Source organism: Bidens hawaiensis, unplaced genomic scaffold (genome assembly GCF_021521415.1).
Source record: "Bidens hawaiensis isolate Kalapana, Puna unplaced genomic scaffold, B.hawaiensis_p1.1 tig00001685_1, whole genome shotgun sequence".
Classification (NCBI taxonomy): Eukaryota; Viridiplantae; Streptophyta; class Magnoliopsida; order Asterales; family Asteraceae; genus Bidens; species Bidens hawaiensis.
Window position 1 is genome coordinate 2,118,205 of NW_027491095.1, and position 72,089 is coordinate 2,190,293.

The window sequence follows — 72,089 nt, forward strand, 5'->3', positions numbered from 1 at the left end:
GAAGTCTTTGTGTTTCTTCCGGTGCACTTTGTCTTATGTATTATAATATAAGTGCCTATCCGGAACTTCAGTTTTGTCAATAAAAGATTACAACTTAATAAAATAACATGGAATTAACTGGGCATTCTCATACATTGGGTATAGGCCTTCTTTCAATAAAAGAAATTGCATAACTTGCCAGTCTATGTGGGCACGCAGGCCGAAAAATAAAGAAGAAAATAAAACCGCTATATATAGTATTTCATTAACTGTGCTGCGTTCCATGTTCGAGGGATTTCCGTCCCATCCAACTTCTCCAACTTATAGGTACCTTTGGATAGTACTTGTTTAATTTTATGAGGTCCTTCCCAAGTTGGGGCTAACTTGCCCGGAGGCTCCTGACCGGAAGCCTCGTTATTGCGGCAGACAAAGTCTCCCGCATCGAATTTGCAATTTTGGACTCGCGAGTTGTAATATTTCTCAAGCTGTCTCTTATAATTGTGCTCGCGAATCAATGTTAATTCTCTTCTTTCTTCCAATAGATCTAGATTCATCATGAGTTCGTGATCGTTGTCATCAATTAATAGAACCCTCGCGGATGGAATCCCGATTTCTGCGGGGATCATGGCTTCCGTGCCATAGGTTAGGCTAAAGGGTGTCTCCAAATTACTGGAGTTCTTCTGGGTGCGGAAGGCGCATAATACATGAGGTAATTCATCCACCCAACCTGTTCGTTTCGTCCCTAGCCTTGCCTTGATCCCCTCCTTGATAGTTCGGTTAGTCCTTTCGACCTGACCATTCGCTTGCGGATGAGCTACGGATGTAAAGGTTTGAATGACTTGAAGTTATTTCAACCATTCTTGCAATCCGCTGTCAGCGAATTGGGTCCCATTGTCACTTACCAATTCTTGCGGAGGCTGAACCGGAAAATAATGAATTCCCACAGGAATTTTTTCACGCTCGAAGCTGTGATTGATGCAACCGGTTTTGCTTCTACCCATTTGGTGAAGTAATCAATAGCCACTATCAGGAACTTGACTCGTCCAGGGGTTTCTGGGAGAGGTCCCATAATATCAATAGCCCATTTTTGGAACGGCCAGGCAGATGTAACTGGAATCAGTTCGTTTTTTGGGCGCAGGGTGTTGGGGGCATGACGTTGGCATGAATCACACTTTCTGATTTCCTGCACAGCGTCTAGATGCATGCCGGGCCAATAGTACCCTGCGTTCATGATCTTTGCAACTGTCATTCTTGGTCCCGCGTGTAACCCGCAAATGCCTTTGTGAATTTCTCGGATCAAATAATTTGCATATTCTGCGTCTACACAACGTAACAACGGACCAAGAAATGATCTCCGGTATAAGATACCATCAGTCAACTGGTAATTCAAAGCTTTGTGCTTAATCTTCCGAGCCTCGGCCTTTCCTGCTGGAAGTGCTCCGGAAGATAAGTACACTTTGATGGGCGTCATCCATGATTCAACGCCGGTTTGAATTACCAGGACTTGATTTTGTGGAACGGATGAATGATCTAGAACTTCGACGCGAATATCTTTGGAAAAATGCTCAAAATTCGTTGAAGCTAGCTTGCTAAGAGCGTCCGCCGATTTATTCTCATTCCTCTTAATGTGAACGACATTGAAAGAGGAGAATTGGCGTATTAAGACTTTTGCTTGTGACAAATAAGAAGCCATGACATCATTTTTGGCTTCATATGTTCCGTTTATTTGTCATGCAATTAGCATAGAATCCACCCGTGCTTCCAAATGCTTTACCCCAAGCTTTTTCGCTATCCGCAGTCCTGCCAGGAAGGCTTCATATTCTGCCTCATTGTTGGTACTTTTGAAGTCCAATTTGATGGCGTACGTAAATTCATGCCCCTCAGGATTGACTAGCCGTAAGCCTGCACCTGACCCTTCGCTGCTTGAAGCTCCGTCCGTGAACAGTGACCAGACTTGTCCCTGTTCCGGAGGTGCTTGGGGTTGTTGTTCGATTAAACATTATTGTTCTTTGTGTTGCGGGACTTCTGTTATGAAGTCCGCCAGCACTTGTCCTCTGATTGCCGGTCTTGGCTTATACTCGATCGAGTGTTCACCCAATTCGATGGCCCATTTTGCCAGCCGACCGGACAATTCAGGCTTACTCAACACGTTCTTGAGTTTGTATCCAGTTAACACATTGATGGGGTGGCCTTGAAAATATCTGTGGAGCCGTCTGGCGGCAAAAACCAGCGCCAACACCAATTTTTCCAACATCGAATACCTTGTTTCAGGGTCCGACAGTGTTCTATTGACGTAATAAATTGGGGTTTGGATATTTTTCCTATCTGTCAATAGGACAACCCCCACAGCAATGTCGGATGCCGACAAATATAATGTTAATGGTTCACCCGCGTGAGGAGCCGTTAACGTGGGCAATTCCATTAAAAACTTCTTGACTTCCTGAAACGCTTGTTCGGCTTCCGGAGTCCATCTGAATTGTGCCTTTTTGAGGCAGTTCCTTAGTGTTGAAATGAACGGGTAAGATTTAGCAGCGTGGTTTGCCAGAAACCTGTTTAATGCTACCAATCTGCCATTAAGTGTTTGAACTTGCTTGAGGGATACGGGAGATGGCATACGGGCTATTGCTTGCACCTTGTCTGGATTAGCTTTGAAACCCGTGCCCGTAACGATTACCCCGAGGAACTTTCCTTCCTCCATCCCGAAGGAACAATTTGCTTGATTTAACTTCATATTGATACTCCTCAAAGTTTCAAAAGTTTCCTCTATGTCCCTCAACATTTGGTCTTCCTCGATGCTTTTTATCACTAAATCATCCATATACACTTCGAGATTTCGACTTATCTGTCCCTTGAAGGCCTGATCCATCAATCGTTTGTATGTGGCACCCGCATTTTTTAACCCGAAAGGCATCATTCTGTAACAGAATGTTCCTTGGTCAGTGCGGAACTCTGTCTTGTCCTCATCACTAGCTGTCATATGAATCTGGTGATACCCATTGTAAGCATCGAGGAAGCACTTGAATTTGAAATGGGCCACAACATCCACCTTTAAATCGATTTCCGGAAGTGGGTAACAATCTTTCGGACATGCTTTGTTTAGATCTTTATAATCTATGCACATTCTCCACGTTCCGTTGCTTTTCAGAACAATTATTGGGTTTGCCACCCACGTTTGGTACTTAATTTCTCGTATAATTCCAGCGTGAAGAAGATCTTGCACTTGCTCATTCATGGCTTTCGTTTGTTCCGGGCCCATCTTTCGTTTCTTTTGCACAACTGGGGTGATCAACGGATTTACCTTTAACTTGTGTTCCGAAATGCTCCGCGGGACACCGGTCATGTCCGCAGGCTGCCACGCAAAAACTTCAATGTTCTTGGTCAATAATTGCTTTAGAAAGGTTCTCACTATCTCCGAGATAGCGGGTCCTATTGTAATTGTCTGGTCCGGAAACTTCTTATTCAAAACCTATTTCTCAGGTTCGGTCCTCTGAGCCTGTCTTGGGACCTTGCTTGGTCTTGAACTCTCGGTTGCAAAACAATGTCGGTCTACATGAATTATCGCCACACCAGTGCGAGTTGGAACTCCTACTGCACCATGAGCTGTGGACGGGTGGGCGTTAAAGTCTCTGATCGCCTCTCGTCCCAAAATAATGTTTTGTTTAGAAGTTGCTAGTAGGACCAAAAATTCAACTTCTTCTGTTCTTGAATGTATTCCGTCACTTAGTGTGACCGGGAAAGTAATAACACCGCGCGGGTGCATTATCTCTCCCCCGAAACCAGAAACAGGAGCATGAATTGGTTGTAGTCTTTCTTTGTCTTCTTCGTCCAATTGTTCGAAACACTGTTCGTACATAATGTCGGACGTGCTACCTGTGTCAAAGAACATATATTGTGACCGGTAATGACCAAATTCGGCAGTAATTATTAGCGGGTTTTTGATACACGGGCCCCCTTTGATCCGATGAAAAATCACGGGCTCGTTCTTCCATTCTTCGTCTGAATAGTCTCTCCTTTTTCCTTTACCCGAATGTCTCCCCTGAATCATGTGGACATTCAGATCTTTGACTTGCTTTTTAGCTGGGCCTTGGCTATCCTTTGCGGGAGGTTTGCCAGTCCCTGCTCGTACCCCCTTAACCAAATGTTCGAGTTTACCGTTTTTAACAGCTGCTTCAATTTCATTTCTGAGGGCCACACATTCATTTGTATTGTGCCCAATATCATTATGATATGAGCAGTGTTTCTTGTTATCCAAGAATGACTTCCGTGGTATTGGTTGAGGCTTCTGGAAAGTCAAATTTTTCGTGGTGAGAATTTCTGAGGGAGTCTTTGATAACTGGGTCCAACTTATTAGGGGAACGAGCTGAAAAATTGCGTTTACCTTTGTTACCGATCAAAGACCTTGCATCAAAAGGCTTAGATGTTTCCGCACTTGGCTGAAGTCTTGACCATATTGGTCCCTTAGCCTGCTTGTTCGGTCTTGGAGTTTGAAACTCAATACTTGGTGATTGCTTTTGGCTACTGGAACTTAGAGTTTTCTCAGTTCTTGCAAACAACTTTGACGCCTTCATGATTTCATCCCATGACTCGGGCATTCCATCTCTTCCTGTGAGAGTACGAATTAAAGCATCACTATGTACGTTCTTACAGAATGCTCCCCATAGCATATCTTCGCTTACTCCTCCGATTTTAAGGCTCTCGTTAGTATAACGAGTAATGAAGTTTTCAATAGACTCATTATTTCGCCTTGTAACATCTAGTATTTCCGAAGGGTCACGAGTGTGTTTCTTTTGTTGACTAAAGTGCTGAGAGAATTTTGCTACAAAGTCTTTCCAACTTGTAATCTTTCTACATGGCAATTTCTCAAACCATTCCCGCCCCGCCCCGGTGAATGTTAGTGCGAACATGTGACACCAATATGGAAGAGTCCAACCACTGACTCCTCCGACTGCTTCGAACCTTAACAGATGATCACCAGGATCAGTCATTCCATTATATGTTCCAACGGATGTTGGAATCTTTGCATTAATCGGGAATGGAGCTGTCGCGTTGCTCGAAATAAATTTTAATTTCTCTGCGAAAGATTCCAGGCGATATGGTTTGGAAAAATCATACTCAGCATTGCTATGATACTCCGCATGGCGGACAACTGGGCGCGGATAGCTAGTTCCTCCGTACGAGGGGAAGCGACTATCTCCGCTGTAGTAACTACCTTCTGGATTATAAGTTGAGTCGTATCCGTCCAATTCATCCTCATAAGATGATGCCCGCATGTCTATACGTGGACGAGGACGTAACCTCCGGATTTCTCCTACGTTCTGTTCCGGTGGCAGGCTATATTGGATGTGGCTTACCATGATGGGATGAGAGATAGATCTCCTGGGAGGCTCATCATACGTCAAGGTACGGCCATGGAAACGCTCATTCCGGACCCGACGTTCATACTCTGCTTTCAGACTATTTTGTTGAACACGAAGACACTCGTCTGGAGACAAAGTTTCTTCGGTTCTGAAATTATGACGATGAGCTATTCTTAGGTTAGAATCACCGGAATATTCTTCCAAACCTAACTCCGATTGAGTTCGGGGGACTTCTCTTTAAACTCGTTCTAAATTCCTCAAGTTAGAACCTCCTGGAGCTGTGACATGCCCCAAATCAGTAGTTGGTGTAACAACATTTCCGGCGTCTATCGGAGTAACACCTTCTTGTTGAGCAAACAACCCCCGAGCCGTTGAACCACCCAAGGAAAAATTTCCTGGATTAGCGGTGTCGGTTCTTGCGACAGGGGTTGAAATTCGAGCAAACACAGATGTTGCTCCTTCACGTGTTTCAAAGTTGAGATCACGTGGAGGTTGTGCTTGATTTACCATCGGCCCTTTAGGTAACTGACTCATATCGTAAAGAGAACAGAAAATTTTTCTGCTATTCTAACAAAAGCACAGATGGCGCCAATGAAGATACACGGATCTACTCCCCACTAATGGGTCCTAGATCCGATGAATCCCCAGGGTAGGATACGGTTATTGCCAATACGATATGAATACAATTCCCCAAGTCCATTGACGTAAATCCTGCAAAACCGAACACCGTGATCTCCTTACGGAAAGGACAAGAGGGGGGTCTTCCCGTAACCACCCTCCGGTGTGAGAATAAGTACAGTTCTGATGAGAATAAAGTACTTAAGTAAATTGAGAAAGTGCAGTGGGAGTGAATGAATACCTCATGATGATTGAGAGGGTATTTATAGCCGAAGGGTGTAGGGAAGTGATTGGGCCAGCTGTCCCTTTAGAAGACGCCTCATAACCGTCTGAACGCGTGTCCTTATATGATAGGTTTAGCTTATACGTTGCATGTGCATGTATAACAACCTGGACACGTGTCGCTCTATTATTGGTTAATGGGGTAATATTGACCATGTGCACGGTTATAACGGCCTTGTCACGTGTCACTAGCTAATTGGCTGAGTGATCACGCATTGCTCAAGAAAGCATCTTTAAAAGATCTTCTAGAAGGTAATTAGTTGATAACAGCTGTCCCGGGGCATTGCCTCGTGGTCATTTACGCGTAAGGGTATTCCTTCTTGCGGATGACTTTTGAGGGTGCCAGGATGCTTCCGCATGTGCTATGAGGGTGTTTCTTCCTCAGGTGATTTATGCGGATGATTCGTATGTCCCGCCGGTGCCTTATGAGGGACTTCTGATTGACCCGTGGGTATTCCTTAAGGGTATTTGGGTCTTTTTGGTACCCTACCTCTATATTTACAAACACAAACCAAAGGCTGTTACCCAAATTCAATTTATCTATTACGAGCATATGCAATTAAGAACTGAATTAGAAATATATATATCAGAAAGAAACCAACGTAACGGCAACAGTGGACGAGGGAGGGAGAGTTAAGGGTTAGGCTATGTGTAGTGGAGGGGCTACAAATAGGGGCGAATTGTGACACGTGGCGCCCAGTCAACAAGGAGTGGAAATTTGTTTTTGAGGTGTAATGGTGTAGGAGCTACAAGTTGGGTCCACAGTATCTTTTTTTATTATTTTCTTTTTATAATTAAACTAATTAAATAATTATAAAAAGAAAATAATAAAAAAAGATATCGTGGGCCCAACTTGTAGAAACATAACTAGTTGACTCTATCGCTCTCCACCACTAGTTGAAACCAAGATTTGCAGGTTTCTAGCCATCAAAACCGGTTCCCTTACGGTGATGATGGATGAGTTTTCTAGGCGCTGATCATGGCAACGTTTACAAGGGAGGGTGAGGAGTTCAGTCACGTTTTTTCGGTTAAGTAGATGGTCGGGTGGTGGAGGTGTTGGGTGATGTTGGTGGATGCTGGTGATGGTATATATCGGTGATTAAAATACATCGAATACATGTTATATATTTATAGATAATTAAATATGTATAAATATAATTTATGTATATAAAAAAAAAGTTGGCTCATGTGAAAAGTTATAAAATAAACAAACAGGATAAAAAGACAAATTTACCCCATATTTAACATGAAAAACTAACCAGGTTAATGGTTTGGACGATATTGGCAACAAATGAAAAACCTCAAGGGTCCAGTTGCAAAAAATAAACTATTTCGACGAAAGTCGCATAATTGACCAAACCTAAAGAACGATTTTGGCACTTTACTAAAAAAATACTAATATCCATAATCGCGCGTTTTTTCGACTCGTCGTCGTTGCAACAATGCAGCCTCTTCGTGTGACCCGGCCGCTTTGAGGGATTCGTATTCTTTACTCATTTCCCGCAACTCCATCATAGCGGCAATCTTTTCGTGTTGTTTGTTGGTTTCTCTCATGGTATCGTTGAGTTCCTCGACAAACTTTTCGGATTTTTTGATCATTTCTGTCATGATAGCGGTGGTTCCACGGGTTTCGGTTGGTTCGGGTTGTTTGTAGGATTTATGTTGCTAGATTTTTTGAAGAATTTGGGTATGAATTGTGGATGAAATGGATATGAAATGGAGAAGAAGGTGTATGTTTATATATATATATATTGTTTAATTAATTAATTATTTTTATATTTGACCGTTTGCAACGATCAAATGAATAAAATAATAATATTTTTCAAACACTTCGGGCGATAAAAGAACCCCGCCCCTTATCGTCCAAAAATCGTAGGGGGGGGGGGGGGTGGTTCGGTGTTCGCGCCCCTACTCGCTCACTTGTCACCCAAAGTCACGCCCATTACATATGGCCTTAGGGATTTGGGTTTATTAAATAAGCTAATTCATGAGAATTACGAGGGACTTGTCTATAATTAGTTTTTATTTTATTTTATTTTAAGACCAAAGAATCCATCAAATGGGCAACAAGTTAAATTCATCACCTTAAGATACACTCGTGTTTGGATCCGGCGAACCCCTCACCTATGGCCAACGTCCATGAGCATTCGCTTAAAAGTCTGAAGACACCACAGTGTGGCGAGATAAAACTCGTTCACTTCAAGGATTTAACTAGTGAACTCCACCTACTCGTCTAGTCTTCCATCATTACCTGGTGTTGTTGAAACTAAATGATGAGAGTGGGGATCGTTGACTCTATAATGAGTTAAATTTAAAAAACATACTAATGTGGTATAAGTACCTAAAAACATGAAGTACAATTAAAATTATATGTCGTCCAAATTATTGCTAAGGTTATAAATAGAACACGTGTAGGGTGAAAGAAGTAATGAAATGAAAAAAATAAATACATAAACAAGGGGGTGGATGGAATAAATTTGGGATGCTTAGGGGGGTAGAATAGATGAGGTGATGATTTCATTCCATTGGCCAATCAAACTCCATTTTTGCATTCTCTCAGACAATGGTTCATTCTATTTCGTATCTCATTCTTGTATACCAAACACTATCTAAATGATATAAACGGAAGTTGCAGTATTTTCGGGTCATGTGAGTTTAAACGGACCTAAACGGGACTCGTCATGAGTTGGCCTGCTTACACTTTATTCCCTGTTTAGCAAGAAAAAATTATTGAATGAGTTTATTATAAATTTATAATTAAGAAGCAATATTATTACATCCATAATCACATATTCTGAAATAAAACATGTTTAAGAGTTCTTTCAAGATAGTCAGCATGTTTTGAGTAAAAGTGGCAATTTTAACCCGTTTACCAATGAGCCCGATTTTGGTTACAGATATGAAAGATCTTTAACTATCGTTGTTTCTAAACCTGCAAGAATCAACCCTTTTAATTTTGGGTTGGGTCAATTTATTTTGGTTAAGGGTTTGCTCCGGTTTCATGCACACCCATCAGAAACTGCTCATTCATAAGTGAATAGTTAAAAAAATCTTATAATATTCTCTTTTGTGCACTCATTTTTGCATCATGTTTTTCTTAGCCTTGGATAAATCAACTACGATGACATCATCATGAAGTTGTGAGGAATTCAACTTTCATCCCGAATGAACCTGGCAAGTGACGGTTTTTCCCGTATTCATGTTTTGAATTTAGTTATAGGGTCAAATAGTTCGGAAGTCGTCTTAGTTGTATATTAAAATTCATGAGGAAAACTTGTAAGATTGTTGTAAACTTTCAATTATACATATTATATTATCGTTAATATTTTTTGTTGTTTTTTTCTTAATTTTTTAACAACTCATGTATCACACGAATTCTAACATATCTCTAGTCTCTACTATATATAAAGCATGAGTTAGAGACCTCTTAAATTTTAAGAGGTACCTAACTTGTTGCTTATTGTACAACATACTATGCATAGATTTAAGAAATTTTAAGGGCAATGTTTTCTTTATAACACAACATTACTTTAGGTTCTTACATAATAGTTTCAATTTTAGTCCTCCAAATTTAATTAAATTTTGTTAATTTTTAGAATAATTACACATTAACCCCTTATTTAAAACAAACTACCTCCACGACTTTTAAACGTCCATAACTTTTTCACACGTTAATATCTTTTTAAGAAAATTATTCTATAAAAACGAACATTTTATTCTCTTTAATTTGAGTATGATATTGATAGAGTTTATTAATTTCAAAAATTAACATTTACGTTATTACCGGTTTGTAATGACAATGGGTCAGGTCGGGTGGTTTGAATCTCGGTCAAAACGAATTAGAGTCGGATAACGTCAATACAAAAGCGGGTTAATTTGGTTCGGGTCGGGATGAATTCAAGTCGAAAGGGGTCATGTCAACAGGGTATCGGGTCGAAACGGGTTTCGGGTTAAAACGGTGTCTGGTCCAGATGGGTTTCAGGTCAAAATGGGTTGGTTTGAAAATCGATTTATTTGAAATTGTTGTACATTTTAGGCATCAATTACGTGATGACATTATTTAAACGTACCAGATCCAATTAACATGTGTCCAACACAACGTAACGAGCATTACCCAACATTGACAAGCGCCCAACACCACGTAACGTACAAGTAATCAACGTGAGTTACACACATGATGTCGGTTAAGCATGTTTAATGCATGTAACATGCATTCTGGTGCCGGTTATACGTGTTCAACTGTCAGTTACACACATACTGACTTTGCATGTGGTACGCGCCCAATTTCGAGTTACGAACGCACCGTCATCGGGTTTGCGCACATACTCCGCTGCATAGCGCGGGCACCTAACTAGTTACATGAATAAACGTAACCATACAAAAATTATTAGAATACGCGGCAGATAGATTTTGAACCCACACACGCTGAGAAGATTCAAGGAAAGAAGGATCAAGTAAAGTGGGTGTAACATGGGTCCCACAATCTAAATGAAATTAATTAATTAATTAATATTATTACCCGAAAGTCGAAACCAAACCAAACCAAGTAAGCAACCTTTACAATCACAATCACATGAATGGATCACATTCTTGATCATCTGCCTGCCTTGGCTAGGGTTACACCAATGGATGATATGAAACAAATTCTGTCCAACAAAATCGACAAATCGCAATTAAAACCAAGCGATCACATCTATTCATGGCGCACAGCTTGGATCTACGCTCATCACGGTATATATTCCTCTTTAATTAGGTTTATTTTTAATCCTTATATGCCACAGATCTAAATTTGCAATCGGATTATGAAAATTTGTTAAATGGTTTTTTAAGATGACATTAGTTAATTTAATCCTTCAACAATGTAAGGGTTTAATTACAATGATAGGCTCCGGAACAGTCAATGCGTAATTGTTGAGCAAATTGGTAGTTCCCTAAAAGTTTCCCCTTACAGTCAATATCGGTGGGATATTGGTTATCGGTCCCAATGTAAAATATTATCGGCACCAATAATATCGGCGATAGTGACAGAGATATCACCGAATTTCCCAATATCAGTACCTTTCTTCTTAGTTCTTTCATTTGTCTTTCTTCTTATTGCTACCAAGTCTTAATTGTCATTTTTTGGTGTTTAATGTTAGTGTTGTCTGAATAAGTTCCTACTTGCTACAATTGTTAGTGTTTTGCTACCTTTGCAAGTTGCAAATGGTTAATCTGTTAATGGTAGGAGAGTATACTGAATTATCAGTGTTAAATCGCTATATATATAAATTCTGCATGATATTAGAATTACCGATATTCCACCTCGATAACCTATACCTCAAATATTGGTCCTTGACCGATATCTGATTTTTTACCGCATTAACTGCATAGATAACAAATCATATAAGGCTATGCGTAATGGGGCGCGAGTTTGGGCGAGAAAGGGCGACAAAGGGAGAGCACACCGCACCCCTGGGCGATATTTGGGCGAAATGGGGGCGGGGGCGAGGAGAAGATGTCGCCCAAGAAGAAGAAAAAAATATTATTCTTATATTAATATGTGTGTGTGTGTGTTATATATACATATATGTATATATTATTATTATTATATTACTATTGTAGCCCCTACACCATTACACCCCAACAACAAATTTTCACCCCTTGCTGACTGGGCGCCACACGGCGCAAAACGCCCCAATTTGTAGCCCCTCCACTATGCATAGCCTAATATCAATAGTTTCATTGCCATCAAGTTCATCAGCTATTTTTTGACTAAGCCGCCCCAGACACTGGATAGAAAAGCTTGCTGCGGTACCTTTTCTTTCATTATCATCACCATAAATTCTTGAAGAAGAGACCGAAGTTGAACTGTGATTACCTTTTTATCACCTAAAAATTTCTTGCTTTAGAGTTTCTAAGTCCCTATAGCTGGTGTTGCTGTAGTAATGTAGGGAAATGTCTCATGATCTAGTGCTGATTGTATGAACAATGGAGCCTTGTTCTTCTTGAGAGTGTCCGCTATTGTCAGTTGGTTTGATTAGGTGCTGGATTTGGCTCTTATACCCAACGAATCCCAAAGCTTCTGGGACTTTTTTCTTTGAAGATTGGAATTAGAGGTTGGGACAAGGAGTTAGTAGTGGTTTGGCATGACAAACTAGGCAGGTCAGGCGGGATTTGGGTCAATATGCTTTCTGGGCGAAATAAGATTGAGCTAAAACGGGCTGTTTTAAAAAAAAGCATAAGTTTTTTTCGGGTCAAATTGGAGTCAAGTTGTAGTCAGTCGTTCTAGAAAAAGTACTGAAATAGGTTCACCGCTATTTTTTTTATGTTGGCTGGTGGTGGTGGGCACAACTATGAGGTGGTGTTGGAGGCGGCGGCAGTGGTGGTAGAAAGATAAAGGCAACAGTTATGATGGTTCTTATAAGTGACAGCGATGGTGTGGATGGCACAGCGACAATCAATGGCGGAAGTGAAGGAGCGCCGGGCATGGCTGTGGACTAGATTGCTGGCGGTACGGGTGGCAATGGTATCGGCATCGAGTATGTGATGGAGACAAAATATGGTCATGTGTGGTGGTAAACCTTTTAAAGTATTCTAAGTTGATGTTTTATAATATTACCTGTTTTGGCCCGTTGACTAATCTAAGTTAGACCCAAATTGATGATTTGACCCGTTGACTGAGATCCAAGTGTACTTATATACAGTTTGTTTTTGCCCAAATTAATCCATTCTTTGAAGAATGGCTTCTGATTGCTCTCTATGGCTCTATAGTAGTTGTGCTTGTCATGGTGATGGCACCGTATTTTGTTTCCTCATGCACTATGTTGCACCCAATTTACTATTGTCGTTTTGCATGAGAGTGGATCGAAACTTTTATCACTTTTGGCTCTAGCGTAAAACTCTGATACCACTGTTGTATAAGGATAAATGAAACTACTTTCACTGCATCCTAGAAATACTTGAGTAAAAAAGTTAAAAAAACATTTACAGTAAAAAAGTTAACTGGACATTGTTTTGAATCATTCAGCTAACAATAAAGAACAAATCAACCCATGAAACCAACAATGAATGATAAGTAAGTGGTCATTCGTCGTTTGAAATACTTTCAAGTTTATTTGAATTTTGTCTTTTAAGATAAACTTAATTTCACTTGAGTTTCTTGTGGCAACCATAGTTGAATACTGCAATTACTTATAATGACCATCTACTCGATCAATCCTAAAAGCAATAGTTTTTTGCCTGATTTAGAACATAGTATCAATCTACTTTAGAAAATGATCCCGTTTCATGCACTGCAGGGATATACATTGGTGACGATAAAGTAATCCACTTCACTCGGGGCGGTGGCCAAGAAATCGGGACCGGAACCGTACTAGATCGTATTATTCTAAGCTCATCACCTTCAAATTCTGACAACCCTTGTTTAAAATGTGGTGACCTGTCAAATGCTGATGGTGTCATCAGTTCACGTCTAAACTGTTTTTTATCTGGTGGTGACCTTTATTTATTCAAATATTCAGTCTCCCCTGCCATTTTCCTCGCCAAAGCCCGAGGCGGAACATGCACTCTTGCTCCGTCGGACCCACCCGATGATGCCATTCACCGTGCAAAGTTCCTTCTCGAGAACGGGTTTGGCGTGTACAATATTTTTAAAAACAATTGTGAAGATTTTGCAATTTATTGTAAGACGGGGTTGCTCGTTTTCACAACTATTAGTGTCGGACGGAGTGGGCAGGCTGCCTCGTTTCTAGCTGCTACTAGTGCTATTGTCTCGACCCCGCTTCGTTTTTTGACCACTAGTTTTTCTGGGTTGGCGGTTGTGGGGTGTGGTATGTATTGCGTAAGTCGGTTTCTTGCTGATATTGGGATCCGTCGTGATGTGAATAAGATCTCAGTTGAGAGGCTTGTTGGATGTACACGTGAGGCTTTGGCTGAAGCGGTCATGGACCCGCAAGGGTGTGTCACGAAGGGTGAAGAGACTCAGGGGTTGGTTAGTCAAACCAGCCAGGTTCAGGCTGAGCGAGTCGAGGTGGCTAAGGATCGTGGTGCAACGGGTAAGGAAGAATGAAGAAAGCTAGAAAGGATTGTTATTGTTATTACTATTTTATAGATCTTATATGTTTTTAATGATGCTTGTGAATTGTGATATAAGTTAGATTGTTATTTGTGTGATGTTATTGGTGTGATTTTTACTATATTTAAAAGCTGACGTGACGTAGGAAGTAATAATGTTATGGAGAACGCATCAAGCCAAATCGAAGTCTAAACGTGAATTTGAACAAAAATCAGATCTATAAAGTATAAACTTTCATAACAAAAATCAGAAAACAAACCGGATATAAAAACTAAGGATGGGTGTGATGTCATTAACATCAATGGTGGCGTGTACAAACATTAGCCGGTATCGAGCTCATACCTAAAATCGACATAGTTATTCTTTTATATGTATAATGTTTTGGTCTATGTGACTTTACAGTGATGCCGCAAATCGTAGGTCCAACGTCCCCTTCAACACACGGGTTCTATAAAACGTTTCAACATTTTCATGGTTTTACGCTCCCGCCACAACACGAGAATCTCAATACTAGTCTTAAACTAATTTAAACTTGGGTTTATTTTGTTTACACCCATCCTTCAATCCCATCATTAATAGCCTTTTAAGTTTATGAACAAAAATAGAATAGATTTTATCTGAAAACTCTTTTTTTAAGTTCAAGGCCAACAAATGGACAAACTAAAATAAATATATATGTAATTACAATGGTTTATTTATATAAAAATGTTTTTTTAGAAAAAAAAACAACCAAAAGAATTGACACAAAAATGATTATAAAAAATTAGATATAAATGCTTAATTTGCTGGTTTGCATCACATCAAGAACAAAATCCATATCACCAGCAATAGCCTTTTAATTAGGTTTTTTGTACAAAAAAAATAAAAAAAAATGGGTGGTTCATTACTTTATTTCAAGCAAAATTTGGTGCAAAATTGGGTAATAACAAATTAGGCAGAAATACGTTATCTGGTTGTTTGTGGCACACCAAGACCTCAAAGCCTACATCCATCCTCGAACTCATTTATACCATAAAATTTCCAATATAGAGAAACATCCAACATTGATAAAAGACAAATTTGATTTTAATAGTATATACTATAACATATTGGCTTATAGCTGATAAATTAACAACACTTATAATTTTTCATATTCGGTACCAAATGTAATCTCACTCGTATAATAGTCATGGATTTACAATTGATTTGCACTTGATTTCCACTCCATTTTTTTTCACAAGATGTGTTTTCACATGTCGCTTATAATTAGGATAGTGTAAGTATTTGATCATTTGCTAGTTTAGTTGTTCTTTACGAAAAATGTAAGTTCAAAATTTCTCTGGTTAATTATATTATCAATATAATATAAATTATTATAAGCTAAAAGTTAACGGAAAAACTATTAGATATATTTATATTTTTCCATTGCTACATCCATATAATTAACCTAGTGCTTATTTAATTTTATAACATAATTTATAACATATGAATATATGATAAATAATAATCTCCCATGTTATGTGTCACATTCATATCCGTTCTTATCATTTATTCTTGGTTCTTTCTCTTATTAAATAAATATTATATACAACTAATCCTTTAAGTGAGTAAGACACAATCGCCTTTTGATCATGTGAAAACCATCACCTAAGGCCAACGCCCGTGAATACTAGCCAAAAGACACGACAGTGCAGTAAAACATGTTCAGTTTAAGAATCTAGCTAGTAAACAACACATACTCGCCCAGTCTCTCATTATCACCCAGTGCCGCCGAAACTAAATGATATGAGCATGTTACAAACTTGGGTCACATAAAACACTAAGTCTCTCCCTTACAACTCCACCACCAATTCATTGGCTACAGAAAATACTAATTATACAAATAAAACACATCTATTATAAATTATCCATATTATTAGTTTATTACAAGTAATTTTGTTTTAATCAACTAATATTTTCACCATGTTTCAAGTGAGACTAGACTCATAACATTTTAGTTGCAAACCATACATATTTATCATTAAACCAAACGAGTGATTGTAAATTATCTAGTAATTAATGTATTTTTGAAATCTAATTGTATATTAATTATTCATATATCTATTATTTAAGACTCATTAACATATGTTTAAAATTTCACTTATAAGATGCACATATAAACATTTCATAATTCTATGTACAAAGCCTGAGTACCTGAGCACACCCTAAGAACTATATATAGATACACAACATAGCTCATTGCATTCAAAACATAATGGATGCATTAAAAATACCTCACGGAACAAACTCAAGCCCTCTAACTCCCATTGTCTTCCTTGAGCGAGCAGCCACCGTATACACCAACTCTCCATCAACAATATACAACCACCAAACCTACACATGGGCGGAAACCTACCGCCGGTGCCTCAGATTAGCTTCCTCCATATCCCGTCTTTTCGGCAAATACGACGTTGTTTCGGTTCTGGCACCTAACATCCCAGCCACCTACGAGCTTCATTTAGCCATCACAATGGCTGGGGCTGTTATAAACACGATAAATACACGTTTAGATGCCCATGCTGTTTCGGTTATCCTTGGTCATGGCGAATCGAAACTCGTATTCGTTGATTACCAGCTTGTTAATGTTATTAAAGAAGCGGTTAGTTTGTTACCCGACAAACGGACTCATCCGCAACTTGTATTGGTTTCGGGTGATTTTAATGCTACTTATGAAGCTATGGTGGATGCGGGTGATCCTGGGTTCAAATGGGTTAAACCCGAAAGCGATTGGGATCCGATAACGTTGAATTACACGTCCGGGACGACATCAGCGCCGAAAGGCGTGGTGAACAGCCACCGCGGGACGTTTATCTGGGCGGTGTCGTCCCTTTTGGAATGGTCCGTACCGAAACAACCGGTTTACTTGTGGACGCTACCGATGTTTCATATGAACGGGTGGGGGTATGTATGGGGTATGGCGGCTTTTGGTGCGGCCAACGTTTGTTTAAGACGATTCGACGGGTCAATAATATACTCTGCTATCCATACTCACAATGTAACTCACATGTGTTGTGCACCGGTTGTGCTCAACATGCTTTTCACATGTGAGACACCCGCTCTTCCGCACAAAGTTCACATCATGATTGGTGGAGCACCGCCTCCTGCGGCGGTGCTTTTGCGAACTGAGTCACTCGGGTTTGAGGTGACTCATGGATATGGGATGACAGAAACAAATGTGATATCTTTGGTCTGTGCATGGAAGAAGGAATGGGATGGGTTGCCTGGGACAGAACGAGCTCGGTTAAAAGCGCGGCAAGGGGTTAAAACGCTTGGGATGTTTATGGTTGATGTGGTGGATCCGGAATCTGGAGTGAGTGTGACTCGGGACGGGTTGACTCAGGGGGAGATAGTGTTCAAAGGTGGGTGTATCATGTTGGGTTACTTGAAAGATCCCGAATCAACCCGAAAATGCATAAAAACGGGTGGTTTTACACTGGGGACGCAGGTGTGATGCACCCGGATGGGTATTTGGAAATAAAAGATAGATTAAAAGACATAATAATAAGCGGTGGGGGAGAATGTGAGTACGGTGGAGGTGGAATCGGTGTTGTATTCCTATCCGGGGGTCAATGAGGTTGCGGTCGTGGCACGGGCGGATGAGTTCTGGGGGGGAGACGTTGTGTGCGTTTGTGAGCATGAAGGGTGGCGGGGGGACGCCTGCGGCGGCCGAGATAATGGAGTTTTGTAAGAGTAAGTTGCCGGGATTCATGGTGCCGAAATCGGTTGTTTTTAAGGAGGATTTGCCCAAGACGTCTACGGGTAAGATTCAGAAGCATGTGCTTAGAGAAATTGCTAAAAATATGCGAGTTGCCATAAAAAGTCGTCTTTAAAGTGTTGAATTTGATCCAAACTAGAGTTAAATAAAGGGTTTGGCAGCTACAAGCCAAGTGTTTGGATGAAGCATTTTCATCTAATCATAAGTATCATAAATATGATGACAATTATATTTTTGTTGTTACAGCTTATAATGTAATAGTAATTATTTGATTTTGAGTGGTTGGATCTTAATAATAAGTTATAACTAGTCTATTTCGGGTGTTTCATTCACTTGACAATTACCATTTGACTAAACGGTACAATCAACATTTGATTCATGTATTCATATATGAACAAAAATGTACATGTACTTGGCTACATATACAAACCCATTTGCTAATACATATATGCACGCTCGGTTGTGTTGTTATCTAAAACTAGTTAAATATACTTTGAGGTGTGTTTTATCTCGAACGTGTCAAATAAACTATGGCTTGTGTTTGAAGTCAAACATGTAAGATAGATATCGGGTCGTGCTTTATATTAAACGGGTACGGTAAACCTTTGTTGTGTGCTAATTTTAATGCAATATTCGTTAAAACGAATAAGAAATTGTTCTCATGCTTTCAATTGATTCAATGTAAGATTATGATTAAAAGTTCAAGAATCCAAGAACAATTCATAAAGGTAGATGGGAAGATTAGATTACAAAGAGGTAGACCGGAAGAAGATGATCGATCACACTCATATCATATTCGTTATATGCTATGCCCAACTTGTCGGGCCATCTAAACAGGCTCCTTGACTGAGTAAGTTGGGCCTATGTAAACTGTGACTATGTCTATGTAATGTGAGTATTGGCTTGAATGAGGATCATCGTAATTTGGTGAGAGTTTAATGATTTAATTTGATTTATAATAGAAATTATGAGTGGTCTTATGAAATGATTTCTCAATAGTAAAGGTGGACAATCATCCTCTATATGTTGACCCGAACCAACTCAAACTGGTCCCATAAAAACTATAATATAACACTAGTCAAAAGACCGGTAAAAATTTCCGCCTCAAAGAGAAAAGTTTCTGACCGATTGACATGGATGTTGTCTGTTTTTACATTCATGTTTCTAACTAATGCTTCCAACTAAGTTTCAGCAGAGTTGACCATATCAAAAGTGAGAATAGACACGAACAAATGAGACAAATTATTTAACCATCAAGAACAGAATACAAACCATTTCATCTAAAGATTAAAACGTTACATGCGACTCTTCCTTAATGGTCCCATTGCCTTAGCCACTTCACGAAGTGCAAACTTCTGAATCTTCCCGGTTGATGTTTTCGGCAGCTCTTCCTTAAAAACCACCGTTTTCGGCACCATATATCCTGGCAACTTACCTCTACAATACTCCGCGATCTCCTTTTCCGTCACCCTCCCCACCATCTCCGCTTTCAAACTCACAAACGCGCAAGGTGTTTCCCCCCAATACTCATCCTCCCTCGCTACAACCGCTGCCTCATTCACCGCAGGATGCGTGTACAAAACCGACTCCACCTCCACACTACTCAAATTCTCACCACCACTAATAATCACATCTTTCGACCTGTCCTTGATCTCCAAATACCCATCGGGGTGCATCACCGCCACGTCCCCAGTATAGAACCACCCATTTTCCCTCATTGTTTTTGCGGTTTCATGTGGATCTTTAAAATAACCCAACATAAGCGACGTGCCTCGTAACACCACCTCCCCGAGAGTCAACCCGTCCCGAGTCACACTAACTCCCGACTCGGGATCCACCACATCGATCTCCGTAAACCCGACCATTCTTACTCCTTGCCGCGATTTTAACCTAGCTCTCTCGGTTGCGGGCAATTGGTCCCACTTCCGCTTCCACGCGCTCGTGACTACCAGCCCGCCCGTTTCCGTCATCCCATACCCATGACTGATTTCAAACCCGATCGACTCAGCCCGAGCTAGGACCGCGGCCGGAGGCGGAGCTCCAGCCGTCATAATTTTAACTGGTTTCGATAACCGCGCCACACCCGTGGCGTTCCACAGCATGTTGAGAACAACAGGAGCCGCACACATATGTGTGACGCCATGCTTATTAATGGCGTCATACACCGCGGCGCCATCAAATCTGCGTAAGCAAATATTGACGGCGCCCACGGCCGCAGTGCCCCACGTGTAACTCCACCCGTTGGCGTGGAACATAGGTAAAGTCCATAAATAAACCGGTTGTTTCGGTACGGACCACTCGATCAAAGAATCAACGGCCACAACGAACATGCCACGGTGGCAGTGAACCACTCCTTTCTGAGACGACGTCGTTCCAGAAGTGTAGTTTAACGTAATCGGATCCCATTCGGATTTGGGTCTAACCCAATTAAACTCCGGGTCACCGTTTTCCACCATACTGTCATAAGTACACCGGAATTTATCCATCGATGTAACCGGAGGTCCATCATCGGTGATTAGTACCAATTCAGGCTTATGTGAATTTGGAGGAAGCATAGAAACCGCGTCTAGTACGGGAGCAACCGACTGATAATCAACAAACACGAGCTTGGATTCGCTGTGGGTGAGGATGACTGAAACGGTGTGGGCGTCGAGTCGAGTGTTAATCGAATTGATGACAGCTCCCGCAAAGGGTATAGCGAAGTAAAGCTCATACATGGCGGGGATATTCGGAGCGATTACGGAAACCACTTGTTGTGTTTTGATTCCGAGTTTAGAGATTGAGGAAGCGAGTTGAATACATCTCCGGCGAGTTTGTGTCCACTTGTAGGTGATGTGGTTGTAGATGACGGAAGGACAGTCTCCATAGACGGTGGCGCATCGGTCGAGGAAGGTGAGAGGAGTAAGAGGGGTGGAGTTGGGTTGACTTGGTCGGAACTGATCCATCGGTTAAGGTTTTCCGGCGAGGTGCATGTAGTTTGAGAATGTGGGGTTTTATCACTTTATGAAAGTCAGATTCAGCAAAACTGCAAACACCACATGTGTGTCTTTGTAAAAGCATCCGTTACGTTTTGATGTAGGAAAAAAAGTGAAATACGTCTAGTGAGTGTCACGTGGGAATACTGTGTGTAAAATGATAATGGGTTTAAAATATTAAATAAACAAAAAAACGTGCTGAACCTGGATGGTAAAATTGTGTTATATCCTATCTATTTTACATACTTAACATGGTATTTATCGGATAACTACACATCTGATACCGAATACACCTTCATAGTACAATTGTGACTTTATGACTCATTGTATTTTTGATTTTGACCTATCTAACGGGCATATACAAGTCACTAGAGGTGGTAACGTGAGTGAGCTGGGTTGAGTTTGGATAATGAGTTAGAATGGGTATGGGTATAGTCGTCTCTTGAGTAAGCCAAATAAGACGAAGGCTTTGGGCCTCCAGTTTTATAGGGTCTCAATCTAAAATATAGGTTTGTATTGTAGGTTTTTGAAAGTCGTTTTTTAGAATTAATAACTCAGTTATTAGCCACAAGTTAAGGAGGAAAGCCACGCACCCATTATCACTGCATATCATCCATATTTTATAATTCATGGATACTCTTTGTAGCTATACACAAAAAATGCATCAACATTTTAGTTGATTTTAGCCTCTGAACACGTTGAGCCGGCCCTGGGTATGGGTTAGGATGAGTATGAGTTAGAATAGATTTTTAAAATAGAGGGTTAGAATGTGTATTATGAGTCAAGATAAGTAAAGCTAACACATCTTGACCTAAGTGTATGTTAAAATACAAAGAGTTTCAAAAACCCTTCAAAAAAATATTCAAAAAAATTATAAAAAATTATAACTTAAAATATAAATCAATAATGCAAAATGTAAAATAACTAAAATGTTTGCCCCGTCATCATTGTTAATTAAAAAAACCGGTTTTGTATCGGTTCAGGTTTGATTTTTGTCGGGGGTTTTTTCGGTCCGGTTTTGGTTTTTTTTCATTTCGGTTGGTTTTGGTATTTATTCAGTTTCAATGATTTCGGTTTTGATTTCTCGATTTCGTGGGTTTTGTTTCAACTTATCCGCTGAAAGAACACTACACGGATACCATCATTTTTGAAAAATTGATGGTGAATTAAGGCTTGTTTAGATATGAAATTTGGCAGGATTATGCACGATATATAGACGAACAGTTTGTGAAGAATTGATAAGGTTTTGACGGTGAAATCAATGTGAATTGTGAAAACCGTCTTCAAACGGACATGTAATTGCCAATTCCTTGTGTTCTCAAAGCAAATACCAGCCTAAATGCTCTGATACCAATCTGAAAAGACATCGAATATATCAGGATCGATGTGAAATATATTTTCTCTTTAACGTATAGTGCAGAATACATTACGAAATGAAATACACAAGGAATGCTTTAACAATTAGGCTCTATTATATCTTCAAATGACAATGATTACACCAGATATGACAATTAGAGAAGCTGGGAATTCACAAAACTAGTTAATGAACGGATAAGAACACTATTTATAGTGTTATAGACTTATACGCTCGAATATGATGTAGAACGTATAACATATACGCCGTATATGTTCATATACGCCCATATATGTTCTTATCTATTATTTTACATTAAAATCCTATTTTCCATTACAAAATATATACAAAATACAAGTCCTTAGCACTATACATTATGTACTAACAAAGTTGGATACAAGTTTATATCAACAACAAAAGTAAAACGAAAATAAGGTGCTGTTTGTTTTTGCAGACATAAACTGTCTGCAAGCTGATTTCATCTGTTTTCATGTCTGCAACTGAAGATGTGGTCTGAAGATCTGCAAGCTGAAAATATAAGACTGTTTGTTTTTATAAGCTGATACTGTCTGCATAACTGTCAACCTTATCTCACAAGATAGAAGTCATTTATTCAAGTTACATCTAGTTTTTAGTCTTTGCTTGCCATGCCGATTTGGTTTTGGTGGGTGGTGGAAGGTGGTGGTGGTGGATGGTGGTAGTGGCGGCGGACGGTGGGTAGTGGCGGTGGACAATGGGTGGTGGTGATGGATGGTTTTGGTTGGTGGTGGACGGTGGTGGTGATGGATGGTGGTGGTGGTGGGTGATGGATGGTGGTGGTGGCGGTGATGGATGGTGGTGGTGGTGGGTGATGGATGGTGGTGGTGGCGGTGATGGATGGTGGTGGTGGTGATGGATGGTGGGTGGTGGACGGTGGTGGTGATGGATGGTGGTGGTGGTGGTGGCGGACGGTGGTGGTGGTGGACGGTGGTGGTGATGGATGGTGGGTGGTGGACGGTGGTGGTGGCGGTGATGGATGGTGGTGGTGGTGGCGGTGATGGATGGTGGTGGTGGTGGGTGATGGATGGTGGTGGTGGCGGTGACGGATGGTGGTGGTGGTGGCGGACGGTGGTGGTGATGGATGGTGGGTGGTGGACGGTGGTGGTGATGGATGGTGGGTGGTGGACGGTGGTGGTGGCGGTGGATGGTGGTGGACGGTGGCGGCGGGGTACGGGGGTGGTGGTGTTGGCGGACGGTGGTGTTGGCGGACGGTGGTAGGAGCAGTGGATGAGAGGGTGGCTGCAAAGGGAGAAGAGTAGGGTTTTTTTGTGAAGATGTTTTAAGCAAGATTTCCTTGCTTTTCTTTTAAGATGAAAGAAGATAACTTCAGATCTGTTTTAAGAAAAAAAACAAACAGTCTTCAAGGGTAATGTCTGCGCGCCTGCAGACATTAGCTCCCTTGAAGATGTTTGAAGAAAAAACAAACACCCCCTAAGGTTTATCTAAAAGAAGTTGTTCGGTCAAATAAAAGATATAGAGGCTTCATATTTAGTTTTCTTTCTCCCTATGTGGGGATTTATATAACAACATTAATTTATATTCATTAGACCACGTGAGATAATCAAATGTAAACTCAAAACATCACTTAAGCCCTAACAAGATATCATTTAAAGTAACTATTATACGAAAACCCTACCCACGTATGTATGACTTCGTTGACCTGTTAACCCATTTTAATACGGTTAGGGTGTTTAATGGCAAAGAGTATTTTTGATAAATATTCGCACATATTATAACATGATTAGGGTGTTTTTAGTAGAAATTGAAAAATGGGTCTAATGTGATTAATGGAAGCATTTTTGTCAAATGAATTAAAATATGTTAAACTAACGGTTCTTGGGATTTAAACTCATTTTTTTGACCTTTTGACGGACTTTGGGTGTGAATAAAATCGGTAAAATAGGACAAAAAAAGTATCATATCACATCAATCTTAGCGTATCGTATCGTATCGTATATTTTTATTTTATGAAATTAAATAAAATTTTATATTACATTTGTTATTATCACGAAAAAAATGTCTATATATGGGTACATGATCTTTAGTTATGCTCATCTGAATAGATAACATACTTACTACACAACGTATTGTATTTTATTGTGTTAATTAAACATGACCCCTACTACATTGAAGGTTGCATTTTTGTTAGCGTTATTTCTTTCAGTCTATGGTACTCTTTTCTATTTATTGTTAATTTGTATATTCTCTCATATTCCTGGTTTGTTGTTAATAAAATATATGTTGCAGGTTTGCAAACATCATATGCTTTTGCTGACGAAGGATTCCATTTGACTTACGAAATAGATGTACCTTGTAATATAGATGCTGATTGCGAGTCACCATGCGGTAATGGTGGGTGGTGTTCTAAGAACCATAAATGTCAATGTTGGTGAATTGTAATACATGAAACAAAATTTAGACAACTATGTCCTATAAAAAATAATTAATAAACGATTTTGCGGTATTGTTTTCTTTTTACTTTATATGTTTCTTTATTCGTAATCTGTCAAACGTTAGTATGAGAAATCACGTTTGGTATCGAACGTTATTGACAATGAAGTTGTTGAGCACTAATGCTGAGTAATCATGTTGGGACTGCCATGATTGTTAAAAATATCATGAAGAATATAAGCTCTTTAAAGAATTTATCATGTTAGGACTCCATGTATGCAGTTTTTTTCTAATTAGATTTCGTCCAAAGATGTAATCCTATATTTAGATGCACTAAATTACAACAACTTCACAAGTTAAAATTTTCAATATTAGTTTTACATGGCATTCATTCACCGGACTTTCATAACTAGATTTTCAATTTTTCTAATTATTTGTTTCTCAAGAAATGTTTTAAGGGAAAATATGTATGTAACCGACTAATGGTAAACCTTTTTAACTAGTTTTATACCCGTCCGGTGGACGGAAACTTTAATGTTATAATGATATAAGCCGCAGCCACCACCACCAATAATCATAATAGTAATTATCATACATGTATTATTAATAGTGAGATACTATATATATTAATAGTTATACTAGTTAATAGAAATGATAACGCTGATGATAAAATATAAAAAATAATTCGCATAGATGTTTACAAATCATCAAGCAACATTGCCATTTTTTATATTACAGTCACACAAATAAACTTGATAACACTATTCCATCAAATGATTAAACATTTCAACCATTAGTTCACCACCAAGTTTACAAGCTTCTTAACATCCTTAATAGCAGTGAATACCACAGTAACATACCATACCAGCTAAGCCACCAGTGAAGGAAGTTTCTTCGGTGAAAATAGATCATGAGATGTCATTTGGGGTTATAATGACAACATCTGATATGTATGAATATTGTTCTTTTGTTGACCCAATTACTTTGAAACACGTTAATGGGCCGATATCAAACTGTTTAGCCAATGGTGTTTGCAGGTTGACACGCCAAACTTTTACACTAATCCTAAACTCGAGAATGCCGTCTTTTATATGTGTTTTACCGTGTCATGAATCCACACTCTTATTAACATACTTATCATTCCAGCCACTGGTTCCGCATGAGCAGGTCATATATCATTTTCATCAGCCATTGAAGTCATGCTAGCAAGAAGGAAGTAAAGTATTAATTATGTTGATAACAAAATAAATAAGATATTTTTAATGATTTATATGAGGGTCTTTTGATTATAAAGCATACATGTCCCAATTATAAGAAATATTTCTTGTCATTCTCCAGCTATTGCCGACTTCAATTGCGGGATCATATTGGCCCCTAACACAAAATAATATGGTCAATCAGAAGCAACTTTAAGTTTCCAAAATCAAGCGAATTTGGATATGGTCTTTAGCTGGATGAGTTATTACATGGGCTCAAGATTCAGCAACTTTAAGTTTCCAAAATCAAGCCAATTTGGATATGGATTCCTGCGCTCCGGAATTTGATCTGATAAGCCCACCAGCTGCAGAGTAGCTAAAATTCCCACGATTCGTCATGAAGCATGTTATTAGAGACTTGGTAAACATTTAAACTTTAGCGAAAGTGTTAATAAAAACAAAGAAACGTACAACCACTTGTTAAATTATGATTTGCAAGGCAAGGATGCTAGCTTTGATCACTCAGATAGCAAGTGATAAAAATCGATCAATTGACATGGGTCTTCCTCATTATTCACCAAATTGCTCAGTCCTGCAAATCTAACCCAATTAACAAAGACCTTCTGCTACACAAACAAAGGCTCGAGTAAGATGTTAAATCAGTTTAGAAAATGTAATATAAATAGTTAGCCAAGGTAAACTGAATGCAATAAATCGTAGCTAAATTAAATATGAAAACACACCTAAACTTTCATACATCAAGTATTGATAAAATCTCCCATCCATCTGGTGCTACCTTGTTCAATTTTCTTTGACACAAATCATCATCTTTAACCTAATGGCGTAAATCACAAACAACACATCGGTCAGAATCTCAGAAACCGCACAAAAGACATACGATTATTATACCAAACACAAATGAGTTTAATTCACTGTAATGATATGATCTTCGTTCTGCCGAAAATTTAGAATCGGAATTTCGAAGATTAAAACTTACTTGAACTGCCGCTTCTAGAAGAATCTCAATGATTTTAGACGGCCGAGATCTTGTTTCAACTTCATCTAACGGTACTCATTTGTTCTCCAAGCAGTTATCTTAAATGAAGCTCGAAAACTGTTTTGGTCCATTGTCTATTACTAATTATTATTTTTTAGGGTTCGTGTCAGTTTTATGTCACACAATAAAATAATATTAGGAACTGTCTATTGTAATTCATTGATATTTATCTTTTGAGAAAATTGTTCTTCATATTTATCTTTTGAGAACATTAAAGTATACCGAATTGTGTGTATTAAAAACAATGATTTTTATAAATAAATAAAAATAATGATTTTTATTTATTTATTTATTTTCTTTTCAACTAACAAAATATTTAACAAACTATATTTTTAAATTTAAAATTTAGGCAAATGTGAGCTTTACATGCTTTATTTGTCGGTTAAACGATTTTCTTAAACTTTGCTTTCATATCTTATATAGTTCGTCTTTAAAATGACCGAAACTTTTTTCATGATTTAAAATATCCTATCGTTGCACGGTTTTATATTCGTGTTTCAATTTTTGATACCTTCTTTAAAATATTTTTATTGGCTTACTAATATATGTTTCCAAATTTGTGTTGGTACTACTGATACCAACCGAATTTGTATGGGTCGCAACTGTAACGTGCCGGTTTTTTGGTTCTACATAGATAATTTGTTGTATTTTGGCATTGATCAGTTTTTTTCTTTTGTTTAGTTTCAATGTCGTAACTTGATACATACTGACTTTACGTCGACTTACAGCGAGTTTATAGTTTAACGTTTTTAGTTATTTTTTTGTTTGATTTAACAGTCCCGTCGCAAAGCATAAGATCCTAAATCCTACTTCTCATTTAAAATATGAAAGGTGTACTTTGTTAAATATCCTTATATTGTGGCTGCGGCTCAAATTTGGCATTTTCATACATATTTAATTATTTAATATATAGTTATACAAATGTGGAATGTTTCAATTTTTTTAATATAATATATTAAAACCATCTATCCTATTTCTACTATTTATCTGTCTTTTCAGTATATACTTTTTTACAATTTAGGATTTGAAAGCTATTTTTTCTGCCAACAATTAATCTTGTTTTTTGTTAGAAGATCAGTTTAGTCAATGTTTGTAGAACTGCATGGGATATCATATTGGCCACCTGAAATTCATAATTATTTGATAATTGAAATATATACTAGAAGATCAGTTTAGTCAATGTTTGTAGAACTGCATGGGATATCATATTGGCCACCTGAAATTCATAATTATTTGATAATTGAAATATATACTAGAGCTAAATACAGCTATAAAATTTGAAATAATGTCATCAAGTATAAAAACCAGTTTGTTAAGTCCCATTAAAACCCCAAAAAGAAAATATTATATGGTCCGACTCGCCTTGATTCCTGGCCAGCCGGCCCATACGCATACGACTAGAATTTCTCAACCTTAATTCGATGTCTTTTCAGATTGGTATCAGAGCATTTAGTTCATCTTTTTATTAGATTCTTTTAACGCTTGTTTAAAACATTCTTTTATTGTTTTTAATATATAAAAACAACTAATTGCTACATAAAAACGTTTTACGTTAATAATAATAATAATATTAATATTAAATCAATAAATATAAGACACCTGGAGAAAACTATTGAAAAAAGAATAAAGTAACGAAAAAATCAAGTTGATGTAAAGTTTATAAAGGACATACAAAAACTAGGGTGGGGAATTAGTCCATTTGGTTTAATGAAAATAACTCTTTTAGTCTAAAAGCTTAAAAATATCAATTTTAGTCCACATGCAAACTCAAACGCATTTCGTGCAACCAACCACTTCCCTTCACACAATATATTCAGCCGCCAAACCTACATGACCACTAACCACCACTAACCACACACAACTAGGATGACCAAATTCGGTACTGACATAGAACCAATACCGGCATCGAAATTGTTATCGATTTGGTATCGCCAGTACTGAATCAGTACCTAATGCTTTGAGTTTCGGGATCGGTACGGTATAGTACAGGTATTTCCCAAAATTTAACCTTCAATACAAATACCGTCCCGGTACTGTACCGGTACTGGTACCGAATCGAACTGAATATTTCGGTACCGGTACTAGGAAGTACCAAGTATTGATGATTTTTAAGATTGGTATTTTCGGTATCTGTACCGGTACAATACCGTACTAATCCCTAGACACAACCACCACTGTCCCTTTCCAGTTCACACGACATGAACTAAATCATATTTAACTCAATAATATATTACTTTTTTTAACCGTAAACAATTGACAAAATCTTTACAAAATCAGACCCCTTTGTATTAACATGACAGACAACGATAGGAGGAAGCCTCCTTTATAAATAGACAAAGTTCATCAAACACCATCAAAATATACCACTTTAATATTTATGTGACATAAATATTATTTTATAAATAACCTTTTTATAATTAAAAAAAATAGTAGAGCCATTTTTTTAAAAAAAAATTCTAACTACATTTAGTTAGGATGATGCAAAATAACAGAGCAAATACAAGTATTAGTAGCATAACAAAAAAAATGTGTTCCTCGTCATTGATATGTTTGCTCGCAATAATTGTGGCATCTCGGTAGAATCGATGATTGTATGTTTGATGCACTACTAGTACCACTACATTTGAGAATTCTCAATTAGATAGATGTAAATTTTCCAGGACTATGGAACAAAGGAGTATCTTGAACCTACACCGGGATGGCGGGGTGTTGATGATGATTTGCAATCTCCTCATGTAGGATTTGAGCCTACAATCAATCAGTTAACAGTCGACCGCTTCACCACAGAGCTACTAAGAAAGAACAGGAGTAAGTTATTTTTTAAGAGGTTAATTTCTTTTAAAACATTAAGAGTATTTTGTAAAATTCGATCGAACAAGTGTTTTGAAATTCTAAGGATGGTGCATATATCAAAAGGCCACCCTTGCCCGCAATCGCAGACAGCGTTGGTGACCTGTCCTACCACCAATTCCAAAGAAACTCGTCGTCTGAAGGCCCACCGGGTAAATTCGATCTTTAAGTTTTCATCTTGATTAAGTTTTGAGTCGAGCTACGCAAGACCTCTCTTGAAACATTGATTTTTCTATTATAAAATAATTCAGCTCGATTTTTAAACGTGCTGAATTTGATCTTTAAGTTTTCATCTTGATTAAGTTTTGAGCCGAGCTTGATTTGATCTTGGCTCGGCATGACATATCACTTGGTGAGCCCGTTTGGAACTTACCATAAGAAATCAACGAAAGGAGGAAGGCCTCGTTAAAAAATAGGCCAAAAGAAAAGAATATTTGGACTTACCTGTTTCGCAATCAATGTATAAAATTAAATAATTTCATGATAACCATTATTGATTATTTACTTATACGTGATATGGATATAATTGGAGCTAATACATATAATAATAAAGAGTAAAGTGTCATTTTAGTCCTTATGGTTTGACAAATAATGTGAATTTAGTCCAAAAAGTTTATTTTGCATATGGATCCTCCATGTTTCCCAGTTCTTGCCAATTACATCCAAATCACTAACCCTGTTAAATTTTATCGTTAAGTCAGGGGTAGACATGTCTTTTCACTATTTCTTTATTATAATACGTATTTCAGTGAACTGCGGTTTTTGTCCTTGTGGTTTGTCCAAATCTGCGGTTTTAGTCCAATAGTTTTAAGTTTGCAATTTTCTTCCGTATGTAAACCACAGGGTCGAAAACCGCAGTTTATTTAAATAAGTATTATAATAAAAAAAGAGTGAAAAGACATGTCTACCCCTGACTTAACGATAAAATTTAACGGGGTTAGTGATTTGGATGTAATTGGCAAGAACTGAGAAACGTGGAGGGTCCATATGCAAAAAATAAACTTTTTGGACTAAATTCGCATTATTTGCCAAACCACAAGGACTAAAATGATACTTTACTCAATAATAAATCTTGTTAAAGGGGTGCATTAGTTTATAGAAACTAACAATGCATAGTAATTGAAATATTAGTAACAAATCCATGTGTTTATAAAATAACACATGATATTGTTTAAATGTACTTGAATTGGATCATTTATATAGGTCTAAATATAGTATATACACTTAATGACTAGACACAAAATACATATATAAACTATGTTATGACTCCATCTGAAAATGAAATTTATACGTAATACTATAAGGATGTTATTTCGTTGAATAATGTTTACTTACATTCGATACACACTATATATCAAATATTACTATTCGATACACACTTTATATCAACTATTACTATTTGATTGTTTTGTTCATGTTCAATTCACATTTTAACAACATGTTGATAATATTGGTTATTGGGTGACTATATAGGATCATATGTCGATAACAATGTTGTCATATGTTGTGTTTTTCATACATGCATTCAATAGGACCTAACACGGACCTACTTATGTCCATATCAATACTACCTACGACAAATAGAGCTCCATATCTTTAAATAACCCGCACACAACATAAAGGAAGTGCAGAAACAACAGACACAGTAAATTCAGCCTTACATTTTTTACATCACATTAGAAGCAAGGTCGGCCCAAAGGGAGGGCGAGGAGAGAGACTGGCCTAGACCCAGTCTCCCATGCCACGAGTTGTCTCCATCCCCATTGTAACTACATTAAGAAGGGGACAATTAGACAAAAGTAAGCAATTATGTGGTGCTCCAATTTAATTACTCATAAGTATAGGGGAGTTAAAGCAAACATCATCCTTCTATAAATATCATTAATTTTTCTCCTTGTTATCACAACAATCACACAATCATCAACCAATATGGGAGTTAGTGGAGTATGGTGTGGTGTGGGAATAATACTGGTGTTGTGTGCATTGAGCTTTTTGAATTGGGTGTGGTTCAAACCAAAAAGGATGGAGAAGTTCTTAAGAAAGCAAGGCCTTAATGGAAGCCCCTATAGATTCTTGTTTGGAGACCTCAAGGAATTGGTGAAGATGTTAAAGGACGCCAAATCAAAACCCATGAATCTAAACAACGATATAGTTACCCGAGTCTTTCCCTTCGAGCATAAATCCATCACTGCTTATGGTACACCTATATTCACGTTCCCATGTTCCGGCTTCTTTCTTCTTAAACTTTTCCATTAGTCTTTTCCCCTCATCACCTATAATATAGTAACTGATCATTATATTATTGTGAATAGTGATACTATCATGAGGAACTGGATTTTGGTTATGCATGTAAACAACCTGATCAAATGAACAACAACGGGCTTGTTCGTGTCTGTTCTTTACATATTAATCGAACAAACAAACGAACACGAACACTTAAAATGAATTTTCTTATTCATGTATGTTCGTTAAGAAAATAAACGTGTACGTAATTGTTTGCTAATTAACTGTATATATAGGGCAAAACTGCTTCACATGGATGGGGCCTAGACCCATGGTGCATATAATTGAACCCGGTATGGTGAAGGAGGTCTTGGTAAATTACAACCAATTTCAAAAGCGAAGGGGAGGAAACCCTTTAATAAAGTTTCTAGTGACGGGTATAGTAGACGCTGAATCCGATCGATGGAGCAAACACAGGAAGATCATCAATCCTGCTTTCCATGTTGAGAAGCTCAAGGTTTGTTCTTATTGCCTTATATCTTTCCATTAAAAAAAAGGTTTGAAATAAGAATCAAATAATAGTGACGTTCTTTATAGCATATGGTGCCTGCATTTTATATGTGTTGTGTGGAGATGATCGACAAATGGGAAGATATGTTGAAGAGGGATAACCCGTGTGAATTGGATGTGTGGCCTTATATCCAAACATTTGCGAGTGATGTAATTTCACGTACTGCATTTGGTAGTAATTTTGAGGAAGGCAAGGAAATATTTGAACTACAAAAAGAACAAGCGGTGCTGGTTATAGAGGCTATGCAGTCAATCTACATTCCTGGATCAAGGTGACTATGGTTTATATAACATAGCTAACTCGTTTTCTTGTGATAAAAGAAGATAAAATTATTATTTCAACATACTTTCAATTGTATATTGTAGCATGTGGTGTCACAATGTTTCGGTCTTCGGATGTCTGAGAGTACGTTGTTTTTGTCTCGAATTTGGTCACCATATAAAGAGATATTACTTAAAAGAACAATCATAATTTTGCAGATTTATACCAACAAAAAGAAATAACAGGATGAAGGAAATTGACCGTGAAGTGAAGGCTTCAATAAGGAATATCATTGAGAAACGAATCGTTGCAATAAAAAAGGGATCAAGTAATAACGAAGACTTGTTGAGCTTACTATTGGAATCTAACTACAAAGCAATAAAGGAACACGGGAATAACAATTTTGGATTGAATATTGATGAAATTATCGAAGAGTGTAAGGTTTTCTACTTTGCAGGACAAGAGAGCACAGTAAGTTTACTTGTTTGGACTATGGTAATGTTGGGTCAGCACAAAGATTGGCAAGCCCAGGCTAGAGATGAAGTTTCACAAGTCTTCGGGGAGAAAAAGCCAGATATCAATGGGTTGAATCGTTTAAAAATCGTAAGTCTTTTAATACTTAGATGTAATAGTTCTCTTGTATATTGTGCTTCCATTATGTGTATGGAAATCTATGTCCGTCTATGATTATATGGATCATATGCAGGCATGGCCAACTGTATCAGATTGACGGGTTAAAATGTCTCAACTTTCAACCGGTATACAACCTTATATTTATTCGTGGCAAAAAGCATTAACCCTGAGTTACACACGTTTAGAATCGTGTAACATGAACACAAAACTGTTTTATTTAATTATATCTAAAGGTGCCAATTAAAAAAATTGGCCTAAGACCCAACGTAGTGGGGCCGCCATCCACCTCGAAAGTGCCCCATAGCGCCGGGAACCCACCCCCGGGGGGGGGGGGGGATGTGATTGCTGGGTTTGTTTTTTTATTTATTTTGATAATAAAATAATAATAAGATAATAATTTGAAGGGTTTCATCCACTACATCCATTTTAGCAAAAAAAAAACCTCTATGCTGACATGACGTCACATGCTGCACAACGCCCACAATGAGGCTCCATCCACTACACATGATCTAATGCAACCTTTATTATACAAAAAACAGTTGCATTAAACCTAATGCAACATTTTTGTTACATAATGCAATTGTTTCTTTCAAATGCAACATTTTCAAGATGTAACTCTTCTAGAAAGAGGTACATTATGTACCAAAAACGTTACATTAGGTTTAATGCAACTTCGTCTGACTCAACAGTTTTTGGAAAATAAAGGTTGCGTTAGACCAATTTTTTAATAGTAGGTTGACGGGTAGGAATCTTGTCGTAAATGTGCTAATTGAGATGGTAGGTTATAAAAAATGGGTTGGTGGTTGACATATTGATTAAACTATTTAAACATGCTAGCAGCACGACACATCTAACTAGATAGCTCAACCCGAACACGACCTGTATATTAATCGGATTAGGTATGGCAACCCCAAAACCTGGCTGCTTTCGACCCGAACATATCTAAATCGGGCAACAATTTTATAATCTAGCAACAGATAACCAACTAAAAGAAAGTTCAGCCCATCAAAAAATTACTAAGTCCCCGCCAAACAATGCACCAATAAGGCAATAAGTGCCTACCATCTAAGGATTTGCCAACTATATATGTCATTAAGAGTATTTTACTCATTATATTTTGCAGGTTAACATGATTTTTAATGAAGTGCTTAGACTTTACGCACCGGTGCCATCATTAAATCGTATGATACATCAAGAAACCAAGATAGGCAACATAACACTACCTGCGGGATCTTTGATACAATTGCATACTTTGCTTTTGCACCATGACAGTGACGTATGGGGTGATGACGTGAAGGAATTCAAACCTGAAAGATTTACCGAAGGTGTGTCATCAGTGACCAAGGGTCAGGCCTCATACCTTCCTTTTGGAGCGGGTCCTCGTATATGTATTGGACAAAATTTTGCTATGTTGGAAGCAAAAATGGCCCTCGTAATGATTCTACAGCACTTTCGCTTTGATCTCTCACCGTCTTATGCACATGCCCCTGGGGTCGTTTTCGCTCTTGAACCTCAGTTTGGGGTTCATTTGATATTAAGTAAACTATAATGATATGAACTAAACTTATGTTTATCTATTCTGTTTTGTTTATGTTACACACTATATCTATAATAACAAAAACTTCACTTTCGGAATCTTTCCTATTAATTATATGATATCCATTCTTTTGGTTCATAAATTGTTGGCTTAAGTTTAGATGACATGATTTTACATTTTGTATGACCATATAATGGATTTAATTCTCAAATACCATAAAATAGGTGCATATTTGTGTTAAACGTGTCCAACACCAAACCAGACTGAAGACTCCTAATATCTTGAAGAATATTTAATATAATAATTTGTTTATTATAATAAGATAAGTTAGTCTTATTTTATTTAATCCTATTTGCTTTGGATTCAAGTTGTATATTTGAGTTAGTATAGGATTAGAACCATGGGTTTATATATACCATATGTATAATGTGTTAGTTAATTATTAAGTTTTTCTCGTTTGTCGTTTTCTTAATAAAATAACCGTAGAGAGTTCTACAAATCTTGTGTTCGTGTTTTTGATTCACCCGCTCAAAGTTTAACAATTTGGCCCCCATGGGTTTCACACTTCATCATGAATTTGATTCTTAGTTTTAACTTTTAACAAACGTTAAAAATGATTGATAAAGTTAGGATCAACTTAACCTTTTTGATGGCATAAAGCGAACTCTAAAATTAAGGTATTCTCATGAAATGAGTATAAAAATTGTTAAAAGGTGTGTTTTAAAGCTTGTTTGTTTGATTAGCTAATGTACATCACTACATAAACACAATGTCACTTTATAAATATTGGTTTGAGATTTGTACACAACTACTAAGCAAAGTATCAACAACCTGTCTAAATACAAGCCTTTCTAGGCCTTCACCAATTCTCGAACGTCGTCGTTCTTCTCAATATTTTTATAAAACATATCAGAAAGCCTAGCTAGAGTTGCTCTGAATTCGTCACCGGTGATGGTTTCTTTTTCGAGCAATACATCTACTAATATGTCAATCGCATCTCTATTGTTCTTTATATGCGATTTAGCTATCTCGTACGCCTTCTCGATTATACATCTAACTGATCTATCTATATCTTCTGCAAGTTTCTCAGACATTGAGTTTCTTGCCATCATTCTTAACACCACATCGCTGCTCTGTGCCGCAGGCTCAATCAACGACCATGGCCCAATATCCGACATTCCAAATCTCGTAACCATCTGTTAACAGAAAGTTGCACGTTAAATTTTAGGAGAACGTTTACTGAACTGTTCGCCATGAGGGTCGTTTATGATGGTTTGCTTAATAAACAAGTGAACATGAACAAATTTTAGTTCATTTAGTTAAACGAATGAATATGAAAACATGACTTGTTTGTTCATTTATGTTCGTGAACATTCGTTCATATTAATTTGTTTATGTTGGTTTTTTTTACAGTCATTTACATTTGTTTAAGTTCGTTCTTTCATTAATTTTTTAGGCTCATTTGAATTTAGTATAGTTTTAATAACCTCTTCAGCATTGTGTTTGTATATATCTATATTGAGTTATGCACCTATGTTCATTTGTTTAGGTTCGAGAATTGTTCATTTATGCTATAAACAAGTGAGCACAAACACGAACAAGAAAACTCTGCTCGTTTAGTTGCATGTTCTTTCATTTGTTCAGTTAAAGTTAAATGATCAAAGACGAACATGCTTCATTCATGTTTGTTCGGTTCATTTATAGGCCAAATTAGCCTTGGTTTCTCTCAAAATTAAACTTGATCTATGTGAATTTTGCTAATGGGGCTTATAGTTTGACCAAAAAAGTCAAACTGAACATATTTTCCAAAATGCTAGGTTTATACTTTATACCTGTCTTGCAATTTGGGTAACCTGTTGGAGGTCACCTGCTGCACCTGAAGTGATCTCTGGTTCGCCAAATATGACTTCTTCTGCTGCTCTACCTCCTAAGCCAGCTACAATTCTAGCAAAAAGCTGCTGCTTAGAGGTTAAAGATGGATCTTCATTAGGTGTAAACCATGTTAATCCACGAGCCCGTCCTCTAGGAATCAATGTGACTTTTTGAACCGGATCATGTCCTTGAGTCAGAGTCCTACAACCACCATACGATCTCAAAACTCAGACCATTTTCATTGCAACATTATGTTAATATAATGACTTTGTTAGATGATAAGATGACTACTTACGCGCATATTGCATGACCGATTTCATGATAAGCTACCAACATCTTATTCTTTCCATCTGTCATCTTGGTTCCTTCCATTCCTGCAATGATTCTATCGATCGAGTCATCAGTTTCTTTCAAACTAATCTTATCCTTGCCTCGTCTGCCAGCAAGAATAGCGGCTTCGTTCATCAGATTCGCCAGCTCAGCACCACTGAACCCTGGAGTCCGCATGGCAATTACACTTAACGATACGTTGTTTTCAAGCTTCTTGTTTTTGCTATGAACCTTTAGTATTTGTTCCCTTCCTCTCACATCTGGCAGACCAACACTTACCTACACCAATATATAGATCTGTAAACAAACTGAACAAAACATAATCGTGTTCGTTTGTTTAACTTTTACTGATCAAACACGATACACGAACAACTAAACGAATAGGGTTTTCTTGTTCGTGTTTGTTGGTTGTGAAAATGAGCATGCGCATATTTGTATATATATTAAAATGAACGGTTCACGAACGTATGAACAAACACAAAAATGATAAAACCAAGTATTAAATGTAACAGCACTAAAAAGTTACTTAATAACTAGAGAAAACTTTAACAGGCCAAAAAGTTTAAATGAATATATTACCGAACATAAATGAACCGATATAAACTAACAAACATAAATGAACGTAATCATACGAACGTTCACAAATCAAACATGCATTCATGTTCGTTCTTTTAACTAAATAAAAAGAAGTTCTGCCCATGTTCATTCATTAATTGAATAAACAAACAGAAAGAAACTTGTTGCCAAACTGTTCATAAACAGTTCGCTGAACGTTATGCTTATTTACAAGTCAAAGATCATAACTTATTTAAATCAAATTTGGTGGCTTAACTGGTTACCAAATCTTTTCTTCTGGGTATGTTTTATCTTGGTCTTTTAACTAACCTGTCGATCAAACCGGCCCGGTCTAAGCAACGCCGAATCAAGGATCTCGGGTCTATTAGTAGCAGCAATAACAATAACTCCACTGTCGCCACTAAACCCATCCATTTCCGTTAAAAGTTGGTTCAAAGTTTGCTCTCTCTCATCGTTCCCGCCACCAATACCGGTCCCTCTTTGTCTTCCAACCGCATCAATCTCATCAATAAACACCAAACAAGGCGAGTTCTTCTTCGCATTGTTAAACAAATCCCGAACTCTCGATGCACCAACACCGACAAACATTTCGATGAACTCGGAACCCGAGAGTGAGAAGAAAGGGACTCCTGCTTCTCCAGCTATGGCTTTTGCTAGTAATGTTTTACCGGTTCCTGGTGGGCCAACCAGAAGAACTCCTTTTGGAATCTTGGCTCCCAGTGATGAAAACTTTTCTTGTTTTGAGGAACTCGACTATTTCTTGGAACTCTTGTTTTGTTTCGTCGACACCGGCTACGTCGTCGAATGTTATGCCGGTGTTTGGTTCCATCTGGAACTTGGCTTTGCTCCTGTGAGTTCATCAACTTTAATTATGTTAAAAGTTTTTTTTTATTTGACCCGTTTGAGAAAAGTATATGATTGTGCATGTAACTAGGTGTGGCAGTCAAGTTTTGACATATTTAACTAGTTTAATAAACGGGTTGTGTTTAGATAGACTTGTTTAATTAAACAGGTCATATACGGGCACTTGATTAACCCGTATAGTTAACCAGATCGATCCATCATTCAGGTTTTAGGTTGTTATATGACTTATATCTAGCATGGTTAATAAACGGGTCGTGTTCAGAATGACCTGTTTAATTAAACTTGTTATATTTTAGTTGACTTGATTAACCTGTTTAATAAATAGTTCAACTCACCAATCTGTTTAATTAAACAAGTCGACCCGCCTTCCTGATTAATTAAACTAGAGGTGAACGATGAAAACCGGTTCCAAACCCGACCAAAAACCAATTCAGTGAAACCGTATCCAGTATTAAACCGAACTCCCGGTTTGTTATCGGTTTGAGAACTCATTTATTGAAACTTGTTTATAACTGGTTAAAACCAAACAACAGTTTAAAACCAAACCAAACCAAACCAAACCAAACCAGTTCTTTACCAATTCAAAAACCGGTTGCGAACCTGAAGAAACACTAACCGGACCCCGGGCAGGTTACTGGTAACCTGGGGGTTGGAGAGATGTTTCCCACGAGGGGTTAGACCCTTGGAAGATGGTTCTTCTGATAACCTGCAAAACAGACACCGTGAGCTCGTCACTGAGAAGGGGGGGGTTCCTCCTTGTGACCACCCTCCGGCGTGAGAATCAGACTAGATTGCTCTTTAAATATAAAAGTATATTAAGAGATTGCTAGGGCAGATATCAGGTATAATATGATGATAATCTAGTAAGATATGATAAGATGAGATGGTCATACCATTTGTGGTATTTATAGCCGAAGGTAGGTTTCCAAAGAGGTATGGCCAGCTGCAACAGTGTTCCTGTTCCACCAACAGTAGCCTACGCACGTGCCCTGCTGGTAGTTGGTGGGTAGGTAGCGGCTGATAGTGACCAGGCCTGCTGTATACTATTCCTGTTCCACCAACTGACGGCTACGCACGTGGTATGGCAGTAGTTGGTGAGTAGGCAGCGGCTAATAGTGATACAGTACAGGAGCATGCTGCTCGCCATACTGTATCAGTGAGCTGTCGTATCTCTGATCAGATCTTTCGCCCATACCTCGTCAGGTACAGTAAAAGATCCTTCAGTATACGGACTGGCTTATTTGGGCGGGAGTATTCCCCCTCCCGCCTCTGTGCGGGATTGCTCCCGGCTTGGCTCATTCCTTCAGGTGACACTGAATGATCGAGAGCTAAGTGCCTTGTGCGTGTAGCCATGCTGCGCGGGTGGCCTTCCCTAATGGCTTGTATCCGAGGCTGCGGGGACAGGCGGAGTCCTTCACCATTGGGAGGCATTTCCTGCGGGACCAGCTTGCGTACTGCGCGTAAGGACGTCACGTCTCTGAGCATGGTTGGTCCTGCGGATCCAGTTGGTCTCTGCGCAGACGTCCCTGTTTAAGGTGAGTCTTGCGGGTCCAACTGGGCTCTGCTGGGACCTACCTCTTCAAGTCCCCCCAGTCCAATGTTCTTCTCATGAGTGTTTAATAAAGTGAGGTGAACTTTTGGACTTGAGCAAAGGGTTTTGAAAAGGGGTTTTGTAAGGTTTTCCATGGGGATTCTTTCCGCGGAAGTCCTTGTCACTTGCAGAAATGCCCGAGTTTCCTGCTTGGTCTTTGGGTATGATGCGGGTAGGTCTGTAACCTCCTCGCAAGTCAGGAGCATTGAGTCCCAGTTGTATGTATTTTCCATGAGGTTTTGGTAGTTTTGAACATAGTGATCAATTATGTTAAGACCACCAATTCCATCTTGGAGCTTCAAACAACGTAGTTCTCGACGTTCCCGCTATGCGGGGATGTTATTTCCGTTTCCGCAAGCATTGCCCAGAAGATCCTTCTTGGTTTCAATTCCCAGCGGAGCGCTAGGTATGTGAAGGGTTTTGCCTTAACACTGTACCTGCGCTCGTCTTACGGTTACTTTACTTCCAAGGTATTCCTGGCGTCAATTCCCTGCGGGTGCTAGGTATGTGAAGGGTTTTGCCTTTACACTGTACCCGCACCCGTCTTATAGTTACTTGGTTGCCGAGGTACTTGGCTTCAATTCCCTGCGGGTGCTAGGTATGTGAAGGGTTTTGCCTTAACACTGTACCCGCATCCGTCTTACGGTTACTTGTTCACCAAGGTTCTTGGCTTCAATTCCCTGCGGGTGCTAGGTATGTGAAGGGTTTTGCCTTAACACTGTACCCGCAGCCGTCTTACGGTTACTTGTTTGCCAAGGTTTATTTGGCTTCAATTCCCTGCGGGTGCTAGGTATGTGAAGGGTTTTGCCTTTACACTGTACCCGCATCCGTCTTACGGTTACTTGCTTGCCAAGGGGTAAGGGGTATTTTCCCGCTTACTTTTTAATACTTTCGAATTTTGAATTTTGAAATTCGAAGAGTTGGTGAAAAGATAAACCTCTGAAACGTCGTGCGACGGTTTCTTCTGACTGTGTCAGGACGTGCAGGAAGTTATGGTGACGTGACAGAACATGGTCATTCCAGTCGCTTTTTCAGGCGCGTGGGAGCGATTTTTCGGGCGCGTGGCCGCGAAATTACTGGCACACGTCCTTTCAATAGCTGTTGCCAGCTTGCTTTTTGCCACGTGTCATAGTTTCATTGCACATTTGATTTCTCTCTCCTCCGCATTAAATTCACCGCATTAATTGCGATTACTATATAAAGGGGGAGAGGGTTATTTGCAATTCACACTTTCCACTTTCATCTCTTCTTCTCAAGTAATTTCCGGCGAATTTTTCTGTTTAGTAAAGCATTACCCTGAAATCTCTTTTCGTCTTTCTTCCACCATGTCTTCTCATGATGCTGATGACCAGAAGACTGCTGGCGAATGCCAGTGCTCTCTTCCTGTCGATCTGTACCAGTATATCATCAGGAAGTTCATGCTCGAGTCTCTCGAGCCTGAGTTTCCTGAACCCCACCATACTGTGTACGATGCCCCTAGTGGCAAGATCGGGGTTTATGCTGCATTCTTTGTCTACGGGAACCTTAGGTTTCCGTTGACAAAGTTTGTATACCGTGTCCTGGAGAGGCACGGTGTGCACCTGACAGAGGTGCACCCCATGGCCATTGCCAAGGTCCGGCACTTTGAGTGGGTGTGCCGGATACTGGGCCTTGAGCCCCTCGTTGATCGCCTGATGACCTTCTATACATGGAGGTGCATCCAAGGGTGGTACACTCTTACAACCCGTATCAAGGGTTTAAAGATTTGTACCACCGAGCGGAGTCTTCGCTCCTGGAGAAGAGAGTTCTTCTTCATATCCGCTCGCGCCATCCCCATTGCCATGAAGTTCAAGAATGGCCAGGCGCTTCCGAACCTTCCCGCCCTCAACTACGAGGAGGCGGAATGGTTCTCGAAGATTTCCCGGGTCCAGTCCCCGGTTTTCCGTTTTCCGGAGTCGGCGATGGTGATGCTGGGGATGAGCCGGGTGTGGAAGGCGGCGAATGCGGATAAGGTTCCGATCGTCCTTGAATATGGTTCGAACTCTGTCCCTTATGGTACGTCTTGTTTCATTTTGCTGACTTCGATTTTTACTAACTTTCTTGATTTCAGAGGGGAACGATCTTCAGTCGCTCCTAAACCCGCGGGAGGAAGATGGTCCTGCGCGGATGGGTACTCGTGCTCTGGACGAGAACGAGTTGCCCATCTTAGAGCAGACCGCGGGTCGGTTCGTGGAGGTTTACCCGCCAGGCCAAGAGACCCTGAGCCACCGACGGCCAGGTAAGCCTATCTTCTACCCTGAACCTCTCAATGCTGTGCCTGCTGCTGGAGTTCATGACATTTCTTCTTCTGAGGAATCCGCAGAAGGTCCTCCACTGGTGCGGAAGAAAAAGGCTGCCGTCGGGAAGGGCAAGGAGAAGGTGGCCTCTACGGCCGACCCGGTAGTCCTATCTGACTCGGAGTCAGATAATGCAGAGGTGGCGGGGAAGCCCGGTGGTGAGGAGACCACCGCTCCGGAGGCTGCAGGTGTTACCTCCGGGGAGGCAGCGACGACGACGGTTACCGGTGTCAAGAGGCCGGCTCCATCGGGTTCGCCCCCGCTCGTCCGTGCGTTCAAGCTCAAGAAACCCCGTGAGTACCCCCATAGTTCTTGTCTAAATTTGTTGTTTCAAATAAATTTTTCTAACACTTTTGCTTGTGCAGGTGTGGATGTTGACGCATTCCAGGGTGGAGTTGGAGCAAGTGTTCCCCCGCCAATGACGGTAGGCTTGGTCAGCCTTCCCGAGGCGTCGACCCAGGCGTCTGCTTCCGCTGGTTCCAGCCTTCCTGAGGCTGTTCCAGCTGAGAAGGTGTCTCCGCCGGCCGTGAGTGCTATTTTTACAGCATCTTTCACGGAGCCGGCGGTTACTGTTGCTGAGGAGGCGGTGCCAACAACGGCTACCACAGCGGCTGCCACTATACCTGCGCCACCGGCACCGACGGCCGGACCATCAGGTACACGCCGGGCTTTCCGCCGATCTATGCCACCTTCCCGTCTGCCTGACCTGTTGGATGGATTTCCTTTAGGTTCAGGTGATGGGTTTGGCGGCTATCGGCCTGTTATTGACCCTACAGGTACGTAGGGTTCTTTTTTTCCCTTATATATTTTTATCATCTTTTCCTAACTGCCTTTGTTTCTTTTGCAGTGTCGGATTCCAATGAAGTGTATGTTCCAAGATGGAACATACGCCGAGGAACAACCCTTCGCACCCCTGTGGAGTGCGTGGACTGGGCTCGCCACGCTGCTCCTCCTGGTGCGTTGGGGGAAGCCATGGCTAGCTACCAAGAGGGTAGGCTAACCAATGAGCTTCGGGTTCTCCAGGCCCGGACGCAGCCCCGCGTCGAGCTGCTTTGTCGTGAAAACGACAAGTTAAAAGCAGCTCGCGCCAAAGATGTATCTGAAGCGCGGGCTCTTCGGGAGGAGAACCGGCAGTTGGCCGCTGCCGCAGCCGAGAAGGAGAAGGCATTCAAGGCCCTCGAGGTTGAAGTCCAGGCGCGACTCGAGGCCCGCTCCAAGGCTGCCCAAGCTGTGAATGAACAGCTTCGGCTGGCCAAGGAGACCGCGCGAAACTCAACTGAGAGGGCTGCCAAGGCTGAAGCTGTTGCTGAGCCACTTCGCGAAGAGAATGAGCAGCTTAAATGCAAATTAAAGGCTCTTCAGCATGCTCATGACGCCTTGGCAATGGAAGACGCCAAGAAGCTGCAAGAGATTCTTGACCAGAGGGGGGTGCTTGACCAAACCGAGCGGAAGCTTAAGGGCGTCGAAGAGGCTGCCGCAAAGGAAGTATTACTTGCCAATCTGAACCAAAGCGAAGCCGAACGCGCCCGTGACGAAGTGCAAGCTACCCTCCAATGGCTACTTCGAGAAGCGTTGCCTCAGGTATCCTCTTTTTTCCTCTTTTCTACTTGTAATTAGAAAATGTTCTAACTTGTAATTTTCTTTTGTAGGTTGTGCGTCGGGTCCTTTCAGAGACCTCTTACGACGATGCAATGAGCGCAGCCCTCAACGCTTCTCATGAGGATGGGGAGAAGACTGGTTTCCTGCTTGGTCTAGGGTTTGCTGAGAGAGGCTTTCCGCCCTCCAACTTCCCTTTATTCAATGTTAATACTGAAGTTGCTTATGACCAAGCTGTGAACCAGTATGCTGCCTTCCCGCATCCAGTGGTGGAGAAGGTGAATGAAGCTGCTGCTGCTGATGATGGGCTAAACATCCTTAAGGCTTTCCTTGGGCAGCCACGCTCAGACGGTGCTGGTCCAAGCGGAGGTGGCCCTGAAGCCTGATCCTGAAGATCTCTTCCCACCGTTAGGATAGACAGCTTTGTATAGATTTCTTTTAGGCGGGTAGTTACCCGGCCACTGTTGTAATACATCATTGAAATATTAATCTTTTTGCGTATAAGACTGTTATTTCCTTCTTTGGGTTCCTTGCTTTATAAACTTATGACTTGCATGTAACACCCCGACCAAAGGCGGATTATACATCGGGGCGCCACATATTGCTTCATTACTCGCGACACTATTGGTGTCAATATTTATTAATACACATTTTATCGCGCACGCGCAGCGGGGAAAATAAAGTACATAAATCAAACATAAATCAATATATTATAAATTATAACATTCAAACAACATTAACTTGTCTTGATACATTTTAATTCTAGGTCCAAAAGTAAAAACGTCCTACGTGTCCTTAAGCTCCCAAAACAGCTACTGCAAACCTGAACATGTGTTAAAATAAACGTCAAACACTTGCGTGTTGGTGAGAAATCAAGTTTAATAGATAATCATAGATAATCACAGTAAATCTGCGCGCAACACGTGTATGTCTAGAGTTTAACAAGGGTGTAATCAGATTGTGATCAAGCCTAAGATAGTTCATAGATCATAGTTCAATCCATGCTCCCAATTGAGCATAAAAACGAGAAAACATCTGTGCAAGTGTAAACAAAGAAAACCGTAAACGATAGGTCTCCCGTGTTCAACTAATGGTACCAACGGAACTGCGGAATAGGCCGAACAAAGCGGTTAATGATACACACATACAAATAAACAGCCAAGTAAACGTCCTCAACACATGGGATACTGCGCGACTAAAGTTCAAAAACAAGTTTAAGACTCAAGTTTTGTATGAACACATGAACATCCCAAAGCATTTAAAATAAAAAGGGATTAGATACGAGATAACTCACTTGATAAACGATGCGGTGATAGATATGCAAGAATCAACTCTTAAACAAGCAAAGTTAACCTATAATTAAGATTATTGTTTTAATGATTTGTTTTAAGTCTTGATTATAAGTTAGCATAATTAATAAGTAAATTATTATATATAATATATATTACCGGAAAAGCAGGAAGAACAAGGAGGAAGACGGAGGCAGAGAGGAAGACGGCAGAGAGAGCAAGGAGCAAGAGAACAGGAGAGATTAAGTGTTTGTGTGTGATGTGTTATGAAAAATAATACTATTATTTATAGAGAAACCCTAGGGAACACAATCCCTAGAAAAAGGGGAAAAGATCTCAAAAAGTAAAAGATTCCAAAAGCAAAAGATATCAAAAGATATGGCAGCTGCAGGGGGCAAGATAAAAGCTGACAGGGAACAGTAACAGGCATGGGCGGTTCAGATAAAGGTACTGGTCAAGCATGGCAAAAGCAGATCTCAAAAGATAATGTCAGTCACTTTTTCTGTCAACCAATGGGGTTGGTGCGCATGCTGCGCCGAAAGTAACTATTCAGACATTAGATGGGTTAGGTCAACGGCTCAAAAGATAAGACAACATAAAAGCAAACGGCTAGATTTAAACAGAAGACTAGACTAAAGGGTCAAGCGCGAGAAGGCTGAGTGCGCGAGCGCGAAGGCTGGCACAACAAACCTTAGCGCACTGCGGGAAGAATCACATCCTTAGCGTGCTGCGTGAACTAGAATTCTAAGCGCATCGCGGGAAGAACATACATTCTTAGCGCATTGCGGGAAGAACATGCATTCTTAGCGCGCTGCGAGAAGAGTTCTCTTCACGCATCGCAGGAACAAGATGTCTTCACGCAGGCTTCCATGTAAGGAGTCTGGCGCGTGGAGCTGCAGACATCCTTAGGCGGGAAGAACCAAAGGACAAGCAAAGAGTTGAGGGAAACAAGGCTTAAGGGCGGGACGGCGACAAGAGGGAAAAGAAGGCGGAATGAGAGAAGGAAGAGGGAGGGGACGGCGGAAAGAAAGAGAGAGAAAAAGGCGGGAAGGAAATATATATTTTTATTATTAAAAGTAAAATATAAGTATAAATAAATATTAAATCATAAAAGAAAGAGATCGGGTCAGAGAAACGGGTACCTGGGTCGGGTCGGATCAGGGCAGGTGTCACAGTCTCCCCTACTTTAAGAAATTTCGTCCCGAAATTTATCTCGAAGTAGGTTGCGCAGAGAACAGGTGCGGGTACTTGATCTTCATTTGATCTTCCCTTTCCCATGTAAACTCGGCTCCGCGCTTGGACTCCCAACGAACTTTCACGATAGGGATACGACTGCGCTTGGTTTGCTTAACCTCGCGATCCATAATCTCAACAGGCTTCTCAACGAAATGCATAGATTCATCAACTTGAACTTCATCAAGTGGAATGTGAAGGTTCTCGTCGGCTAAACACTTCTTGAGATTGGATACATGGAACGTTGGATGCACATTACTGAGCGCGGGCGGCAGGTCAAGTCTGTAGGCAACTTTTCCCACACGCGCGAGAATCTTGAATGGACCAACATAACGAGGAGCAAGCTTACCCTTCTTCCCAAAGCGGACAACACCTTTCCAAGGCGACACTTTGAGGAGAACAAGATCACCAACTTGAAATTCGAGAGGCTTTCGCCTACGATCTGCGTAACTCTTCTGTCGGCTTCTAGCAGTCAGCAAATGATCACGGATCTTGGCGATTTTATCGGTTGTCTCTTGAACAAGTTCGGGTCCTGTGATTTGAGTTTCACCCACTTCGCTCCAACAAATCGGGGAGCGGCATTTACGACCGTAAAGTGCTTCAAATGGGGCCATACCGATACTGGAATGATAGCTGTTGTTATAAGAAAACTCGATCAAAGGCAGGTGTGAATCCCAATTACCTCCAAAATCAAGAACACAAGATCGGAGCATATCCTCAAGAGTTTGAATAGTTCGCTCAGACTGACCGTCAGTCTGAGGATGATATGCCGTACTCATGTCCAAGCGAGTTCCTAGCGCAGATTGGAGAGATTTCCAAAAGCGAGATATAAAACGGCCATCGCGATCGGATATGATGCTCAAAGGAGTACCATGGCGGCAGACAATTTCCTTGACATAAAGCTGCGCGAGATGCTCAACATGGTAGGTTTCACGAATGGGCAGAAAATGAGCAGACTTGGTCAATCGATCCACTATTACCCAAATGCTATCATGTTTGCTTGCTGTCAAAGGTAACTTGGTAATAAAGTCCATCGCTACACATTCCCATTTCCACGTAGGAATTTCTGGTTGTTCGAGCAAACCAGATGGGCGTTGGTGTTCAGCTTTAACTTTAGAACAAGTCAGGCACTTAGCTACGAACACAGCAATATCCTTTTTCATGCCAGGCCACCAATAAGTAATGCGCAAATCCTTGTACATCTTATCAGCGCCAGGATGAATAGAATATCGAGATTTGTGCGCTTCACTCAGGATATCAGCGCGAAGATTCTCATCACAAGGGATCCAGATGCGATTGAGATAGCAGAGAATTCCACTCAGATTAGGGACAAAAAGTGCTTCCGCGCCACACGCTAACTCGGCGCGAAGGTTACCATTACTGATGGATGCGCGCTGCGCGTCACGAATACGCGATTCAAGGTTGCTTTGAATCGGCGCAAAGTGAAGATGCGTGCGCGGCAAGATACAGTTAAGTTGGCAGGGTTTTCGGCTGAGCGCATCGGCTACCACATTAGCCTTACCAGGGTGATACCGGATCTCACAATCGTAATCGCTGATGAGTTCGTTCCATCGGCGTTGCCTCATGTTAAGTTCCTTTTGATCAAAGATATGCTGAAGGCTTTTATGGTCAGTGTAGAGGATACACTTAGTACCATAAAGGTAGTGTCTCCAGATCTTCAAGGCAAAAACAACTGCACCAAGCTCGAGGTCGTGAGTTGTATAATTCTTTTCATGAACCTTGAGTTGCCTTGATGCGTAAGCGATAACCTTGCCTCGTTGCATAAGAACACAACCGAGACCTTGGTTGGATGCATCGCAATACACGACAAAATCATCATTACCCTCAGGTAGCGCAAGAACAGGAGCTTCACACAACAAACGCTTGAGCGTCAGAAAGGCTTCTTCTTGCTTCGAGCCCCAAATATACGGTTTACCTTTGTGCGTCAGAGCTGTTAAAGGCAAAGCGATCTTCGAGAAGTTCGAAATAAAGCGCCGGTAATAACCAGCTAAGCCCAGAAAGGAACGGATCTCAGAAGGAGAGGATGGCGTAATCCAGTTCTTGATTGCTTCAATCTTGGATGGGTCGACATGAATACCCATCTTGTTTACAACATGACCAAGAAACTGTACTTCATCAGACCAAAATTCACACTTGGAAAGCTTAGCATAGAGTTGCTCGGTTTGAAGCTTCTGCAACACCAACCGGAGATGTTGCTCATGCTCGGCCTTGGTCTTAGAATACACCAGAACATCATCGATAAACACGATCACGAATTTATCCAAGAAAGGCCTACACACCCGATTCATAAGATCCATGAAAACGGCGGGTGCGTTGGTTAAACCGAAGGACATGACCAAGAATTCAAAATGGCCATAACGAGTACGAAAAGCAGTCTTCGGAACATCTTCATCGCGGATACGCAACTGATGATAGCCAGAGCGGAGATCAATCTTCGAGAAACAAGAGGCACCTTGGAGTTGATCAAAGAGGTCGTCAATACGCGGTAAGGGATACCGGTTTTTAATGGTGAGTTTGTTCAACTCGCGGTAATCAATACACATGCGAAACGATCCATCTTTCTTTTTAACGAACAACACCGGAGCACACCAGGGCGAAGAGCTAGGGCGGATGAATCCTTTAGCAGTCAACTCTTGAAGTTGGCTGGCCAATTCTTGCATCTCAGCGGGTGCAAGACGGTAAGGAGATTTAGCAACGGGGGAAGCACCAGGGACAAGATCAACACGAAACTCGACTTCACGAGCGGGAGGGATACCAGGAAGATCATCAGGAAAAACTTCAGGAAAATCACGCACAACAGGGATATCGCGAAGCTTCTTTCCTTCATCGGGTTTAACCACATGGGCTAGAAATGCAATACACTTCTTCCGCATGAGTCTTTGGGCTTCGGCGCAAGACATAAGTTTAAGACCACTGGAGGGTTTTTCGCCGTAGATATGAAGATCACCATTTTCTCGAGGTATGCGAATCAATTTCTTGGCGCAAATAACTTCGGCGCGATTCTTCGAGAGCCAGTCCATACCAATAATAACATCAAAGCTTCCAAGAGGCATGGGGATGAGGTCGATCAGAAAATCGTTTTCGTTAAGGTTAAGCGTGCAATCTTTAATTACCGAGTTTATTAAAACAGTTTCGCCATTAGCCAATTCAACTGAAAAATCTTCTTTTAAGTTATCGCGCGGTCGCGCAAGCTTCCGCTCAAAGGCGCGAGAGATAAAACTTCGATCGGCGCCAGTATCAAAAAGCATAGATGCATAAAATCCGTTAAGCAAAAATGTACCATTAACTACGTCGTTATTCGCTTGCGCTTGGTGCGCGGTTATGTTAAAAGCTCGGCCACGCGCCACTTGGTTCGAAATTTGGTTCACCGGATTCGCTTGAGTAATCTGAACTTGTAGCCTTGGGCACGCGTTCCGGAAATGACTTGGATCACCGCAGTTAAAGCACGATCTGGGTCGTGGGTTTTGGTAAGTTGGCTGTGGGTTCTGCGGGTAAGCTGGTGGTGTTGGCGCAATCGGATTGGAGGGAGGGGTTCTACAGTACTCAACGGAGTGACCTACGCGGCCACATCGGTTACATTGTCGACACGGGACTTGAGGTGGGTGATGAAGTCTACAGGTTGGGCAAAAGGGTTGGTTTCCTGTGTAAGGCTTCTTAGTTGGCGGGGCAGGAAGTGCTGGATTGGTTAAGGCATAGTTGTGGACTACAGGAGGTGCTGGGTAGGTTGACAGTGGGTTAGGCGCGTAAACTGGGGGTTGGTAAATTGGTTGCTGGACAATGGGCGGGTTGGTAAGCGCATAGGCTTGTCTGCGCCTACGTTTCTGGTTATGGTTTGAGGGTTCTGGTTTGGTTTCTGTTGGTTCAGGGACAGTCTTGGGTTTGGTCTTCTCAGTTCCCCGCAGGAACAGGGTTCCTGCTCTGACATGGTTGTCGCTGAGCACAGCGGCCAATTCGATGGCGTCAGAGAGGGTAACTGGGTTTCTGGCCCATACAGAATCTTGAATTTCCATGGGGAGACCCCCAAGGAATTTCTCGATTGCTCGGCGGGAAGGGGTAACAAGGTGAGGGACCAGTAAGCTTAGCTCGTGGAAGCGCGTCGCGTACTCGCGCGCTTCACCGCTGTATTGCTTCAAGTTCCAGAATTCTTCCTCCAGGCGCTTAACTTCGTTGGGAGGGCAGAATTCTCGCGTAAGAATTTCCTTGAATTCCTCCCATGTCATGCTAGAAGCAGCCTCTGCGCCACGCGCATGAGCTACTCCATTCCACCATGTAAGCGCTCTGGATTCCAGGACACTGGAAGCATATAGGGTTCGTCTTTCTGAGGGGCATTGGGTATGGAGGAAAGTGTTTTCAATCTTCTCAAGCCATTGGAGCATCACGGTGGCTCCTTCAAGACCTGTGAACTTCGGAGGGTTACCCGCATTAAAGGACTTAATGTTATAACTGGAGGTATTAGCATTGTTTTGGCTCAAAGCTTGGGCTATTGCGGCGGCCATTTCCTGGGAACGTTGCTGTCTACGCATGCGCGAGGCTTCTCTTCTCTGAAATCGGCGAGATAGCGGAGGCATTCTATAAAAGTTTTAATTTTAGTTAATATCTTGGTTTTTATCGCAAATTTTAACTTTATAAAGCTTGGTTTCGCAGAGTTAGATACTATCAAAAGTTAAAGTAAAATAAATGATCCTAAATGCAGACTTTAATAAAGGTAGCAAATTCGAATCAAGAATCGGCAATTCATGTATCACCATGACTTTCCGAATTCCCAATTTAAAATGACTAGTAAACGAGTATTGGAGATTGACGATTCATGTATCACCATGACTTTTCAATCTTCAATATAAAACATACAAGAAAATGAGTATTGGAGGTTGACAATTCATGTATCACCATGACTTTTCAAGTCTCCAACCTCAGAACATAATCGTAAATGGAAATTGAAAATCAACTATTCATGTATCACCATGACTTTTCGGATTTTCAAACCCAACAAACGAATATGTAAGAAAAATCAATAAAATCGAAATTCAACAAAAATCGAAACATCGCGAAATAAAACATAAAATCATATACTGCGCAAGCGCGAGCATATTCATAAATAACGAGTAATTAACAATAAGCGCGCAAACATGAGATTTCTCTCATGCGCGAGAAGGGACTCTTAGGTATTCTAGGCCGTTACGTCTAACCACCTATCCTAAAGTCAACCTGGCTCTGATACCAATCTGTAACACCCCGACCAAAGGCGGATTATACATCGGGGCGCCACATATTGCTTCATTACTCGCGACACTATTGGTGTCAATATTTATTAATACACATTTTATCGCGCACGCGCAGCGGGGAAAATAAAGTACATAAATCAAACATAAATCAATATATTATAAATTATAACATTCAAACAACATTAACTTGTCTTGATACATTTTAATTCTAGGTCCAAAAGTAAAAACGTCCTACGTGTCCTTAAGCTCCCAAAACAGCTACTGCAAACCTGAACATGTGTTAAAATAAACGTCAAACACTTGCGTGTTGGTGAGAAATCAAGTTTAATAGATAATCATAGATAATCACAGTAAATCTGCGCGCAACACGTGTATGTCTAGAGTTTAACAAGGGTGTAATCAGATTGTGATCAAGCCTAAGATAGTTCATAGATCATAGTTCAATCCATGCTCCCAATTGAGCATAAAAACGAGAAAACATCTGTGCAAGTGTAAACAAAGAAAACCGTAAACGATAGGTCTCCCGTGTTCAACTAATGGTACCAACGGAACTGCGGAATAGGCCGAACAAAGCGGTTAATGATACACACATACAAATAAACAGCCAAGTAAACGTCCTCAACACATGGGATACTGCGCGACTAAAGTTCAAAAACAAGTTTAAGACTCAAGTTTTGTATGAACACATGAACATCCCAAAGCATTTAAAATAAAAAGGGATTAGATACGAGATAACTCACTTGATAAACGATGCGGTGATAGATATGCAAGAATCAACTCTTAAACAAGCAAAGTTAACCTATAATTAAGATTATTGTTTTAATGATTTGTTTTAAGTCTTGATTATAAGTTAGCATAATTAATAAGTAAATTATTATATATAATATATATTACCGGAAAAGCAGGAAGAACAAGGAGGAAGACGGAGGCAGAGAGGAAGACGGCAGAGAGAGCAAGGAGCAAGAGAACAGGAGAGATTAAGTGTTTGTGTGTGATGTGTTATGAAAAATAATACTATTATTTATAGAGAAACCCTAGGGAACACAATCCCTAGAAAAAGGGGAAAAGATCTCAAAAAGTAAAAGATTCCAAAAGCAAAAGATATCAAAAGATATGGCAGCTGCAGGGGGCAAGATAAAAGCTGACAGGGAACAGTAACAGGCATGGGCGGTTCAGATAAAGGTACTGGTCAAGCATGGCAAAAGCAGATCTCAAAAGATAATGTCAGTCACTTTTTCTGTCAACCAATGGGGTTGGTGCGCATGCTGCGCCGAAAGTAACTATTCAGACATTAGATGGGTTAGGTCAACGGCTCAAAAGATAAGACAACATAAAAGCAAACGGCTAGATTTAAACAGAAGACTAGACTAAAGGGTCAAGCGCGAGAAGGCTGAGTGCGCGAGCGCGAAGGCTGGCACAACAAACCTTAGCGCACTGCGGGAAGAATCACATCCTTAGCGTGCTGCGTGAACTAGAATTCTAAGCGCATCGCGGGAAGAACATACATTCTTAGCGCATTGCGGGAAGAACATGCATTCTTAGCGCGCTGCGAGAAGAGTTCTCTTCACGCATCGCAGGAACAAGATGTCTTCACGCAGGCTTCCATGTAAGGAGTCTGGCGCGTGGAGCTGCAGACATCCTTAGGCGGGAAGAACCAAAGGACAAGCAAAGAGTTGAGGGAAACAAGGCTTAAGGGCGGGACGGCGACAAGAGGGAAAAGAAGGCGGAATGAGAGAAGGAAGAGGGAGGGGACGGCGGAAAGAAAGAGAGAGAAAAAGGCGGGAAGGAAATATATATTTTTATTATTAAAAGTAAAATATAAGTATAAATAAATATTAAATCATAAAAGAAAGAGATCGGGTCAGAGAAACGGGTACCTGGGTCGGGTCGGATCAGGGCAGGTGTCACATTGCATACTTAGTTTAAATTAGCAATTTTCCAAGTGTTCAGAATAAGAACCTTTGAACGTGGTTGATAGTGGGTTAAAGTTTCGCTTCCTCCTTCGTGATTGTGCGGGTAGAACCGTCACTTGCACTTGGTAGGATGGCTAAACTTTAACTTTTATCTAACCTGCGTGCTGGTTTTTCATCTTTTGAGGATAAGTTAACCTTTGAACGTGGTTGATAATAGGTGAAGTTTTGCTTCCTCTTTCGTGATTGTGCGGGTAGAACCGTCACTTGCACTTAGTAGGATGGCAAGACTTTACCTTTATCTGACCTGCGTGTAGGTTTTTCTCATCTTTTTAAGAATTTTGTTTTGAACCGTTCGATGCGCGGTTGTTGGTGCAGTTCCCTCGAATGATTCATGCGGGATAGACCGGCACTTTCATTTAATGGGATGAACTCCTTCAACTGACCTGCGTGAAGGTTTGCCACGTTATTGGGTTCGTGCGGGTAAGACCGCCTTCCCACGCAACGACTTCACGTGATATGAATGTCGTCCAGTGTTGGATAGTTTTAACCGTTCGACGCGCGGTTGTTGACAGGTTATTATTCAGTTTCCTTAATGATTCATGCGGATAGACCGGCACTTTCATTTTTGGGTGCTGAATTTTTTCCCCTTCAACTGACCTGCGTGAAGGTTTGTTACGTTATTGGGTTCGTGCGGGTAGGACCGCCTTCCCATGCAATGACTTCCCGAAACTATGCGGTGAAAACCGGCATATTAGTGTCCAGAAAAGTATAAATGTAAAATCATCAGCTTCGATGTTCTAGGGAGAATCATTTCCATTAGAAGTGGCTCTTGGCCTTTTCTTTACAAATTGGAATTGATTTACATGCAAACTGTGTAAATGAGCTTCCTTCCATGTTGTTGGGATGGGAGCGCCATCGAGCCGACACGCACCTGTTTCGGGATCTCGTTCTTTACGCAGCATGTAGTCTCTATTGAAGCTGATTTTTTATTCGTGTTTACCCCAGCCGTGGTTCCACACGCACCTGCCTGCCTGCTTAGCTTTTATTTCGCCACGAGGTGCGCGAGCGTCCCATCTCTGACGAATGTTTCGACCATGTCTTTTACGTCTATGCATTCTTCAGTTTTGTGGCCTTTCGTTCTGTGATAGTCACAGTACTTGCTCCGATCAGCATCGTGACGATGTCGGATTTCTGGAGGCTTTGGCCATGGGAGCTCTTCATTAGCAAATATGTCAGTGACGCTTTTGGTAAGTGGCGTCCATCTGGGGTTCCGGTGCGGCTTTACATTATCCCTTTCACCCAATCGGTGTTGTAAGCCGGATGAGGTGTCAAAGTTTACCCTTGACTGCCAAATGCCTTGCTTCCGTTTTTTGTTCAATCGGGCGGTGAGGACGTTGTCCTCTCTCGTCCTCTGGGTGTAAAGGTTTGTGTTCTGCGGAAGGTCTCTACCCAGTTGCTTCTCCGTTTCCGCATAGCGTTTGGCTGCTGTCATGATGCCATCCCATGTGGATGGCATTCCATCTTTACCCGTTAGGGTGCGGATAAGCTCTGGGTCTTGCGCGCCCTGGATGAAGGCTGCGCGAACAAGATCCTCGCTGATATTGCCCAAACTTAACTTCTTTGAGTTGAAGCGAGTGATGAAGTTTGGCAGAGATTCATCTTCTTCCCGTGTGCATTTGAGGATTGTCCATTGCTCCTCGGTATACTTTCGCTGCTGGCTGAAGTGTTGGCTAAACTTCTGCTGGAAGTCTGCCCAGTCGTAAATGTGGTTAACCGGTAAACGATCAAACCAAGCCCTAGCAGCCCCCACCAGCGTCATTTGGAACATGTAACACCACGTAGGTTCCGTCCAATTGCTAACGGTTGCCCCCGCTATGAACCTGTTCAAATGATCGTCTGGATCAGATAGGCCGTCATATGTGCCTATGTTAGGCATTTGTTTAGCACTTTTCGGGGCAATTGCTTCAGCAATGTCCCTTGCAAATTTGGACGTTCCTGCATTTGTAACGTTTGGTCTGAACGTTTTAGAGAAGTCTCGTGGACTTCCATCTATGCTTTTTGGTTTGAAGGCTTGTCCAAAATGCCTTTTCGGTTGGGTTTTCGTTTCTTTACGCTTCCCTTTTGCCTTATGACGAGGGTTCGCGTCGGAGTCGGATTCCTCCGAGTCATCCTCCCAGTATTCGAATTCGTCGGCCTGTTGCACGGAACGCAAGCGTTCGTTCAACTCAGCCTGAAATTCCTTTTGTCGTGCCTCCGCCCATGCCTTGACTTCGTCGAGAGTCTGGCGGGGGAGTCTTCGTTTTTCAAACTGGGTATCGGTGGATCCCAGTAGGCGGTCATTTACTGCACTTGCCCCTGCTTTAGTAAGTGGGGTAGTGTTCGTAAAATTTACTTCGCTTGCTCCGGCTTCGGTAGCCGGAGTAGTGTTTGTAAAAACTGTGTTGCCGGTATTCCCCCCAATAGCTGGGGTTGTGGTTACCGGAATTTCTCTAACCATCTTTTGTATAAAGTTTTGAAAAAACTGGAGAAAATTGTAGTTCTAGCTTTATGCACGGATGGCGCCAATGAAGAAACACTAACCGGACCCCGGGCAGGTTACTGGTAACCTGGGGGTTGGAGAGATGTTTCCCACGAGGGGTTAGACCCTTGGAAGATGGTTCTTCTGATAACCTGCAAAACAGACACCGTGAGCTCGTCACTGAGAAGGGGGGGGGGTTCCTCCTTGTGACCACCCTCCGGCGTGAGAATCAGACTAGATTGCTCTTTAAATATAAAAGTATATTAAGAGATTGCTAGGGCAGATATCAGGTATAATATGATGATAATCTAGTAAGATATGATAAGATGAGATGGTCATACCATTTGTGGTATTTATAGCCGAAGGTAGGTTTCCAAAGAGGTATGGCCAGCTGCAACAGTGTTCCTGTTCCACCAACAGTAGCCTACGCACGTGCCCTGCTGGTAGTTGGTGGGTAGGTAGCGGCTGATAGTGACCAGGCCTGCTGTATACTATTCCTGTTCCACCAACTGACGGCTACGCACGTGGTATGGCAGTAGTTGGTGAGTAGGCAGCGGCTAATAGTGATACAGTACAGGAGCATGCTGCTCGCCATACTGTATCAGTGAGCTGTCGTATCTCTGATCAGATCTTTCGCCCATACCTCGTCAGGTACAGTAAAAGATCCTTCAGTATACGGACTGGCTTATTTGGGCGGGAGTATTCCCCCTCCCGCCTCTGTGCGGGATTGCTCCCGGCTTGGCTCATTCCTTCAGGTGACACTGAATGATCGAGAGCTAAGTGCCTTGTGCGTGTAGCCATGCTGCGCGGGTGGCCTTCCCTAATGGCTTGTATCCGAGGCTGCGGGGACAGGCGGAGTCCTTCACCATTGGGAGGCATTTCCTGCGGGACCAGCTTGCGTACTGCGCGTAAGGACGTCACGTCTCTGAGCATGGTTGGTCCTGCGGATCCAGTTGGTCTCTGCGCAGACGTCCCTGTTTAAGGTGAGTCTTGCGGGTCCAACTGGGCTCTGCTGGGACCTACCTCTTCAGAACCTGATGTGGTTTCAGAATAACCGCTTTTGACTTTAGTTGACCGAAACCAGTTACAAACCAAACAGGATTAACAAGTTTACAACTTTACTGTGAGCCCGTTTGATATGTTCAGATAAACAAATTAAACAGGTCCTATTCATGTTACACGATTTTAGGCATGTGTGAGTTCATGTTGATCTTTTAACACAAAAAATATATGGTTCTTGTTCAGGTTAAGCAATTTAACACGCCAACCCAACACGATTAACACACCTACTGATCCAACATTGTTACTAGTCATATATCCATAGTTCCATACCTTCCTAGTCCAAACGGCAAATTAGGCCCACCAGGTACGTTTGAAGACGAAGATCTCAACAATAAAGCACCAAGTAACACTAACGGAAAAGCAAAGTTAGCCAAAAGATCAAAAACCGCAGCTGTTACATTCATTTCCATTGGATGAGCTGCAAAATCCACTTCTTTCTCTTTTAACTTCCTAACAAGTTGTTGTTGTAATCCCGGTAACTGAACCTTAACTCTCTGAACCTTATTATCAAGTTCAGGATTCAACATTATCTCAGCAATCGCCACCAAACCGTTTTCGTAAAAGTCCACTTTCTTAACAACACCTTCATTGATGTAATCCAAGAATCTAGAATATGATATTCTACTTGAAGTGGCTGCAACCGGCGTGTTGGGTAACTCGGGTTCGGCACTTGCTGCAGGATGTATAAGTGTGTTACTTCCTATGAGGGTTAAACCAACTGTTTTTAACAGGTTTCTTTTGGTGAATTTGGTGTCTAAAGTTGGTTGACATGGGGTGGTTTTTGTGTCTTTTGAATGGTGGTGTGATTTGGGAACTGGAATGTGAGGGGTAAAAAGGGAAATTACAGTTAACATGTTTGGTTTGCTATGAATATGAATATGGTGATTTGAGTCAAGTTTTTTTTTGGTTTTTAATTAGAGGGAATATAATATTTTGGGTAGTTTAAATAGGGAAATGGATTTGGAGATGTTTCTACACATGATCATGATGTGGTAGTTTATAGATTCGACCTATGTATTCAAGAATCATCTAGAGCTAACCTCAATGTGTTAGATAGTGAAATAACACCATTGTTGATGTGACACGTGGCTTAATGAATGTTTGAGTCACTTGCATTGATCTTCCTAATATCGTTTGTTTTATAGGTTTATTATTCATGATTTGAAAATTGGTATCTACAATTTGGTAATAAAAATTAAGATGAAATGGATTTTTTAATTTAACTATGACAGTGATAATTACTTTTAAGCTTCTTTTTTTTCCAAGTTGTTTCAACCATACATTTGTTTGGAGACTAAATATTTACTTTTTGTCTTCTTGTCCGGGCATATTATGGAGTATCTAGCATATATCCCTACCATGTCATCTTATAAGTTGATTAAATGAATATAGTTTTATTTAGCTATTAATACAATGAAAACTTATAGACTAATGTAAAAAAACAGACGATCAGTTATCAAAAGATAATTTATAAATTATAAGTGAAAAAAAACATATCGATTATATGTTGGTTGGAATGTAAAACATATAGATTTTTCTTTTTGGTGGGTTGATACGTGTAAACGGCTTTACAATGTTCAAGTTAAACTTAATTGTCTTATTGTCACAGGCTTCACCCAATTTCTACCCTTTGTAGGGATAAGTTATCCATTTAGTTACTATCAAGGTTCAGAATACAACCCACCTAGTAAGTCTCCAATCGCAAAAGTGTGAAATCGTATACCCGTAAGAGCAATACAAGAACGAAGAAATATAGACTAGAACAAATGAATAATAAAATAAAGATCACTAACACAAGGATCTGACAAACAAACAATTACATCCAAAAACACGGACAAGAAGAAGAAAAAAAGAACTAGATAGTAATCATCATCAACAGGATGAAACTCCAATTGTGATGATAACGAAAACAAGACGAGTTGGGAGATATAATTTGAGATAATTGGCATCTCTACAGCCCCCCGCAGGGCCTCACTCTTGTATGTTTATACAGTGCATGTGCACCCACAAGTCATGGACGACTTGTAAGTTGTAACTTGCTCTTCTGTGAACCAAACCAATAGCCCAGTACACCATCAAGCCCATGTCAGACTAGGTCATCAGCTTCAAGCCCAATCAACTCTCCAAACTATTGGCCCAAACACATACAAGAAAGTAAACACAAGTTAAAATCATTAAACATCAAACCAAGTTACCAACCTATTCGGATATAAAATGGATGGATACATTTTATATTTTCAACAAAAATTACTTCACTAGCTTCCATCTCAGATATCATAAAAACCTCCAGGAAGGTAGAAACGGGACGAATTATAATTTCTTAACTAAATGGTTTTGACATAGAAAAACCTTTTCTGTTTTAACCCGAAACTAGAGTTTAGAACCGGTTTACATATAATTTGATCAAAAGGAAAATTCTCAAAAATGTCCATTTTAACTCACCATTTTCCAAGACTAACCAAGTTTCTCAAAAATCCCCCTAATGGTCTCTCCTAAATCGTCTTTCTGCCCCTTTATCATCTGTCATCTTCACAAACTTAAAACCAACATAATGTAGTCATTTGTTTCTATTTGTGAGTATGATCATTTGTGAGAACCGACGGAATTTGAACTTTATTTCTGAGGACTAAATTTTTTTTTTGTATTTATGTATATTATTTAATTTTAAACATTTTAATATGAAATAACAAACAAAACAAACTTTGATATAGTAACTTTATAACAAATTATAATGTTACGATTTAAAAATAAAAAACATAAAGTTTTTTGAAAACAGACTTTATAAAAAATTATAACATTAGTATAACATGTTATAGTTTTTATATAATAAATTTTATAAATTTATAAAAAAATGTGATTTTGATAACTTTTTATGATTTTATATTATCCCGCTATAATTTGTTATATAAATTATATTAATAAAATTATTGTATAAAACTTTATTTTTTATACTTTGTTAATTTCATAGTAAAGTATATAAAGTTAAATAATATTACATAAATACAAATTCCGCTACTCCTCACAAATAAAGTTCAAATTTCACCGGTTCTCACAAATAAAGTTTAAATCCCATTAATTCTTACAAATAGTTTGATTGGACTCACAAATAGATTACACAAACTCACAAACAAATCTGATCGGATCATAGTATCGTTCTCAACATCTGGATGGAAAGACAGTTTAGGAGTGGTAAATATAGAGGTTTTTAGAAACAATATTGTTAGTTTTGGAAAATGGTTGGTGGGTTAAAATTGTTTTTCTTGGAATTTTCCCTTGATCTTCTTTTTTTTTTTTGAAACGATCAACTGAGTAACATCCCGTACTTCATACACGGGCCCCACTGGTTAAAGGTAGCCCGAGCCGGTAACGAGTCCGGACGGACGGAGCCCCTGGCGGTCCACCTATTGAGGGATACTTCGGATAAAACCCGATCCACACGCCCACCAAAAGACATAACAGTTAAGAGCCGATAAAACCGAGTAAGATCATGACTCGAATCTTTTATCTAATCGTAGTTGAAAAGTAAAACACGGATTGTCGTCACATGCTTATTCTAGAACAATTAACATATCGTATTTTATTATTTAATTAATCGAATTATAAATAGACACGTACCTTTTGACTGTTTCTTTTATATATTTAATTAATAATAATATTATTATTATTATTATTATTATGTTAACGCGTATCATACGTTTAATAAGTCCCTATGCTTTTTGTATCCACCACCGCGTCCCATAATCTCATACCACGTAAGTTACGAGGTTGCTTCCATGAAACCATCCTTTTCATACCCACAAACTTAACCTATATAATCTCAAGCATATCCACCTCACAAAAATAAATACTACTACTCATAGTCATACACATCGATTGAAGAAACGCTAATCGACCCCGGGCAGATTACGGATAATCTGGGAGTTAAATAGATGTTTCTCACGAGGGGTTAGGTCCGGCAAAGATGGTTCTTCTGATGACCTGCAAAACAGACACCGTGAGCTCGTCACTGAGAAGGGGGGGGGTACCTCCTTGTGACCACCCTCCGGCGTGGGAATCAGACTAGATTGCTCTTGAATATAAGTGTATATTAAGAGATTGCTAGAGAAGATAAGATAATATATGGAGATATCAGATAATGTAAGATAGTCCTACCATTCCAAGGTGTTGGAGTATTTATAGCCGAAGGTAGGTTTCCAAGAAGGTACATCCGGCTGAATAGTATTCCTGTTCTGCCAACTGTGGGCTACGCACATGCCATGCTGGTGGTTGGTGGGTAGGCAGCGGCTGATAGTGACCAGGCCGGCTGTGTACTATTCCTTTTCCACCAACTGCAGGCTATGCACGTGCTACGACAGGTTGGTGAGTAGACAGCGCCTGATAGTGACATTAAGTAATCGAGCATGCTGCTCGTTGTACTGTTGTCAGTGAGCTGTCGCAGCTTTGGTCAGATCTTTTGTCCATACCTCGTCAGGTACAGTACAAAAGATCCTCCAGTAGCGTACGGACTGGCTCATTTGGGCGGGAGTTTTCCCGGCTTTGTGCGGGAGTATTCCCGGCTTGCTCACTCCATCTTCAGGTGACATTACTGAATTATTTAAGAGTTAAGTGCCTTGTGCGTGTAGCCTTGCTGCGCGGGTAGCCTTCCCTGATGGCTAGTATCCGTTACTGCGGGAACAGGCGGAGTACGTCGACCATTGGGAGGCTTTTCCTGCGGGAACAGCTTGCGTACTGCGCGTAAGGACGTCACGTCTCTAAGCATGGTGGGTCCTGCGGATCCAGTTGGTTTCTGCGCAGACGTCTCTCTTCAAGGTGAGTCTTGCGAGTTTAGCCTTTGCGCAGACGTCCCTGTTGAAGGTGAGTCTTGCGGGTTCAACTGCGCAGACGTCCCTCTTTGAGATGAGTCTTGCGGGTCCAACTGGGCTCTGCCGGGACCTACATCTTCAAGTCCCCCCAGTCCAATGTTCTTCTCATGAATTGTTAATAAGTGAGGTGAACTTTTGGACTTAAGCAAAGGGTTTTGAAAATGGTTTAGTTTTAAGGTTTTCCATGGGGATTCTTCCCGCGGAAGTCCTAATGTCACATGCAGAAATTCCCGACTTTTCTGCTTGATCTTTGGGTATGATGCGGGTAGGTCTGTAACCTCCTCGCAAGTCAGGAGCATTGAGTTCCACTTGTGTAGATTCTCCATGAGGTTTTGGTAGTTTTGAACATAGTGATCAATTATGTTTAAACAACCAATTCCATCTTGGAGCTTCAAACAATCTAGTTCTCGACGTTCCCGCTATGCGGGGATGTTATTCCCGTTTCCGCAAGCACGGCCCAGAAGATCCTTCTTGGTTTCAATTCCCTGCGGAGTGCTAAGTATGTGAAGGGTTTCGCCTTGACACTATACCCGCACTCGTCTTATAGTTACTTTACTTCCAAGGTATTCCTGGGTTCAATTCCCTGCGGGTGCTAAGTATGTGAAGGGTTTTGCCTTGACACTGTACCCGCACCTGTCTTATAGTTACTTGGTTGCCGAGGTATTCTTGGCTTCAATTCCCTGCAGGTGCTAAGTATGTGAAGGGTTTTGCCTTAACACTGTACTCGCACCTGTCTTATAGTTAGTTGGTTGCCAAGGTAAGGGGTATAGTCCCGCTTACTTTTGAATCTTTTTGAAATTCGAAGAGTTGGTGAAAGGATAAGAACAGTCCAAACTGTTGAAACGTCGTCCGACGGTTTCTTCTGACAGTGTCAGGACGTGCAGGAAGTTATGGCGACGTGACAGTATATGGTCATTCCAGACGCTTTTTCAGGAGCGTGGGCGCGAGTTTTCGGGCGCGTGGCCGCGAAGTTTACGGCACGCGTCCTGTCAACAGTTGTTGCCAGCTTGCATATTCCACGTGTCATAGTTTCATTGCACCTGCGCTTTCCTCTCTCTTCCGCATTAAATTCATCGCATTCATTGCGATGAGTATATAAAGGGAGGAGAGGTTGCATCTCAACTCACAGTTTCACCTCTCTTTTTCTTCTAAACGATTTCCGGCGAATACTCTAACTTTTCTGTCGAGCATTCTCCTGAAATCGTTCTTCTTTATATTCAAAACATGTCTTCCGTTCATGATCTTGAGGCTACCGCCGAGGAGTCTGACGTGTATGCCGAGAATCCGTCGTCTACTTCTGATAAGGACGATAAGAGTACTGCTGGTGAGTGCCAGTGTGCTCTTACCGTCGACCTATACCAGTACATTGTTAGGAAGTTCATGCTCGAGCCTTTCGAGCCTGAGTTTCCTAAGCCTCATCAGACGGTGTACGATGCCCCCAAGGGCAAGATAGGGGTGTATGTCGCATTCTTCGTTTATGGGAATCTCAGGTTCCCATTGACGAAGTTTGTGTACCGTGTTTTAGAGAGACACGGTGTACATCTGACGGAGGTACACCCAATGGCGATCGCCAAGATTCGCCATTTTGAATGGGTGTGCCTCATTCTGGGCGTGGAGCCCCATGTCGACCGCCTGATGACCTTCTATTCCTGGAGGTGCATCCAGGGGTGGTATACCTTGGTCACTCGGATCAAGGGTTTGAATATCTGCGCTACCGAGCGCGGTAGCGCAGTCTTCGGTCCTGGAAGCGGGAGTTCTCTATATCTCCGCTCGCGTCGTCCCCATAGCGATGACGTTCAAGAACGGGAGAGCTCTCCCGAACCTTCACACCTTCAACTACGAGGAGGCGGAATGGTTCTCCAAGATTTCCCGGGTCCAGTCTCCGGTTTACCGCTTTGCGGAGTCCGGGATGGTGATGCTCGGGATGAGCCGGGTGTGGAAGGATGCTGGGGCGGAGGCGCCACAGGTTCCCATCGTCCTTGAATACGGTTTGAACTCTATCCCTTACGGTATGCTTCATCTTCTTTGCTGATTTAAAGTTTTCTTCTAACTGTTTCTTTTGTTTTCAGAGGGAAACGACCTACAATCGCTCCTGTATCCGCGGGAAGCTGGTGGTCCCGCTCGGATGGGTACCCGTGCTCTTGATGAGAACGAGTTGCCCATCTTGGAGCAAACGGCGGATCGGTTTGTGGAGGTCTACCCGCCGGGCCACCCGATTCTGAGCGCCACGCAGCCAGGTAAGGAGTTATTTAACCCTCGCCCTGTCAATGCTCAAACCTCTGCTGGAATTCCTCTAATTTTGTCATCTTCTGATGAGGAATCTGCAGATGGTCCTTTCTTCACGCGGAAGAAGAAGGCTGCTGGCGGGAAGGGTAAGGCGAAGGTTGCCTCTACTGCCGATCAGGGGAATCGGTCAGAGTCGGAGACCGAGAGTGAAGAGGTGGCGGGGAACCCTGGTGGTGATGAGACCACTGTTCTGGAGGTTGAGACAGCTGTCACCTCCGGGCAACCTAGTACAATGACGGTGGTCGGCATGAAGAGGCCAGCTCCATCGGGTTCGTCCCCGCCTATTCGCACCTTCAAGCTCAAGAGGACTCGTAAGTGTAAACTTTAACTTTAACTTCATATCTTTCCGCCATTATATTTAAATATGTTGTCTTCATGCAGGCGTGGATGCAACCGCATTCCAGGGTGGAGAGGGGAGGAGCACCTCTGGACCCATGACGGTAGGTTTAGTCAACCTACCCGAGGCGATGACCAAGGCGGCTGCGCCTACTTCAAGTGTTGGTTCAGTTGCTCACTCGGTTGAGGCAACTGTTCCAACTGTAACATCATCCCCGCCGGCTGTCAGTGCGATCTTCACGGAATCCTTCACTGAGCCGGCGGTGATATTTTCTGCGGGTTCTTCCGTAGCGGCGGCCACGGTTGTGAGTTCACCTCCAGTGAGTTCACCTCCGATGGTCTCTACCGCATTGGCTTCGACCGTGCCTCCGGCGCCGGCGACTACCTCGTCCCCGGCCGGTTCAGCAGGTATGTTCGGGGCTTCTAGCCAATCTCTGGCTCCTTCCCATCTGCCTGACCTCTTGGATGGATATCCGTTAGGTTCGGGTGATGGGTTTGGCGGCTACCGGCCTACTGTCGACCCTACAGGTGCGTAGGGTTATTTTGGCCGTTTTATATATATTTTTGTTTTTTATCATCTTTTCCTAACTGCTTTTTGTTTTTGCAGTGTCGGATTCGAATGAGGTGTTTGTTCCGCGGTGGAACATCCGCCGGGGAACCACCCTTCGGACGGCTGTGGATTGCGTCGAGTGGGCGCGCCACGCCGCCCCCAGTGGTGCACTGGGAGAAGCTATGTCGAGCTACCAAGAGGGTAGGCTGACAAACGAGCTTCGAATTCTCCTTGCCCGGATGCAGCCGCGCGTCGAGCTGCTTTGTCGTGAAAAGGACAAGTTAAAGGCGGCTCGTATCCAAGAAGTAGCTCAGGCGCGGGCTATCCGGGAGAAGAACAGGAGACTCTCCGCCGTTGCTGCGGAGAAGGAGAAGGCCTTCAAGGCCCTCGAGGTTGAAGTTCAGGCCCGTCTCGAGGCCCGTTCCAAGGCTACCCAAGCTGTTAATGAACAGCTTCGGTTAGCTAAGGAAACTGCACGGAACGCAACTGAGAGCGCCACCAAGGCTGAAGCTGTTGCTGAGCCTCTACGCACTGAGAATGAGGAGCTCAAAGCCAAATTAGAGAGGCTCCAGCAGGCTCATGATGCCTTGGCCATGGAAGATGCCAAGAAGCTCCAAGAGATCTTGGACCAGAGGGGGGTGCTTGACCACACTGAGCGTAAGCTAAGGGGCGTCGAAGAGGCTGCAGCCAAAGATGTGTTACTTGCCAACCTTACAAAGAACGAAGCCGAACGCGCCCGTAATGAAGCTCAAGCTGCCCTCCAGGAGGCTCTGGTTACCAAGGAATGGCTTCTACGAGAAGCGTTGTCGCAGGTATGCATAGCTTCATAATATCTTTACGCTTTTCTTTGTACTTAGAAAAGGTTTTGATACTTGTTTTTTTTCTTGTTGTAAGTGGTGCATCGAGTCTTCACGAACACATCATATGACGATGCCATGAGCGCAGCCCTCAACGCTTCTCATGAGGATGGGGAAAAGGCTGGCTTCCTGCTTGGTCTAGGGTTCGTTGAGAAGGGCATCCCGCCTTCCAACTTCCCTTTATATGATGTGGATACTGAAGCTGTATATGACCAAGCAGTGAACCAGCATGCCGCCTTCCCGCACCCAGTGGTGGAGAAGGTGAATGAAGTTGCTGCTGCTAATGATGGGCTAACCATTCTCAAGACCTTCCTTGAACCGCCACAACCAACTGATGGTGCGGGTACAAGTGGGTTTGGAGGGAGTGGCCCTGAAGCTTGATCTTTTAAATCCCTTCCCACTCTTAGGATAGATTTACGTCTTTGTATAGATTTATATTCTTGTAGGCGGGTAGATACCCGGCCATTCTTGTAACAGTTGAATTTTTATGGAATATAAATCTTTTGTGCGGGTAGGACCGTCACTCTTGCTTTATAAACGTTATACGACTTGGTCATGCATATTATAGTTTAATTTGGCACTTGTTTTGCCGTATAAACAATATATGATTCGCTTGTGCATACTTTAGTTTAACTTAGCAATTTCTTAAGTACTTTGGATAAGTTAACCTTTCAACGTGGCAGATAATAGGTTAAAGTTTTGCTTCCTCTTTCGTGATTGTGCAGGTTAGACCGTCACTTTCACTTAGTAGGATGGCTAAACTTTACCTATATCTGACCTGCTTGGAGGTTTTCCTCATTTTTTCCTTAAGAGATTTTCTAAGTGTTCTGAATAAGTTATCCTTTCGACGCGCGGTTGTCAATAGGTTAATGTTCAGTTTCCTCTATCATGATTGTGCGGGTAGGACCGTCACTTTCATTTAGTAGGATGACCAAACTTTACCTATGACTGACCTGCGTGAAGGTTTTCCTTATCTTTTCCTTAGAAATTCTTGCCGTTTTTTGTGTTTATGCGGGTTTTGCCGCCTTCCACGCGCAACGACTTCTTTTCACACTTATTTATGCGGTGAATACCGGCATATCAGTGTTTTGGATAAGTTAACCGTTCGACGCGCGGTTATCAATAGGTTAACGTTCAGTTTCCTCTATGATGATTGTGCGGGTAGGACCGGCATTTTTATTTAGTGGGATGACCAAACTTTACCTATAACTGACATGCGTGAAGGTTTGCCGTTTTTTGTGTTTATGCGGGTTTTGCCGCCGTCCACACGCAACGAGTTTTCACACTTATTTCCCCACTTATGTATGCGGTGAAGACCGGCATATCAGTATTTTGAATAAATTAACCGTTCGACGCGCGGTTGTCAATAGGTTAGTTCGGTTTCCTCTATCATGATTTGTGCGGGTAGGACCGGCACTTTCATTTAGTGGGATGACCCAACTTTACCTATAACTGACCTGCGTGAAGGTTGGCCGTTTTTTGTGTTTATGCGGGTTTTGCCGCCTTCCACACGCAACGACTTACTTCCCCACTTATGTATGCGGTGAAGACCGGCATATCAGTGTGGAAAGTTCATAAGTATAAATGTAAGATTATCAGCGTCAATGAGATAAGGAGAATCATTTCCATTAGAAGTGGCTCTGGGCCTTTTCTTTACAAGTTTGGAATTGATCTACATGCAACCTGTGTAATTGAGCTCCCTTCCATGTTCTTGGGATGGGAGTGTCATCGAGCCTTTCGAGCCGATATGCACTTGGTTCGGAATCTCGTTGTTTACGCAGTATGTAGTCTCCAACATTGTAGCTGCAGTTTCGTGTTTTTCCCAACTGGGGTTTTACACGCGTTGGCCTGCTCAGCATCCTTTACGCCACGAGGTGTGCGAGTTCTCCATCTCTGACGAATGTCTCGATGATGTCCTTCAAGTCTATGCATTCGTCGGTGGTGTGGCCTTTTGTCCTGTGGAAGTCACAGAATTTGCTCTGATCAGCGTTGTGACGCTCTCGGATTATTGGAGCCTTTGGCCATGGGAGCCTCTCGGTGTTGAAAATCTCGGTGACGCTTTTGGTGAGCGGCGTCCACCGGGGGTTCCGGTTCGACGACTGCCTGTTGTCCTTTCCGCCTAACCGAGGGTGCGAGCCGGATGAGGTGTCGAAGTTTACCCTTGACTGCCAAATACCTAGCTTCCTCTTTTTGTTTAGTCGGGCGGTAAGGACGTTATTTTCTCTTGTTTTCTGGGTGTAGAGGTTTGTGCTTTGGGGAATATCTCTACCCAGTTGCTTTTCCGTTTCCGCGAAGCGTTTAGCTGCTGTCATGATGGCATCCCATGTGGATGGCATGCCGTCTTTACCCGTTAAGGTGCGGATTGTGACATCTGCCCAATCCGACCCGACCCAGGTACCCGTTCTCGAATCCGATTCTTTTTATGATTTAAAATTTGATTATTTAATCTTTGTAAATTTAACATTTAATAAATTATATATTTTTATATTACTTACTAATAATAATTTCTTTTCCGCCGACCCGTCCCTTTCTTCCTTCTCTCCGCCGTCCCGCCTTCCTTTTTCTCTCTTGTCGCCGTCCCGCCTCTTTCTCTCTTGTCGCCGTCCCGCCTCTTTCTCTTTCTTGTCGCCGTCCCGCCCCTCTGCTTAACCCTTGAGCCTCGAACCCCCTTTTTCTCTTAACTCTTTGCTTGTCCTTTGGTTCTTCCCGCCTAAGGATGTTCGCGCAGCTCCACGCGCCAGACTCCTTACAAGGAAGCCTGCGTGAAGACCAGCTGTTCCTGCGATACGCGAGGCGAACTGTTCCCGCAGCGCGCTAAGAATGGTAGTTCTTCCCGCGGCGCGCTAAGAATGGTAGTTCTTCCCGCGGCGCGCTAAGGATTATAGTTCTTCCCGCAGCGCGCTAAGGATTGTTCTCTGTCTGCCTTCGCCCTCGCGCGTGCGCTCGAATCTTCTCGCGCTAGACCTTAAGTCTTTTCTTCTGTTTAGGTCAGCCTGTATCTTTCGATATCTTATCTTTTGTTTGAGCTCTGTAGGTCAGTTCCGACATCTGTCCGAAAAGCCACTTTCGGCGCAGCATGCGCACCAATCCTATTGGTTGACAGAAAAAGTGACTGACATAATCTTTTGAAATCTTCTTTTGCATGTCTTGATCAGTGTTTTACCTGACGCCTCCCATGCTTTGACCTGTAACCTGCCAGCTTTTCCCCATTCCCCTGCAGCTGCCGGCATATCTTTTTATATCTTTTGCTTGATTTCAGAAGATCTTTTCCTCCTTTTTAGGGATTGTGTTCCCTAGGATTTTCCTATAAATAAAACTATTTTTCTTAACACTACACACACTACACTTAAAACACTCCCCAAATCTCTTTTGCTCTCTGCCGTAATTCCTCAGCAGCGCCTCCAACTCCTCTCTTTGCCTCCGTCTTCTCTTCTATTCTGCCCAGAATCCCGGTAAATATAAATACATATATTTTAATTTGTTTAACTAACAGCAATCGATACTTAAGACATAAAAACCAATCGTTAAACCAATAACCTCTTATTTATAGGTTAACTTGTGCTTGTTTAAAAGTTGGTTCTTGCATTATCTTTCAACACACCTTTTTCAGGTGAGTAATCTCGTACTTAATCCCCTTTTAATTTTTACGTTTTGGGATGTTCATGTGTTCGTACAACTTGAGTCTTAAACTTGTTTATGAAATTTATGTGCGCAAAACCCCATGTGTTATGGACGTTTACTTGGCTGTTTATTTGTATGTGTGAATCATTAACCGCTTTGTTCGGCCTATTCCGAAGTTTTCATGGATCCATTAGATGAACACGGGAGACCTATCGTTTACGGTTTTCTTGTTTTATTACACATGCACGTATGATTTATCGTTTTTGTGCTCAATTGGGAGCACGGATTGAACTATGAGCTATGATGTAAGGCTTGATCACAATCTGATTACACCCTATGTTAAACCCCAGTTAAGCACATGTTGCGCGCAGTGTTTGTATTTATCTATTTATATCTATTAAACTTGATTTCTCACCGAAAAGCAAGTGTTGACGTTTTATTTTAACACATGTTCAGGTTTGCTGTAGCTGCTTTTGGGAATCTCAAGGACACGTAGGATGTTTTCTTTTCTTTGGACTTAAATTAAAATGTAACAAGACAAATTATGTTATTTGAATATTTTAAGTTATGATATGATTTATGTTACTTTATGTCGTGTTCTGCGCGTGCGCAATGAAATGTATTTATTAAATATTGACACCCAAATAGTGTCGCGAGTAATGAAACAATACGTGGCGCCCCGATGTATAATCCGCCATCGGTCGGGGTGTTACACGGATGAGCTCTGGGTCTTTCGCGCCCTGGATGAAAGCAGCGCGAACAAGATCTTCGCTAATACTGCCCAGACTTAGCTTCTTTGATTGAAGCGCGTGATGAAATCTAGTAAAGACTCATCTTCCTCTCGGATGCAGTTGAGGATTGTCCATTGCTCTTCAATGTACTTTCTTTGTTGACTGAAGTGTTGGCTGAACTTCTGTTGGAAGTCTGCCCAATCGTAGATGTGGTGGACCGGTAGACGGTCGAACCACGCTCTGGCTGCTCCAACCAGCGTCATCTGGAACATATAACACCACGTGGGTTCCGTCCAATTGCTGACGGTTGCCCCCGCTATGAATCTGTTCAAATGATCGTCTGGGTCGGATATACCATCATAAGTGCCGATGTTGGACATCTGTTTGGCACTTCTTGGGGAGATTGCTTCCGCAATGTCCCTTGCAAACTTGGAGGTTCCCGCATTTGCAGCGGTTGGTCTGAAGGTTTTAGAGAAGTCACGTGGGTTTCCACCCGCGTTTTTTGGTTTGAAGGTTTCTCCAAAATTCCTTCTTGGTTGGAAGTCCGTTTCCTTACGCTTCCCTTTCGCCCTATGGCGAGGGTTTACGTCGGTGTCGGATTCCTCCGAATCATCGTCCAAGTACTCGCACTCATTGTTCATGTTGAGCTGTTGTCGAGTGCTTCCGAATTCGTCAGCCTGTTGGAGTGAACGTAAGTGTTCGTCCAACTCAGCTTGGAATTCTTTCTGACGTGCTTCCGCCCACGCTTTAACTTGATCAAGTGTTTGGTGGGGGAACCTCGTCTGTCGTCTTTTCGCCTGGGTATTAATGAATCCCAGGGGATGATTGTTTACTACACTTGCCCCGGCTTGGGTAGCCGGGGTAGTGTTCGTAAAATTTACTGCACTTGCCCCGGCTTGGGTAACCGGGGTAGTGTTCGTAAAATGTGTGTACTCGCCGGTGTTCCCCTCAGTAGCTGGGGTGGTGGTTACCGGGGTTTCTTGGTTACTCCCTGGCCTTGGGACCGGAGTAACGTTAACCATCTTTCCAGAAGTTTTGAAAAAAACTGAAAAAGATTCAAGTTCTAGCTTTTATGCACGGATGGCGCCAATGAAGAAACACTAATCGACCCCGGGCAGATTACGGATAATCTGGGGGTTAAATAGATGTTTCCCACGAGGGGTTAGGTCCGGCAAAGATGGTTCTTCTGATGACCTGCAAAACAGACACCGTGAGCTCGTCACTGAAAAGGGGGGGTACCTCCTTGTGACCACCCTCCGGCGTGAGAATCAGACTAGATTGCTCTTGAATATAAGTGTATATTAAGAGATTGCTAGAGAAGATAAGATAATATAT

At 41.4% G+C, this 72,089-nt stretch overlaps 2 protein-coding genes, 1 long non-coding RNA gene and 3 pseudogenes across 4 annotated transcripts; 3 read left to right on the forward strand and 3 right to left on the reverse strand.

The window, feature by feature from the left end:
* The first annotated feature begins 10,762 nt into the window (after nt 1-10,762).
* Nucleotides 10,763-14,483, forward strand: LOC143593114 (protein LEAD-SENSITIVE 1-like). Its single transcript, XM_077072845.1, has 2 exons — nt 10,763-10,967; nt 13,514-14,483. The coding sequence occupies exons 1-2, from the start codon at nt 10,814-10,816 to the stop codon at nt 14,281-14,283; spliced, it is 924 nt and encodes a 307-aa protein (XP_076928960.1). The 5' UTR covers nt 10,763-10,813; the 3' UTR covers nt 14,284-14,483.
* A 2,027-nt stretch (nt 14,484-16,510) lies between these two features.
* LOC143593103 (2-methylpropanoate--CoA ligase CCL4 pseudogene) lies at nt 16,511-18,137 on the forward strand (annotated as a pseudogene).
* Nucleotides 18,138-19,233: 1,096 nt separating this feature from the next.
* On the reverse strand, nt 19,234-21,219 carry LOC143593095 (2-methylpropanoate--CoA ligase CCL4 pseudogene; annotated as a pseudogene).
* A 4,439-nt stretch (nt 21,220-25,658) lies between these two features.
* On the reverse strand, nt 25,659-26,917 carry LOC143591393 (uncharacterized). Its single transcript, XR_013145660.1, has 4 exons — nt 26,721-26,917; nt 26,500-26,569; nt 26,081-26,155; nt 25,659-25,983 (listed from the first exon to the last, which is right to left on the reverse strand). It is a non-coding gene; the product is annotated as an uncharacterized LOC143591393 (long non-coding RNA).
* Nucleotides 26,918-31,572: 4,655 nt separating this feature from the next.
* Nucleotides 31,573-35,121, forward strand: LOC143592155 (cytochrome P450 CYP72A219-like). Its single transcript, XM_077072140.1, has 5 exons — nt 31,573-32,105; nt 32,404-32,624; nt 32,705-32,949; nt 33,158-33,542; nt 34,696-35,121. The coding sequence occupies exons 1-5, from the start codon at nt 31,814-31,816 to the stop codon at nt 35,119-35,121; spliced, it is 1,569 nt and encodes a 522-aa protein (XP_076928255.1). The 5' UTR covers nt 31,573-31,813.
* An 813-nt stretch (nt 35,122-35,934) lies between these two features.
* Nucleotides 35,935-58,365, reverse strand: LOC143591399 (ATP-dependent zinc metalloprotease FTSH 6, chloroplastic-like; annotated as a pseudogene). Its single transcript, XR_013145661.1, has 5 exons — nt 57,782-58,365; nt 38,197-38,735; nt 37,277-37,590; nt 36,942-37,182; nt 35,935-36,305 (listed from the first exon to the last, which is right to left on the reverse strand). The product of XR_013145661.1 is annotated as an ATP-dependent zinc metalloprotease FTSH 6, chloroplastic-like (transcript).
* Between the last annotated feature and the right edge of the window lie 13,724 nt (nt 58,366-72,089).

What these genes read in the sequence shown, in the direction of transcription:
- LOC143593114 (XM_077072845.1), top strand. Translation starts at nt 10,814, where the DNA reads ATGGATCACATTCTTGATCATCTGCCTGCCTTGGCTAGGGTTACACCA. An exon ending in TTGGATCTACGCTCATCACG is followed by an intron (nt 10,968 to 13,513) that starts GTATATATTCCT and finishes CATGCACTGCAG; the next exon opens with GGATATACATTGGTGACGAT.
- LOC143592155 (XM_077072140.1), top strand. Translation starts at nt 31,814, where the DNA reads ATGGGAGTTAGTGGAGTATGGTGTGGTGTGGGAATAATACTGGTGTTG. An exon ending in ATCTACATTCCTGGATCAAG is followed by an intron (nt 32,950 to 33,157) that starts GTGACTATGGTT and finishes ATAATTTTGCAG; the next exon opens with ATTTATACCAACAAAAAGAA. An exon ending in GGTTGAATCGTTTAAAAATC is followed by an intron (nt 33,543 to 34,695) that starts GTAAGTCTTTTA and finishes TATATTTTGCAG; the next exon opens with GTTAACATGATTTTTAATGA.